The following is a 72,089-nucleotide window of genomic DNA, read 5'->3' on the forward strand; positions in this document are numbered from 1 at the left end:
AGCTCCAAATCATATTATCCAACACTGACTCCAAAGTACGTACAGCCTGTCACTTCTACCACTATCCTGAAGCTTGGATCTAGATACATTCTGTTTGGTCCAGAAAGTTCAGACAAGTTATATCATACAATAAAACTAAAACATGCTGAATATAATACAAAGGGCTTAAGAATGGTAGCCTCAAAATATTTTGGTTTTACCCTTCATACACACACAAGAGAGGATTTCCAATGGAGATATATTTGATCATAACAATTCATTCTTATTGTTTTCCTCAAACCCTATTTAACTGAAGATGACATTCTTTTAAAACAGACAAGTCTCCTGTTTTTGACATTGTTACAAAACTTATTCAAACAAGCATAAGAACTCCCACATTCATGTTTCAGTATTTTCTGAAACAAATACACAATTAGATATTTAAATATTCAAGATCTCCAATACTGGGCCACCCTCAAAATTGTCTTAGTGATTAGGAGGCATGTTCCCAGAAAAATTTTCAGTTGAAATTGGCCAAACATAAACATCAGTTGTCAGGAAAATTGCCAGGACATTACCTATATGCAAGAATGGACATGTTTTCAATGATGTCTGTGGAATTTCACACCAGGGTATTTACACTGACACTTCTCAATCCTGTCTTTGGTTTATCCACCATGGCACCAAGACCACAAGTGAGCGAGTTTAGTTTTACGCTGCTTTTAGCAATATTCCTGCAACATCATGGCAGGGGAAACCAGAAAATGAATTTCACATGAAATAGAAGGGGCACTGTACTGCTACAAGGTGGAACAGTCATCAGAGAAGTTGCTGATGGCTCCAATAGACACATATTCCAGAACCATGGAGAAATCAAAGAATGATCTTAATAAGGCATACCAAGATTAACCATCACTGCTGAGGACAGATTCGTTATATGCCTGGAATACATACCTGTCAAAAATCACAAACTCTTTGCCAATGGGCAATCTGAAAGCCAAGGAACAAAATCAATCTGATATCATAATTTGAAACATAAACAGATTCAAGTCCAATTGCATGATCTTGTATCACCAACTCCTGACAAGTATGGGTTGGTGAATGTTGCAATCTAGATCTTCACAGAATGAAGAGGATATACACTGAAAAATGGAGGGTAATACTGGATGATGTGAAGCTTGTCTACCTGATTAAAGACATGATACTGAACATAGAGTTAAAGTACAAAAAAAAACAGGCATGCTGATTTTCAAAATCATTGTCATATGAAATATTATGAGATGTACCAGTACACAATATTCCAAGATAACAGTCTGTAAACAATCAAGTCTGGACCAAACAACTGAGATATGATGACATACATCAACCAAGTTATTGAGGCTGACCAACTGATTTACCTAGTCTCATGACACGCAGGGGTCTATCCACTCACTTGACTGCTATTGTTTCTGCAGAAGAAATCATTCAGGGGTGAAAATAACTTATCTTGTTCCCTGTGAAATAGTATCGGGGGCAAAATGTGATATAATATCAACCACTTTTGACTCAGTGTTTATGTTTATTCATAAATTGTACATATATATTTTACTGTAATTATGTGAAACAAGGGATTATGTATAATCCCTGAATTTTTCAGTGATTATGCATAATGTCTGATTAACTCAGTGATTATACATAATCACTACAATTTTCAGGGATCATACATACTCACCAAATAGACTAGAACTGTAGATATTTTCCCTGAAATCGCTACTTGTGTAGTTTGAAGAATATTTAATCAAAAAGGCATGGCATCAATATCAGTTTCATGGTCAGTTAAGCTGAACACCAATTCTAATCGGATCATAACTGGGCCAAAATAACATGAATAAAATGATTCTCTTTCAGAAACACTTATTTGCAAAGTTAGGTGAGTTGGGTTTTTCGCCCCTTTTAGTAATATTCTGGTGGGGAACACCAGAAATGGGCTTCACACATTGTACCCATGCGGGGAATCAAACCCGAGTCTCTGGCATGACAAATCCCTTTCACCACTGGGTGAATGTGAGTAAAAAATAAACCTGGGCGAGAATATCAACAACATAGCCATTTAGTCGGTCTTTTCATTTCATATAAACCATTAATGAAAATTAAGGGGAGATAACTCAAAAGGACCGTGGGCATGGACCCAGGGCTGAAGTAGAGACCCTGAAGATATAGAGCATTTAACAAAACATATACTGTGAGATGAGGTGTGCGCTTATTAAACCATCTTTGGCTGACTTTGTAAACGGAACATAGTTTCACAATAACATGGGTGATTAAACAAATGAACATGTTAATGTTTCAGGAAAAAATATTTGTATATGACACTTTCACCCCCAAACCATTTTTATACACATTGTACCCATGTGGGGAAACAAACCTGGGTCTTCAGCATGAGGAACGAACACTTTAATCAACTGGGCTATCCCACTGCCCCATATGACCTTATGGTGTTTACTTTATGTTGTAGAAAGAGTAGATGTAAGTTGTATATTTTACAAAATAGAACTATTGAAAATGTACTTGTGGTTCTTCAAGAGAGCAGTTTGAATGTTATTGACCTGAGTTTACATTTCATAGACCTAAGTATTCATGTTTTGTTTGTTGGGGTTTTGACCTTACAAGATACAAGAGTGAGTGAGTGAGTCACTTCAGACAAAAATTGTGTGAGGGAGTTTGGTTGTACACCATTTTTAGCAATGTCAATACCATGGCCATGCACACCAGAAATTGGAACCACACATTGTGCCCATGTAAGGAATCAAACATGGAGCTTCAGCATGACAACCATCAGGCTACCTCACCACTTTACAAGATCATAGAGCAGAAACTACACCATCAGATGACCACAGAGGTCTGAAGTTGTATGAACAGTGACAAATATCTGGTACATAAAGCTTTGCAGAAGGGCTTAAATAACAAAAGCATAATACTGTGTGTAGGTTGCCACTGCACATTAATACAAATGTGGGATGTATTTTAATATTATTGTATATTTTGTCTGGAAACATTCACAAAGTATAAGGTTGTAAAGATAAGCCCTATTCTGATTTGCATACATAGATTTTATTTGACACTTGTGACTCTTTGACATCTGACTTAGAAGTCATATCACAGTTATTTCATTAACACATTCAGATAAATACTTTCATCTTTCTTGTTGCAGGGTAATACAAATGAAGATTACAACAATTTTAGGATCCTGGGCCCCGTTTCACAAAGCTCTCGTAAGCCTAAGATCTCGTAATTTTTCTCGTAGCCATTGTGCCCCCTATACTGTAACACAGGAGCTACGGATGCTACGAGAAAAGTTACGAGATCTTAGGCTTACGAGAGTTTTGTGAAACGGGGCCCTGGTCTTTGGGAGGTGAGTGAGTCATAAAATTTATGACTGAGTGAATGATAACATTTTCTGAATCTCAAAAGACTTATAAACGTGAATTTCTTGTCTGAAATCCGTTTTTTCAGAATTATCAACATTTAGAGATGCACCTACTAATGTCAGCACATTCATTACAGATAAATCAAAGTTGGGTTCGTGAAAAAATCTTTTTATAACTTCATTACACAGCATAATATATAGTATTATTTTAATAAAATGATTCAAAACACAGATTTCATTCTGAATGGGTTAGCGGCATTATGGCATGCAGTAGAACACCACTGAATAACTGAGTGAGTGAGTGAGTTTTATGCTTTACTCCGCAATATGATGAGGTTTGGCAGAGGTTTGTAAATAATCGAGTCTGATCCAGACAATCCAATGATCAACACAATATGCATCAATCTATGTAATTGGGAAGTGATGACATGTCAATCAAGTCAGTGAGTCTGACCACCCAGTCCAGTTAGTCACCTCTAAAAACAAGCATGGGTGACTGAAGATCACTTAAAACCCAGACCTTCACAGGTATTCACACTTCAAATGGCTTGGTTTACTGAATAACTAACGACATACAAACTAACTAACTGATACATGAGCAAATACTTGCCAGTGCTTAAGCAAATAAGCAAGTGGTCAAATTAAGTAAAATATGGTTTCAAAATCTGTTGAAACAAGACATGAAATATGTCTCATTACTGCATGTCCATTGGAAACCATTACTAAATATACATTGACGAAGTAACAACACATTGTGTTGATATATACATCTTCGGGATCATGAAAATTGATTTAAGAATTACATCAAATCGAAATCTGAAAAAAGTGAAAAAATTGTAAATCAGAGAGAACTGTTTACATTTACTAAATGTAAACTTACATGTATATCCAACTCAAATCAACAGTGGAAGCAATCAATTTCCAAACTGGGTCCATATTATTTTTATATTAAAGAGACATTCCTGTAAATTTTCCATGAGGCATGAATTAAAATGTAAAAACATTGCACTATTGACACAGAATGTAATTTAACATGGTCTGAACTATATATTATGTACATACTCATCTTCAACACATCATATTTTTTCACAAGTAATTTTATCATTCCCAGACCTAATTCATCCGACATGAATGACAAACCCATCTGGTTTGGAGTTTCGAAAAATGTTCTTCATATTGTAAGTGAACAATCAGAAGTACTCCAGGTACATGTCAGCCTTTAGATAATCAGACATGTCCTGAATATCCAGTGACATATATAGGAAGCAATTATCCACACCATTAATTTACTATGACAAGCTATCACTCAGCTTGGCAGCCTAGTAAATTTGGTTCAGACCTTTACCAAACTAGGTGTGAAACAGTATGGTCTTAACACACAACAGTATGTATTGTGGTACAAGGAGCTCGGTTCAGTCCTTTTCAGTTTATTATATGAGAACCAATTTCCAGGAAAATAGTGGTAGCCAAGCAAAGAAATGCACATATTTTGACAAAAGTATTCGATTTCGAGACACTTTAGAAAAAGAACAAAGAGGTTAATAAAATTACAATATGCAAACCAAAAATACCCAATTTGTGGACTGCAATACCTTATATAAGACCAACGGCAAAATACCATGGTTTTACTAATACCACGGTATACCGTTTCACTATTATACCAAACTGTCCTCACATCCATACACATCCCAATGACATGTATTTTCTGTTTTGAATAACTGATTTTTCATACATCTTAAAAAGTCATACATCTTAAAAAGTCAACGCCGATACATGATGTTTTGTCAATGACTCTCAAGCATGTTTTTGTCAACATATTGATATCTGTGCCTTTAGGCATAAAAACATAGAAGGTTATGGTAAGTCTTTATAACATACATGGATATAAAGACATACATGAAATACATGGCTGCAGCTTTACTTGGTCCCCATGTTGAGACGAATTTGAATCATGCAAAGTTTGGCCTGATTTACGATTCACACATGATATATGAACATATCTTATTCTCAATGACTGTTTTCTGACAAATATGAGAGAAAGACTGATTGCCCTTGTTGAAAACATGTATCAAAAAGTTTGAATACTGAATGTGAAATAATACATAAAAAACTAGCTTCAGATGTATTCATTTGATTAAGAAGTTTCTTGATACTTCCACAAACCTACTTACAAAGTAAATGTCTCCAAATAGATATGTTATTTAATACCAATAAATAAATAAAATTTCCTTGAAATCCTGATTCAAAAGATAAATACATTGACTGTGCGGAATAGCTACTGGCCTACAAGCTGCTGGCTAGTAAAAAACCAGTTGGGGGAGTAAATCTCCACGCTAGTATTTTCATGGTGTAATTTTTTAAACATGTCCTTCTCTCAGACTTGTTAAGGTATAATACACTTTTAAATTCTGCAAGATTATGGCCTGATAAGTTATGTTTTTAAACCTTTTTGTGATTCTTTTGCTTATTTTCAATATTCAAATTTCAGGCGCTTGAATAATTTAACAAGTAACTTTCAGGCATGGCTAGCCTGAATGGTTAGCAACATTTGGAAACTATTTCGCACAATGAATGCATAACAGCTTCCTGAAACAACATCCTGAAATTGCATTCTCAAACAACTTATCAGCCATTTTACTCTCTGAAGAAAAGGTATTGCATAATTTCTCTTCTAAACAACAAATACCATGATTCCTCTCTGAAACAGTTTAGTCCACATTTTCCTCCCTGAAACAACATATCCCAGAATTCCCTTCTACATAATGAATCTCAAGGTCACATGACACAACTGTTTGTAGAGCTTTCTACTAAGACACAGACCATGCTTGAGGGAACTTGCTCTCATAGATTGGGTTCGGCACCAGATGAAATGAAGCACCATTTCTTTCAACCAATAACAACATTATCTTTTAAAGCAAGTTTCAATGTTGTTGGCACTTCAAGCTGACATATTTGGTCTCGTGGAACATACTTGCGGACCACCTGCATACATCTTTCCTTTAGGGAGTAAACTGAAAAACAGAGTTGCCAAATCATGATCCCCTTAATAACAAATTGGATAAGAAACAAGGAACAATAAAATATGTACAGACTACCTACATCATGAGTGGTGGTTGGGTAGCCTAGTGGTTATAGTATTTGCTTGTCAAACCGAAGATCAGAGTTTATTGCCAATATGGGTACAATGTGTGCAACTCATTTCTGATGTCCCCTATTGTGATATTGCTGGAACACTGCCAAAAGCAACGTAAAACTACACTTACTAACATCATCAATGACAATGACGTGATGGTGATAACTGGAGTGTTATCTCTCGAAACTGAAAAATGCAACTAACTATAACTTTTTTTTAATACATGTACTTTATTTTGTATGTTCGTTGTTTAACACTGCTTTCAGCAATATTCCAGTTATATGCCAGCTAACGATCGACCCAGTTACTGACAACACGAAGATCAATCTACACAAATGGGACACAAGATAACAGTCAAGTGAGTGAGTGAGTATTGTTTACACTGCTATGCAATATTCCATCAATAACACTTGTGATACCACAAATGGGCTTCAAGCATTGTACCCACATGGCAAATTGAACCTGGGTATTCAGCATGATGAGCAGACATTCTAACCACTAGGCTACTCCACCACCACGATAAAAGTCGTGTGAGTTTAGGTTTAGCAATATTTCACGTATTGTGCCTGGTAACAGTCTAAATGAGTGAGTGAGTGAGTGAGTAAATGAGTTTCGTTTTACACTGCACTTAGCAATATTCCAGCTAGATGGTTGCAGTCTGGACCAAGCAATCCATTGATCAACAGCATGAGCATGAACCTGCTCAACTGGGAACTGATGACATGTGTTGGACCAAGTCAGTGAGTCTGACCACATGATCCAGTTAGTTGCCTCTTCTGACAAGTATAGTCGCTTTTGATGGCAAAAGCATGGCATGGGTTGCTGAAGGCCTATTCTATCTAGACCTTCACAGGTCAACAACAGTCAAGATGAAATGGAAGTTTCCATGTGTAGCTGTTTGTTATGGCATAAAACTTTTGAAACAATGATCCCATTGTGACCATTTATAACTCATTTATTGGGGAAATCATCTAGCTTTTGATCCGAATGCCTTGGCAGGGCCTTGAAAATATTTTATGAGGTGAAACCTAACGTTGATTGAGGAGGGATAAGTTGCATCGTTACATCCTTTTCCTTTTATATAGCAGTGGGGTAGGGTCTATAGACCTATATGTCTTTCTAACACGGTTTCTCAACGATACAAGCCCCTGTGGTAACAAGGATACATACCCCAATAAAACAAAATACTGACTCTAAGACAGTCCACCATTGTTTTAACTCTTCCAGAACACTCAAAATGAATCAATACTGGCAAAAGGATCAAAGTCGTTTATCATATTAACTGCAAGTGAATGAGTGACTTTAGTTTTACACTGCACTCAACCAATGAAATCAATTTTCACCCGGATCTTCATGGATCTACACAGAGATCCTCCATATCCATGCATGTATTTTTTAGACACTGATAAATCTATATGAATAGATGTGGAGGAACACTATACATATGTTCGCTGATGAAAGGATGCATAAAAGATGAACAACCATACCATAAGCTTACTGCATCTCCAGGGTATTTGTTCCAAAAAAACATCCACCATATCTTGGATGCACCTATGGCTTGCCCTGATAAGTTTATTATCTCCCTTTGCTGGCTCTGCATTCTCACAGTAGCCAGTCAGCTAAGCCGTCATTACACCCGAGCTTACGAGTGTAAAAAAAGACAGCGGTTGCAGCTGTGAAGGATTATTCGCAGTGTGACTTAAATTTGGGGGAAATCATACAGACAAATTGTCAAGTCTGAAACTCTGAAAAAATATATGTAAGAACTCCTTCTACCTCCTACAGAGTTCCTCTGCATGATTTGTGTTGCTAAGTTTAATTGGTTAGATAATTTAAAAAGAGAAGTTGAGTTGTGACTGGTATCGGTCAACTTCAGTGGATAGACACCTGACCGGATGAAAAGCCACCCAAGGGAGGTAATAAAATTATTGGGCTGAGCCATAGATGTGTTCAGGGCATAGTGGGTTTTTGTTTGAAGATATACCCTGGAGATATTGAGGATGAAGCTCATTCTGACAACATCAAGATCATTCGGTGAGACTAATTTTCAACGACACAAACAATAGATATAAAGACATTTAACACTCAAACTGTTTTCTTTAATGCTTTTTTTCATCTTTTTGAAACAACAAATTGATAAATACAAGAAGAACACAAAAAAACAATTCTACTTGTGGTGTGTTGTGTTTTGGAACAAAATTCATTTGACATTAACACGTACCTGGAATGGAAATATGTACGACTTTTCTACACGGGGGCCATCCATCATGTTGTGTCCAGCCAACTGGTTCATATATCTCCTTCAGCTGCACCACCAGCCGATCACCCGATTCAGAATCACGGAAAACCCAAGGATGTCCAACAAATGTGTTGACATCCACAAACTGCTGAGGCAGCAATGTCCGATACTTGATTCGAGCACCTTCATAGTTGAGCCAGATTATGTCCACTCGTCTCTTTGTGTTATTCACAAACCTAACAAATGAATGTGCGGTTGATTTTCCCGATTTCACTCGTCCAATCCCTGCTGCATTTCCTTCATTGCCAGTCATGGTTACTGAGTAATCTGTAACAAGAAGTTTGCATTTCGAGTAATCAGTGCAGCTGGTTAGAAGACAGGTGAATTTGGAATTCACTCAAATTTCTAACATGTAGCATATGTTATAGTTGGGATTACAATTTCTAGAATCTTGTACAAGAATATGTACATTATTTCCAATTCATCGAATCTCCACGATTAGTAAGAAAGTGTAATCCCAAACATAACGTGTTACATTTGGCCACTTTCTAAATGGCATTGTGTAATAAATTTCTACAGTGTTAAAATTCATCTCATAACTCCTTGGTATCAATGAGTGTGTGAGTAAGTGAGAGTGAGTGTGTGCGTGCGTGCATGCGTGTGTGCATGAGTGAGTACCCTACTGAGACTGATAATTTGACAGATACATTTTACTGGTGACCATGAAGACTACAAAATATGCTGTCATTCAATGTGTTATGTCTTTGTTAATGCTGTTTGCTTGGTCATGCTGACCTACATATGGGAGTACTGCACTTTATCGGGCGGTCCGGTGAAGTGCATTCTAGTTGGTGTAATCATGTCACAATGGTACTTTTTCTAGGAGGTTCATCTGGAAAGCTTTTCTGGTGGTCTGGTATTTTAAAAAATTTAGAATGTCAAAAACGCCAAAACCTCAACACCGTCTCTAATGTATAACTTGTAACTATTCCAAACACCTGTTTTGTGGTTTTCTCAAAGTCTGGGAATTTCCTGCATGAGAGTAGTGCACTTTACCTGGCGCACTTTTTCCAATTTTTTTCAGATGGATGTACTTGCACCAAAACGTAAGCCAACCCTAACCCTTACTCACTAACTCTAAGGATCTAGAAGGAGGGGTGCCCAAGGGCTAAGGATCTAGAAGGGTGTGCCCAAGGGCTAAGGATACAGCAGCGTGTTCATTAGCAAGCGCTCAGCAGTCCCCGGGTAGCGCGCCCGGTAAACTGCACTCTAGCCTCCTGCATTGTTAACAATTTCATACCATAGCTATAGCTGTGAACATCTGCTAAATAAACGATTGTACAATACACATCTGTTTGGTAGTAGGTTCATTATAACAATCACAATGGCATCTGAACATATAATAACATCTAGTCGTGTATTATCACTAACGAGATCTGAACACTATAACCAAGGAATCATTAACTCAGTGCTATGACCCCGGTAGTGGCAACTAATAAATAACATTTGCCTCTAGCTGAGTTGTGCGACTTCTTATGTTTACTCAGATTTCTTTTGAGTTTGGCAGAGTCGTGTGTAAAGTTTGAAACAATAGTTCCGTATGCCCTAATGTGATGACATTTGGCCCAACTATGTAAACATGTACAGTGTATAATATATCCTTATCTGAGCATATAACTGTTTAAAACCTCTTACTCTTGACGCGCGGCAAACAGCATCAAACCTTCATCTGTCAATTCAAGGCTCGGCGGCCATGTTGAGTTAGACAGCATACTGTATTCCCTAAAACGAATAATAACCTCCTTCATCATTACCGGTCGGATCCAGAATAAATAACAGAAAAAAACCCACTGATGTGCAGACTATCACGTAGTCAGAAACTATTTTATATTAAGGTGAAACTTTACTGAAAGACACATCTGTATAGTATTTAGTTGTTTGTTTAGTTGCGATTGTTAAATCAAAACAGAGAAATCTATATCCGTCATACTGCTACAACGAAGCATGATTGTACTAATTTGTAGCTCGGGGAACATCGCAAATGCACTTCGCACATTTGGGAAATAGAACCCGACTTTTCAGTGTGACAAGTAAATTTCACCACATAGTTACCTCATGATTACAAACACAGTAAATGGTATCTAACGGCTTCAATAATATTGTTTTCAACGCGAAGTAGATCTGTCCGGAATTTACTTGAAAGTACTTCCGGTTTACTTCCTGGTTCACCATCCCGATGACTTAGCTATTTTATAGAGGGTAGAATGCTGTCGAGACGGATCTGTTATATGACGAAATATCTTAACCGGATTACGCCGATATCATACACAATAGTTTGTACGTATCTGCAGCATATTCATTCCGCAGGAGGACATACTACTTGTCAGGGAGCAAGTTTTATACCAGTCCAAACCAAAGCGTCAGGCATAAGAATGGAGACTGACTGTTCAGGTCTACCCGCGGATAAGACGATACACGCGGCTCATATAGATGAGATTCACAACGTTCCAATCAACATACTTATCAGGCCAATCCCTTCCATTTTGGACGAGAAGAAAGTGTTGTCGCTGATGGAGACAATTACGGTTGGTTACATCTTGTTGCTAATGGATGCGAGAAATTGGATAAAGGTCACTACTCTTTTATAACAATCTACATCTCAAACATAGCATAGAATTTCTCTAGCTGATGGGAATAATTTGATTGGGCGGTTTATATTTTTCACATCGTGGTTGAAACAAGTTTGTAGCTGGCAATTACCATGCCAGTAAGGACAGGATACCATGTAAAATCACGGTACATGTAATTGAAAATGTTTTATTTCCTCTGTATTCAGAACCCGGAAACCAGTGATAATGTTCCTCCGATTGACGTTCTGTGGATCACAGGCCGACAAGGGGGAGACTATTACTACTCATTTGGCGGTTGTCATAGATACGAAGCATACAAAAGACTGAAGAAGGACACTATTCCATGCAAACTTTTCAGATCAACAGTCAGTGATTTGAAGACCTACCTTGGAAGTTCTACACCTGATTTGTTATAGCGTACAATGTATATACAAAGTTTAATCTACTGTTAATTTTATGTTTTGGTAAGGTTTAACACTTTCTCTTGGTTATATCGGGGCATGTTTGTAGGGTGTAGAAGTAAAGCCTGACGAGTGATGTAGGTTTCAGTCTTTTAGAAAAGCCTAGACATTGAAACTAGTCTTTCTCCGTGAACCAGATTATTTTCCCTTCCGCCACGCCCTTCTGCAATGCTAAAGCCATAAATGAAGCAAGTTTAGATTTCCTCTTAACCTCCCATCACTGGGGCTTGTTAAAAACGTATGGGGACTTACTTGTTTTTATCAATATTACGTATACATGTTTTTCGAGACTAAGCGTTAGTTGAAGTGAACTAGAATTCCGTTACCTTGCAGACATGCAGAACAGAGGTTCTGCAACCACAAGAGTTACAGTGTTTGTTCTTGAAACAAATGCTACGGGTCATTTCCAGTGATCAAATGTAATAAGACCCTCTTGTTTATATTGTACATACCAAATATGAAACACATCTTCGGAACATTTTGTACAACAATCAGTTTTTCAGAAAATGAACCAATGCTTTTCGCTACTAACAGAATCGGGTGGTCACACTCTGTGACTTGGTTGTTGAATGTCATCATATCTCAGTTGATCGGATCGCTTACCCGTGAAGGTATTCAGTAACCCATCGGTTCCCAATTGCATTCATGCTGTTAATCACTGGAATGTCTGGCACAGACTCGATCATCAACAGCATGGGCATCTATCCGCGCAATTGGGAACCGATGACGTGTCAACCAAGTCGGCGAGCCTGACCACCCGATCCCGTTAGTCGCCTCTTACGACAAGCATAGTCGTCTTTTATGGCAAGCATGGGTTGCTATTTTTTTTCCTCATCTACACGGGCAGATTACTTTTAGACCCGGGGCCCGTCATTTGTTTCTGGAGTGTGTGCGAGTGGTTCCGTCCCGCTTTTAGCAGTATGTCAGTACTATCGGACCGCGGAATGCGCCCACAGTTGGCCCTTTATGATATAATGGACGCAATGAACAAAGTGGCGTTGAAACAAACGGACTTAATCTTGAAACAGCGCATATTTGAGCCAATGACGGTTTCACAATATTACTTCAATCTTGATTTCGCGTATAATGTCCAGTGCATCGCCAACAGTGAGTCCTCATTGAAATGTCCATTGACTTACATGTTAATGCACTGTTGGGGGAATAAATTGATGATAAGTCATTTTATTCTGATACTATGCAAACATCTTAGAAATTACCCCCAGCTAGGGGTATATAACTTCTTTTCATCTTTCCGTTGGCTAGTTATCGAATGACACCCGATTAAGCATAATATATAACTTCAGTTTTTAATCTACCCCAGGATACCCCAGGAATAGGCAGCCATGTTAAACCTGATTCTTATGCATAATATATGTTGTTTTAAATAGTTGCAGTTTTCTTACTTATCATCGAAAAGATGAATGGAAATTATGTGTATGTAACCAGATGATTTCCCAGCTGGTAGGTAAGTGTTGAAAGCAATTCGACCGAAACTAAATTTATGAAAATTATTCTTGCAAGAGTTAATTGTCATGCACGTCTATGGGAATTTCACGAATGATGATTCACTTTTGGCTAGACACTGTATATTAAACGTTATCGTCGTCACGCTTAGCACGGGATTCTCATGAATATGCATTTGAGGCGAAGTCAGAATGAGGTCTGAAATTTCATTGGTTGATACGTGATGTTTTGACTGTCGCGTCACTGCAGCGTAGCAGACGATATGCAATCTCGAAAACCGCGCAGGTTGTGATGTCAAACATATCTCTTGATTGAAAGCTTTGAATGGCAAACTGGCAGCTGTTTGAAAGTAATTTGATGAGGAATGAACTGCTGCTGCAGTATCAGTGGTTTCAGTCCTTCACCCGACTGTTTGTAAGTACTTCATTTCTTCAGGCTTCCATGATTTTTGTCAATTGTTGATAAGTAAATGGCCGCCATTACCCCTTTCCACTGGATTTTGAACCTCACAAAATTGCGTATGAGCAAACATTGTGGTTTGGGGCCTCCTTTGACAATATTCCAATACTATCACTGCAGGGGACACCCGTGGCAACTCTCTTCGCACAAAATACCCATGAGGGGATCGAACCCGTCCTTCGGCATGGCGAGTGAATTACTCGTATTTATTCACACTGTTTTGTCACGGAATGTATCAGATCTGTTAGGTCATTCGATGTAAATAGCACGTCGATTCAGATTTAGACGTCGACGGTTGAAAACCCTTTTTTTTGTAAAACCACGAATAAAAATGTTTAAAACTAGTATTTCACATATGGTTGATTGGTAACGGAAACGATAAGTCAGCCTTCGAGATTCACATTGGTCTGCATGCCTAACCACAAAAAATGACCAGCCATACTCTAATGATGGTATGGCGATAATTCCGAACCATGTTTGAACTTTTCTTCAAATTGGAACTGTATTTCAAATGGGACAAGCTACGAACTCTGAGGAACCACTCGTGAAGTAAGTATATTCACCTCAGCTTGTGTCCAGTGCGCTCTTTGTGGTCAAGATTGTTGATATCACCCCTCGCCACAGCGAAGTTAGTACGTTCCGAAAGGTATTCCGCCGAGGTTTCCTGCCTTAATCCGTTTCGATCAAAGCAAGCATGAAAACGTTACGTGATACTCGAAACGTACATTCATCATAACTGCATTTGTGTAACGTTTACTGTATTTTTGTTTTTGTTATTCAACGGATACTAGTTGCAGTTCCAAGGCAACAAAATGTAAGTTTGATTTCGTTTTTGTTTCTTCAGCAGAACTCTTAAAATGAGCAATACGGTTTCGATTGAACGTTTGTGTTTAACTCTTACCCTCGTAAATGATACTCTGTTTAATATAGGCGTATACCCAGCAGTAGGGTAGCCTGGTGATTACATCGTATGCCCGTGACGAACGGCCGAGTTCGGTTTCGATTCTCCACATGGGTACATTGTGTGAACCTAGATGTTGTTGAAATCGGCGTAAATCCACACTCATTTACTCACTCACTAACAATGTATACCCACCAGCTAAATGGGGATGGACAGACCCAGACATTTCATTTACTGACACCGCATTGATAAGTGCTACAGATCTTATGATTGAACTTGAGGATTTCAGTCAAACAACAGAAACTTCGCCGTATTCTAGTATATAGTACAAATTAAAGGTAAGAGGTAAGACTGATGGTTTCAGAAATGCTACAAACATGTACTGCTATAGGAGTGCTGTATGCATTTCCTTGGCGCCGAAACTATATTCAGTTTCCCATTTCACGAAAACTGGCTGAACTAATATGTAAATGTGAAATAACATCCTTAAATCTCACAAAAATGATAGCTGCAAGCACGAGGTCTGTGTAAAACAAACTTTACAAAAGGAAACCTCCAGCTGTAAGTCTCCCCATATATGGAAAGAATCTCGATTTCCATTTTCCATCTCGATGAGTTTGATACCCTTAATGAGTCACCTTCGGTGTTTGTGTCTTAGAATGGGGTGGGGTGGTGTGTGTGTGTTTTATTTTGTCTTTTATTGTGTCTTTTACGATGTGAATAAATTACAGGGTGAGGAGGACATTTTGTTTTTACAAGCTTCATAAAAATCGTCTTGACCAGCCATAAATTATGAATGGTCCCTTATTAAAAAAACTCCTGCTAATTACTGCGAATGATGTCGTGAAACTGCGGAAATCTGCCGTTGCGGGAAGTCTTTGCGAACGAAGTATATAAAGGTAAATGATCTCGATTTGTCACTCAGAATATGACAATCCGGATTATTTTTATTAAAATCGTTACCGTCATGTTTAAAAATAGGTTTACCAGTACACCAGCGTTCTCGTACCCGATGACCCGCAGGTAGGGAGGGGTACGTTGTCGTAAGTGACATCACAATCATGATATTTTATCCTGTGACGGGATGCAAGTGATTGAACGTATGTTTCAAAGGTTTGTCCTTTTAAGTGCCTGAAGCAGAACACTGTTATTGGTCATTTGATATTCAATAATCAGGGCTGTTTCTGACCGATATGTCTGGGAATGAACAAACAAGTCTCCACGTGCATATATAGAGTACATTGGTCTTGGTCGATCTAAACGATGGTTACTGAGGGCAGTGCGTTAATAGAACTCAGTACGAATGAAAAAAACATAATACATTAAAAGGTGTCCACACGAATCTCGAAGAAACCACCCCCACTCCCTAAGAATGTTATTGATTGGGGTACAAATCACCTGGACAGGATCAATGTTTTAGATAAAAGTGCCTCAGAGTTTTTTGCATCATTGCCCCATCCAAAACTGTGAAACCGAACGTGTTGTTTTAGAACAAGATGTAGATCCATCGGAAATATACGTCAGAAACCAACAAGACATAAATTTCTCGGGTATTACTTTGCTTCATGTACAAGAATTCGAATCTTGAAAATATACAACAATTGATTCCATTTATTACCTGGACTGACCCCAAACTATCCTTGTCAATTGAACATACCATTCATATGCAAATTACTACGCGCATGCTTTTCGCGAGCCAAAACGGTCTTCTTCATTGGTGAGTGACATGTCGTTTACCTGGCCACGCTCTGAAATCGACATCGATTGGCCATCGGGTTGGAAAGTAGTTTGCACTAATCCGGGTAACTTTATACCCAGCGTTCCAAGTCAGATAACAGACGCTGTTATTCAACTCGTTACCGGCTATGTCGTCCAAGTCGGACAACGCGAATGACAGGGCTGTTGATGAAAGCAGCTCGACTTCAACAAACGAAGCGGGCGATGGTAAAGACATGCGTATACCGTCCATGTTAGACAGTAATTCCTGCCACGAAAGCACTGACGATGCGACAAGTATTTGCAGTGAGGGACTATTTCTTGAAGAAGTTTATTACAACCCAAGCACAAGCACCCCACAAGCTTTGAGTCCCTCAGATCCATGGGTGAGTTGGCAAAATAAAGTATATAATGCAAACAGAACTTTCAGGGTTGTATCACCTTCGGCTGCTAATGTGTCCCGTGATGCTCACCAATGCACATCTTCGATACATACGCATGTTGTCAAATCGCGCCTTGTCCATTATGTAGGACTTACCCTGTTTTCAAGATCGCTACTGCCGATGGACGAATTGATAAATTTCTTTGTGCTTGAGTTTAATACAACTTGTACTAACGTAGTGAATGTCATTGCTGATCATTATTTGTGGTGTGGTTCGTATTCAACAACGCAGACTATGCATGGGCTGATGTGCATCTAATATCACACTGTGTGTGAAGCGCATTTTCTGGTGTCCCCCGTCATGATATTGCTGGAATATTGCTAAAAGCGGCGTAAAACTAAACTCACTCACTTTAATATCACACTACATGCAATATGACATGCACTGATATATATGATATCACACCTTAGTTGCAAATGTAGTTGGGCATAGAGTCATCCCAAAGTTGACATCCTTACCACCTATTCTTGATGTTTACCTCGTGGTCATGTGTACAAGGTGTCCGTATTCCGATCATCAGAGGTCCGTGGTTCGAATCCCAGCGGTATTTATGACCTCTACACATGCAGGATTATCTGAGTTGGAGAGTTATATATTAATGGTGTATACAAACCTGATATCTTACATTCTTTGCTGATCAAATTATAAATGAGTGAAACCTAAGCAAACAGACAAAACATAAACACTGAGATCATTAGGTCCGAAAGGGGATTAAATTTGCCGAGTGCATTTATTTTGATCACTGCCAAATGCTGTGTATTATAAGGCTTTTTCATTCCCAACATTAATAAGCAGATCCAGTTTGTGGCGAAAGCAGTCGGCGAGACATTTTGTGACTGATTTTTCACCTCGCCCTGTGGTCACACCGGGGGAACAGAGGTAGCCTAGTGGTTAAGGCGTTGTCTCGTCACGCCGAAGACCTGGGTTCGACTCTCCACATGGGTACACTGTGTGAATCCCTTTTATGGTGTCCCCCGCCCAGATATTGCTGGAACAATGATGAAAAGCGGCGTAAAGCTCACCCCCTTCCTTCCTCCCTCACACACCCTGGTCACTGCGGAGACACAATTTTAATTCTCGCCACGATGTTAGAATATTGCGAAAAGCGGCGATGAACTAAAGTCACTCACATTTGCCATTGAATGTCATTTCCTTCTGGCGAGTGGTTGAAGACATTCGAATGTCACGCCAAATACAGCCACGGGTTCGATTTCCCACCGTGGTACACTGCGTGAAGCTCTATTGTGTTTGCCCCTCCGTAATATTGCTGGAATATTGCTGAACGTGGCTTAAAACTAAACTCGCTCTTCGCTCTTCAAGGAGGACTTGTGTGCTGTTATGCATTTTCTTCAAGTACTTAATAATTACACGTTCCTAACGTCAGATCATTAACCTATTACAGCGAAACAATTAGTCAAGTCAGTTTGTGTGAGGACATACCTTTCTGATCTTCGTAACGTCCACAACAAAAGACTTCGCTGTTACGTAATTCCCTCTGTCAATCAACTCTTGTATATGACAGTTCTCCAAGTCAAAATTGTCCCCAGCATATCGTACGAGGCGGATCAGAGGATCGATGGTTTATAAATTGTAGAGTCGTAAGGATACGATATGAAGTCGCTTTATGACGTATTCCGATAATCAGGGTGCGATACGATTCGTATCACGATAAAGTACTTGTATTTCACAGGTCTATATTCTCCCTTGTTGCAAGTGATTTACAACCCTGAATCATTTGCGTTTAAACCTCAGACGCCAGAGATAGAATACTCAAAGGGAGAAGCATGATACGTTTGGAGGCACTGTGAATGTCCTACGGTTCACAGCCAAGTACCAATCAGGGACGACGCTTCAACTGTGAAACAAATGCCCGTGGTTACATATGGTTGTTGCTAAAAAGGTTGGGCAAGTCAATACCATCAAAATATAAAGCTAACACGAAACAGAGGCTTGCTATGACAGTACTAAAGGATCTGCTTAAACTGGTTCTTGAATTGTTTTTTTAAAAAATCATTTTAATGTTCCTGTTGTTATTCATATGCTTTACCCTGGTGTAGCCTGTAAAGTATTGACAGTATTGTGAGTTGTAAATCGATGTTTTGTTTTGTTCCTCATATTTCGATACACTATTGTATTTCCATATTGTGCTTACATCACATCAATCGACGGTTTGTGTGGTTTCATTTACGTACTGATTCCTGTCATCCCTCCGCGCCTTTGAATAACATGTGATTAATGAAACTATGTACTAAGGGATCGTTCATAATGTAACTAAACTCACTCACTCATAATGTATATGAATAATGGGATGGGGTGGCGGGTGTTGATGTTGAAATGTGAATGACCCACACCTAAAATCTATGTATAAATGGGTGACGTTCTTCGATATCCTCGTGTGCATGTTCCACTCCTTGGTGTCGAGACTTTAGAAACCTGGCACTTTGTTTCTATGGGTGAATGAATATGGTGTTATGCCGTCTTTAGCAATATTTTCTATTTCACGACAGTTGATACCATAAATGTACCCATGCAGTACACTCTTAAGTAGGGTTCCTTTCATAAAGTATCCTATGCGAAGGTTAAACTTAACTCTCATTCTTTAACATTGGACCCGTGAAGGTCCGGGGTAGAATAGGAATTCAGCAACCCATGCTTGTCATAAAGGGTGACTCTGCTTGTCGTAAGAGGCGACTAACGAGTGGTCAGGCTCGCTGACTGGGTTGACACATGTCATCGGTTCCCAGTTGTTCATATCAATGCTGATGTTGTTGATCACTGGATTGTCTGGTCCAGACTCGATTATTTACAGACCACCGCCATATAGTTGGGATATTGCTGAGTGCGGCGTAGAGCTGAACTTAGTCACTCACCCGTTAACATTGCATTAAGGCTACCTTTGTGACTTACAATCACGTAAGTTCTTTGTGTAAGGAGGCGCAGGGTGCCGTTGTACAAAGCGGTCCTCGCGCTAAGGTGACCGTAACTCACTGCCAAGATCAAATGGATTATGGCAGTTAGTCCCCTAGCAACATTCTGGGTTTTAAACCCGTGATCTTCATAATTTCGAGCTCTCCTCTCACACTCAACCTAAGACGCCGTGACATAACTTCACTACTGTTCACTGACGTTAAACCTACCTACGTTCATTGAATCAATCTGCAGCAAGCTGTTTTTAAGTGCATGCAGATTACGTGTCACTTAGATACGCATGTACATATTTCGTGATGTGTCCGCACGGTTGATATGACCAAGCTGTTAAGTTATATGTTCGTCGCGCCGAAGGTCTGGGTTTGGACCTCTACATCTATCAAGCAAAGTTGTTCGTTGTGGGTGTCCTTCCCATGCTGCTAAATGGGGCGTGAAACCACACTCGATCATATAGGGCTTGAGCTACATCACCGATGCAGAACTTGAATATATCTCCACGTGTCTGGTGCCATATGCTAATAAAGTTTTTTATATTGGTCTTTAACTTGTTTTCGATCACATGTACACTCAGTTTGCAAACACAGGATCGTGCACCTGTACTCTTTTCATTCTTGACATTATGGTGTCCAAGCTAGAAGCTGGGAAAAACTCACTCATTCTTGACAGTATGTAGGGACATCGTGAATTTCATCAGTTCAGACGGTTGACAAAACATGTTTCTACCTTCATAAATGATTTATTGAATGGTTTCATGAACCGAACTACTTTATAAATGCGTATACTAGTATCTGCTGTGGGGTTAGTCGGTTTTCAAAGCGTTCGCTCTTCACGCCGAGTGTCCGCGTCCCCATTTCTTGTATGTCCAGCTTCAACATTGTTCAAACGTCGCTACAAACTGCATAAAACAATATTTATTCACTCGTGGAAATAGCAAATTCAAATTAACCACGAATTTCCCTTCGTTCCCATCACAAGTGCTTCATATGAGGCTGAAAAGGGGGGGGGGGGGGTACCCGGTGATAGTTTTGGCTAAGGTTCGGGGATTGTCTGCAAGTGATACATGGTACCAAACCAACCCTCGAAGTTTCTTGGTTTTTTTAAGCTACATATCCCTGTTTGTTGTTTTCACAAAAGTAACCTCAAAGACGTTTTAAGAGTGTATATGGGTGATTCCGGAGTTAATCTGGACGAATAGCGGTTTTACAGGGCTTGCCAACCGAGATAACACGTATAATTATAGAAACAAGTTCAACTGGTCTTTGATGTTGACCAGGCATACGATGTTCACTCACTCACTCACCCACCAGTTGTAGAAACAATCCTCTGGCATAATGCAAAACATTGATGACTTGTTCACACAGAATTAATGTATACTTCTGTTTCTTCATGGCCCATAGAATTAGCAAGGGTAATATATCTCCAGTTTGTTAGCAGATGTGAAATACCACTCACAAGGAGGTAAGAGGTGCAGTTTTCTATCATATTGTGATAGTATTCCTATTACCGGCATTGATGTCCATTATGTCCATCACTGGTCGACTGGTTTATTTACAGATATCTATCATTTAACTGAAATATTTTAATTTTTAATTATTTTTGTTACAAACCAACCATATACTTTCTGAGCACTATTTTAATCAGTTCAGCTTTGATGCACATGCATTGATTCTGCTTGTCCCCATGGTCAGTTCTCGAGACATATGGGATACTGTCTCAAGCATCAACCGTAGTATAGTGGAGAGAGCGTCCGCCCGGAGAGCGGAAGTGAGTGAGTTTAGTTTTACGCCGCATTCAGCAATAATCCAGCTATGTCGGTGGTCTGTAAGTAATCGAGTCAGTCCAGTGATCAACAACATGAGCACCTATCTGCGCAATTGGGAACCGATGACATGTGTCAACCAAGGTTCTGGTTCAGTGCGGCACATTGGACACCGAATACAGAATTTCTTAATGTTAATCCAGTGGCTATCTGGTAAAAATTGCCAACGTTGAAATTTGTTTTCTAATTACTGAGTTAAGAAACGTCACCTGCTGTATGGAACGCTAGGGTCCCTTTGCCAGTAGACTATATCGTCTGCTCGTTCGATTCCTCACATGAGTGCAATGTTTGGAGCTCAGTTTTGGTGTTGATAGGTGTATTGGTTAATTATTGTTAATGTAGCGTGGTTTAAACAGCTTTTGAGATCCGCTGCTATTGCCGTGCGTCTATGGCCTGTCATAATGTAGCCCTGGAAATGAATTTCTAATACTAGTTTTGAGGATTTGCAATATAATCTGTTATGAGATCGAAGCCTTCTCTGCAAGAACGCGAGAAAAATGTTTAGATTAATGTATTTGTGTTAGTTTCATTCAATAGGAATTTGTAGGAAAACCTATATGTTGAGACTTAGTTCAGAATAGTTTTTCTCAAATGCTACTTTAAGGTCTTTAAGGTAGCAAACGGTACCACAATGAAATATCTTTTGTCTTCGGTTCGATATAGTAGTCATGAGCTAGTGGCATTTTGTCTGAGGATAGTGGACTTGAAGGAAACTCACTGGCTCTCAATAGGCCATCCTGATGTTATCACTATCATCATGTCAAGTCACGGCACAAAACGACATTTCATTCACCGTCTCCAAGCACCCAGTACATATATGCCGAATAAGTTCAGTATGCATGCACGTGGTTAAAACGTTCATGCAGAATGTCCAGGTTCGAAGTCGGATACAGGTACATTGTGCGATACCTTTTTTCGTATCAGTGATTTCGAAACCGACATGTATACTGGACAAAAATAGTTAGGGATGTATGTAAACTTAAAAATTATGAATAATGATCCATTTATTCATCGATTCACTGATAAAATATCAATCGTAAAAATACCAGTATCACTAACGTATGTTGTCCAGTACAGTTGGAATATTGTCAAAATAGGCGTATAGCCATAAGCCCATATTCAATGATACAGTAATATATTCCTGTATGAGCGTGTTTAGATTTACGCTTTATTACTAGCTCTTTGAAGATACTGCAGTGTAATATTTTCACTTCAATATTACACTAGTGTAATACCGCCTGACCTATGACGTCAAAATGGTTCAAAGTTGTAACGTCACAATGCTAATGATGATGTCGCGATTTTACTAGACCTTGCTTGACTTGAAACCCGAGTGTCCTCACACTATACGCAATTTCACCGCAGTTTCTGTCAATTTATGTTGGCGAGTAATAAATAGAATACTAAACTCGCTTCCGTGAAATACCATTTTCATTAAACTCGTTAAAGATTTAGTATCAAACTCGCTTCCGCTCGTTTGATACCAAATCATTAACTCGTTTAATAAAAATGGTATTACACGGAAGGTCGTTTAGTATCCTCTATATATTCCAGCTATATGGCGGCGGTGTGCCTATATGAGTCCCATGCACGATACAGCCAGCATTCATGGCATGGCAACCCTGTATCGAGACTAACATGTTTTATGGCATTATGTACTGGTGTTTAAAGCAGACAGTGGTAGCGATGTATTTGCGTATTTACAGTACAAAACAGTCGAAGAAACGATTTTATTAACAATGTTTCGCAGAATAAACATATTTAAAATACTTCAAATATTAGACAGGAGGTATTTGTCACAATTCAACAAAGATTCACAAGAATAATAAAAACGCAGTGATGTGCTGTTAAGAACAGATGAAGATCCTGGTGGAAACAATCATTAATTCTTTCAATAAATTTACACAAAAATATCTTTGGATCACAAACAGATTGTGTATTCTATAAAATTCCAAACCCATTCCTAAACGATAGATGCTGTACGTAACTTGCTCGTGTTGGTCGTTTTGAGGATTAAAATGATAACATTAATTAAGGGTATCTATCTTGGTGCATGTGTAATAATCTTATCCAATATTTGACACATTTCACAAAATAAACATTTGACAGAGATAGTCGTCTGCTCTCCCCAGAAGCAACAACATTTGGAGATCTATCAGCAATTTGTAACATGAATTTGCAAAACTTGCGATGGATATTTTCAGTGTTCTATCGTTTTCCCAGATCTCAACAACATATGACCATAGAAAGAATAGCAGAAACTTTTTTATCACCGCCATAAGCAATCTGTAGTGTTCCCTCATGACGAAGCATAAACGTTCTTGTCCTGTAAAAGCCCTTCTCGATCTCTCACCAAGATCAAGCACCTGCAAAAAGAAATGGTATTAACTTGTGACATAAACTTATATGAAAAGTACCACATCGTTACACCTCTTGTCATGCCCATCATTCGTGACCCGTGAAGGTCCCGGGATAGAATAGGCCTTCAGCAACCCATGCTTGCCATAAAAGGCGACTTTGCTGCTCGTAAGAGGCGACTAACGGGATCGGATGGTCAGGCTCGCTGACTTGGTTGACACATGTCATCGGTTCCTAGATGCGCAGGTCGATGCTCATGTTGTTGGTCAATGGATTGTCTGGTCCAGACTCGATTATTTACAGACCGCCGCCATATAGCTTGAATATTGCCGAGTGCGGCGTTAATTCACTCACTCCCATCATTCGTCTATGTTTCTTTTGCTTCAGGCTGAACAAGCACCAGGCTTTACGAATGGTTACTCCGGAGTACCCCCCACAGTCAACAGCCGAGCTATCCAACCAGGCCGTGATGCTCAGGACTTGAAGGTAGATTTATCTTTGAGTTTTTACAGTGCACTTTTTTTGTAGCATAAAACCTTAAGGTTATTCAGGAGTTCATCCTCAAAGAATCAGTTCATTGCATGGAATCTCCGTTCATGATGTACCACATCAATGACCACCCTCTTCATATACCTGTGAAGATACGGGTTAGAATATTGGCTTTCAGTAACCCATGCTTGTAAGAGGCGAGTAACGGGATCGGATGGTCATGCTCGCTGACTTTGTTGACACATGTCATCGGTTCCCAGTTGCATAGATCGATCCTCATGCTGTTGATCACTGGATTGTTTGGTCCAGACTCATTATTTACAGCCCGCTGCCACATAGTCCAGTGCGGCGTAAAGCAAAACACACAACTCCACTTCAAAGTTTCTGCTGAAATTACGTATTCTGTATGCAGTTGGTGCAGTTGTAATAAAAGTGTCCGGAGAACGGAAGGCGTGTGGTTTGATCCCCTGACCTCATCAGACTAAATTACTTAAAGAAAATGGTTCTTGTTTTTACCGCTCCTGGAGTTCGGTATCGTCGGATCAGGTAAGGAATAGCCGCAGAGTTACGAATCGCTGGAGAGCTGTCTTTGGTTCAAACCCAATCCTGTGTTGTGTAAACTCGCTAACCCTCAAATCATTACACTTTGTTATATTTCACAAGTAACGTTTGAACCTTTAAGCGCCGGCGCCTTTTCCGGTTTCCTGCAGCTGATGGCCTATGCTCTGCGGTAACTGACTCTAGTCGAAATATTCAGTTTTCAGATACCATACACTACTGCGGAAACACTGACAGGGTTCACCGTTAAAATACGTTTGCATTTCATTTGCACGTGCCGTACCTGTTCGAATCAGCACGTCGACGAACACGTGCAGTATGTCTGAAAAGTGTTACAAGTTCGCACACCAGTGCAAAGGCAGGTGCTCGTGATACGAACAATGTGGCAACGTAATGCTTCAGCCGGAAATGAAATGAACTTTCAAGTAGGTGATCGTTAACTTGCTATCGTGTCACTGTGTAATTCCTTCAGAGTCATGTGAAGATATGCATGCCATACAAATTCATATTTAGGAATGTAACCTGCACTGTGGGATGGCTTTATATGCAAACCACGGAAGCTTGTAAGTGTAAGTCTGGAAACATTGTTGGAATTGCTAAATTGACTACACTTGACTGCATTCGTTGTTGGATTATCAACTTTGTATGTACTACACTAGTGTACATTGTCATTACTCCGACTGACAGGTGCTCGGTTCATATCCTCCACCTCATCGCTACTATGTTGTAAAGTTATAACATACAACATCCGGTCATACGATAACTGCTGCATATCATTTTGCACATCCTTGTTATTCAACGGTTGAACTGGCTCCTTCTTGGTCACCCAATGTTGCATGATACTACGTGTGCTGCTCAAACGTGTTGGTGACATAATGTTTACCTCAGTACTGATGTTTGTGACATAAGAAATGTAAACAAATTTCGGGATATACCGAGATGAGCATAAGAACATTTTGACACGAGCATGGTATGAAATATATTCAATAGAAGATATATATGTATATATATCACACATACGATTAAACCTTACATTTATGGGAATATAGAAACAGATGCTAGAAGGTAGAGTTTAAATTTTGTTTCTACTCAAATGTAAATAAGGCCATGGGGAATGCCTCACAAGGGGTGAAGTCAATGTCTAAACAAGGAAAACACTTGAACTGGTTCTCATTGATGAAACACCACAAAACTATCTCAGCAGTTACAGTATTGAACAAAAGATGTTACTCACTTGCTTTGGAACTTGTAAGATGCGAACCATGATAATATTCCTGAAGTCTCGTTTCAACGAATACGCACTGACCATAAATTTGTTCCCAGACCACTGAATCAGAGCTCAAGTCGCTGGTTGTGGCGGATGGCCAGGAGAGCGCCAGATTGCGCGAGCTCATCAGCCAGGTTGTGCTGGAGCACGAAGTCCACGCATACAGGCACGAGGAGACATTCGATGCTTGCAACAACAACCTGTACCAGCTGATATGGATGAAAATGACCGTGCCAGCCAACCAAGAGACACTGAGTCTGTCCACGTCCATAAGGTAAACGCGTCGTGATGATTAGACATCCCAGCTTCCACCTGATTGGTTGAAACACAGACTGTGCTGTGAAAGGATCGGCTTGTACTCTGTATTGTAAATATTTGCTGTTTCCTTTAAATCAATTTTGATGATGTAAACATTACATGAACTCAGTTGCAGAGAATAAGTATACAAAAAAAAAAAAAAAAATCATGGTCTTGCTTATAGTAACGTTGATCTGTTTCACCGTTGATCTTATGACGTGGAGCTGCTGGGCTAGTCAAATCTTTGAAGCATTCGCTCGTTACCTTGAACACCCGGATTCGACTTCCCACGTGGGTACAAGCCCATTACTGGCGTCCCCTGCCGTGACATTGCTGGGACTTTGCTATAAGTGGCATAAAACCATACTCAGTCTCTCACATGGACATGAGTGAGTGAGTTAGTTTAGTTTTACACAGCACTCAGCAATATTCCAGCTATATGGCGGCACATGGACATGAACAAGTGCAGATGACAAGCACCTGATTGAAGCGTTAACACAGTTTACTCATTGGAGCAATAACATCCAGTAGACAATGAATAAGAAACATCGCATATCGCCAACACAACCTATCAATACTAAACATGAGTAAACTGAATCTATATTTAGTGGATGGAATTGTTACCAAGCGCCATGCTTTACCCTACGGGAACACGAGTGAGTCAGTTATAATGTAACGTCGCATTATCAGCTTTATTTCCACAGTTCCGGCATAACGGGGTGGTGGGGGTAGCCTTGTGGTTAAAGCGCTCGTTCGTTACGCCGAAGACCCGGCTTCGATTCCTCAAATGGGTATACTGTGAAGGGTATTTCTGGTGTCCGAAAACGTGATTTTGCTGGACTAATTTTAACGCGGCATAAACATACACCAACTCACTACAACAGTATCGACAAATTTGGTTTAGATGGTCTTAATCGGTGACTTGTCATCAGCTGGAAATGTCTCATAGTTTCAACTCCTAGTAACTGTTTCTTTTGCAGACTCAACGACCATGTTGTAACTAAAAGATGCAACTGGTTGTGGTCTTTGGCAACGAATAAACCTTCCTCAGAGATATTGCCCTAACGGTGTTACGTGTAGTCTTGTTGTTAATTGTCCAAAATAATACCGATGCCACCATATAATCTGCTGAAGTAGTGATGTCACTTCATATCGTCTTTATTACAGATACGCCAGCAAGTCTAATCGTGGGACCATCATTCTTGGAATAGCAGACATTCAGCCCGATGGTAATGTCTATTATGTTCGTGGCTGGGTTCAAGCTGAACATTTTCTGCAAATTCAAGCTTACCGCCAGATATCGATATAACAGTTGGGTAAAATCTAGTGTCAGACAGCCGTTGTTTCGAATCGCTTTTTTAGTCGTGATTAATACTTTTGGTTTTAACACGGACGAGTGGGTTTCACCAAACAGGTAAACGTATAACAATTTATAATGCAAGTCTGTATTAATGTAAACCTGTTTGACAGTTAGTTAAAAGCAATGTCGCAGTAAGGAGTGATAAAAACAAGCATGTGTGCGAGACAGAGCCCAGTCTTATTCTGACCCTTTCTGTTTCAGTTGACTTACGACTGCATGGGATTGACGAGGTGCTAGTGGGGCCATTGACGAAGCCCATAGTGAGACAGAAGTACATGAAATGGACGTCCGTGCAGACCGTGCATGGTGAGACGCTTGGAGTGCATTCTACGCGTACGCACGTGTTCGGAACGCTAGTGACAGACGAATTCTGCACTAGGACTGTTCATGGATAGCTTTATTCCACAGACAAGGGTGATATTGTTAAAATTACACGCGTAGAGCTGGATAAGTTTGGGTAGGCATTCGTGTTAAAACGTCGTCTGATCGTGACGTACCGCTCTGCTTCCAACGTGGTGTAGAATTAAGGTCAATACTAATCTTAGTGGCTTGACAACTGTCTAAATATTTCGGATTCAGTCTTTCTTACACACTTCGTGTAACTGATATATTTAAAGATTCACCGTCCACTTTTCTAAAAATAAATACTGGAAATATTGCTATTCTGAACATTTAATACAATACATCGGCAACATCAAAGAAAGCTTACAAGATCCTCAGTAATCGTTCTTGCGTTGCGTTGTCAAAATAATGTCGCAGACATTCATATCTTCACTGGCAGTAATGAAGTTCCAAATTGATTAGCAGATGGCAAAATGTTTACTTTGTCCTCATACATGACGAGACACCTGAAGATCCGGGTTAGATTTGATCTTCAGTTACCCATGCTTGTCTTTAGAGGCGTCTAACCGGATCGGGTGGTCCGACTCGCAGACTTGGTTGATGGCTCGCGATTGCATAGAACTGTGCCTATGCTGTTGACTGACTAGTGCAGACTTGACTATATACACACCACCTCCATATAACTGGAATATTACTGAGTGCGGCGCAACTGCATCTAGCCAATCATACGTGACGAAGTACCCGTAGTGGATTCTATGGTAGATGGCGTCTCTGGTGACAGATGCTGGTCTTCGTGGTCAGGCTTAGAGAGTTGGTTGATGGTATACTATGGTAACACGACCATGGTATTGATTACTGTATTGTGTGGTCCAGTTTGGATTATTTACAAACCACGTGAATTTTAATGAGTGTGGGATTAAAAAACAAACAAACCATGATATGTCTGCAGAAGATATCAGATTTGTTCACATAAACTTGCCTGGATCCGCTGTTCACTTAGTCTATTATTGTAAAGCCGTACATTCATCAAAATTGTATTTTACAACGTCAGCGTTCAGTACAATGTGACTAAACGGATCGGGTTACCTAGACAGCGGTTCTTATCTTGACACATGTCATCGGTTTCCCATTGTGCAGATCGATGCTGGTCGTTGTTGGTCAGTAGACTGTCTGGTCCAGACAACCGCCATGTAGGTGGAATATTGCTGAGTGCGGCGTAAAGCTAAACTCACTCACTAAACAGAATGGGTTGTTGCCTTTGTGACTTGGCAGTTGCTTTCATGTGATACAGTACTCTGATGGTGTGGCATGCTGCTTGTCATATCAGTCACTGGATTGTCTAGTCCATGGATATTTACGTTATGTCATAACGCTGGAATTGTGCGGCGTTAAGAACAAACGGTTGCCTTTACAATGCGATGATACGACTGACCAGTAGACTATAATTATTTGTAAGCAGGCTTCAGTAAGATGGATAACGTGTGCCTATTCTTTTTCTTCAATGAAAGAAATATGTCTAATTTAGAAAAAAGGAAACCACCAGGCTGGGTTTAACTGACAGATGTTTATGTCGGGTGACTGTTTCACCCTCTTACATAAAGACACTTGTACGGCACTCAGTTTGCCAGAACAGAGTCTCTTATCAATTTTTCTACATTGGTAAATTTATGTATATATTTTCTATACAATGTTCTAATATTTCTGCCGTTCGGGGAAAAGTCTGCCTTGAGATCTCATTTGCCACAGAGGACAAACACGCATCAACAGTTTAAAACGACTAACACGGATAAACTGATATCTTAGGAACCACCTGTACTGGTTTGTGTGGTCCAGATTATCTACTAAATCACTGCCATGTAACTGAGCCATTGATGAATGCGGTGTTATACATCAATCATTTTATATATCACTAAATGTTGGCTCGTCTTGTAATGGTGGTACAGAACATCTCTTTGATTCTTTGTTTTAGTGGACGATCCGAATCTGTTGACACCGGAGTGTCCCAAGACTCCGACCACGCCCTCTTCTGCCTGCAGCGACACCGTAACCTCAAACTTGAAGTATGTGCATGTTTGGTACTCCGCGTGAAGTCACAAAATTAACAAAACGCTAGTTTCTTCCTAAACCAGGGCGGAGGGTAGCCTAGCGGTTACAGCGCTGGCTCCATACACCGAAAACTTGGATTCGGTTCTGCACATGGTAGAACGTGTGAAACCAATTTGTAGTCTCCCCCGCCTTGATATTGTTGAAATATTGCTGAAAGCAGAGTAAAACTGCACCTACTCACTTACTCAAGCTCCTTATTTCCGAAACTGCAGTGTAAACGGTCAAATAGGAAAAATCGGCCTCTGTAAGTGAATGTACAAAAAATATTGATCTGAATTTTGAAGTAAAATGTGTAGACGTAAAGCCCGTGCTTCCTCCCACCCACCCCATTTACAACAACCTATCTGCACACATTGCGTTTTGTTAAAAGCCGGTTTAACCGAGGCACTTTCATACATTTACAACTTTACCAGGGGCTGTGGAGTAGCCTAGTGGTTAAAACGTTCGCCTGTCACGACGAAAACACGGGTTCGATTCACACTGTCACAGTGTGTGAAGCCCATTTCTGATGTCCCCCCTCCGTGATATTGTTTTAATATTGTGGAGTACACCTAAACTAGGTATTTTTTAATATTGTGGCGTAAAACTAAACTCACTAGAACTTAAACGAAAACTTTCTTTTTTCGCCCTAAGCCACGTATGATGTTTGTACATTCCAGTGCGAGTCAAGACCTGAATTTGTCCACGCCGGAGCCACATGTCACAGCACAGTCCTCTGGGAGCGAGATGTCCAGTAACCTTCCCAGTGTGACCACCAACGCCACGCCCACCTCGAAACACGGGTCTCCAGGCAACCCAAGTACCGTCCTCTCGTCGCTCAGGTACTTGGTGACGTGTTATCAAATGGGGAAAAGATAATTTGGTAGGCACTCTATGATAAACATAGACTGACATTTAATCCCAGAAATAAATAGTTATCGTATTTGAATGTATATGTCTTAAGAATATTAAAACCTAAAAATAGCCCTGCAAATCTTTACAGTAGAGACAGTAGACTACTAAAATTAGCACACGTATTTTTAGCAAGACTACTTTCAGTTTGTACTTTCCGACCAGGGTGAGATGCTAATTGAAGCCATATATATGATCATGTATTGGATTGGAAACAAAACTCTTTACGGTAGTCAAAGCGTAACCCTGCTTTTGGCAATGGTACATGAATGAATCTGTATCGGAACATCACAGTCGCAAAATAAAGAACTTGTTGTCTATAGAGTTGGTCAATTCTAAACCATTAACTGGTAGCCTAGGTCAGAGAGAATCCTCTCTTCCCCAACGTTTCATTCATCTTTTTCTCTTTTCACCACCCATATTATGTTTTGTCAGTGAAAACTGAGAATCCATGAAAATAGGATTTTTAATACATGTCATTGCAGGAATTTCAACTTGCAGTCTGTCACCTATCAGCCCCGTCCCGCACGTCCGACAATGGCGTCTTCTGCTGATCACACCACGAAGGAGAAATTACGCAGGTATGCAAAGATTAGTGTCCATGGTGAAATGGTCCACGTCGCAAAACGATGCTTTGTCAGCATCCTTCCTTTGTCTATGACGTAAGCAGATACTGTTAAACACCTGCATCACTGAGCTTTCCTCCCCTGTCAAGTTGCGTGAGACAACAGGAATACTCGTCGGAGCGGCTTAAAATTGAACTCACTCACTCACTCACCCAGTATGCTTTAACGCAAGCTCTCAAATGATGCCTTCATAAATTCGATTTTTGTGTTGCCATTACTGACATGGGGCGTCGGGTAGTCTAGTGGTTAAAGCGTCCGCTCGTCACGCTGATGATCCCGGTTTTGATTCCCACCATGAGCACAATGTGTGCGGCCTATTTCCGGTCTCCCCGCCCCACATCATTCATCCATTCATTAATGACACAGATTGTTCAAATCATTGTTTATGCCAGATAACGTCGTTTTCCTCCTTTATTGAGGTAACAGCCAAATACCTTGGTTCTATTCCCACATTTGTACATTCTGCGAGGCCCTTTCCTCCCTCGCAATGCCATTGCTAGAATATTGTTTAGCAGCGTTATACTCACTCCCTCACTATGTTGTCTAGAGAGAGGATCAAGGACAGCTGCGACCAGCTGCGGGTCCTTCTACCTTACATCCGAGGCAGAAAGACGGACATGGCATCCATCTTGGAAATGACCGTTGACTATCTGAAGATAGTCAATGCTGCCATACCGGCAGATTTTCAGAACCAGGTATGTTCATGGTTTTGTGCTAAAATTCGCGCAGACTACTGATCTACCGAAAGGAACACCTCAACTGGAATGGGAAAGGAAATTGTCATGAAGAAAACAGTGTATCCTAGTTGATACATTGACATGGAATTCTTTGCTTAAGAAAGAAATGGCTATAACAAGAAAGAAATGTTATACAATTACCACATAGCTGATTTTAAAGTAATTTTACAAATTAGTTTGTTAAAATTACTGCAAAGCAATTACAGGATTACAAGTTAAGTAACTGGACAAAAAATGAAAGTCAGTAGATAAATGACTATGGTTAGATTTCCCACATGGATAAAATGTGTCAAGCCAGTTTTTGGTGTCCCATGCTGTGGTATTGGTTGAACATTGAATAAAAATGGTTTGTAGTACCTTACTCACTCGCGCATGTCACGAGGGTTATTTTGTACTTTCTCGTCACTGTATTATTCTATCAACCACCTTTTTTGTGGAATCGCTCATGTACAGGACGCCGTCATATAGCTGAAATGTTATGACTGGTACTCATACAGGGATTGTCCATGCTTTTGGTTTCAGGTCATAACGCTCATGAGTAAGGGTGCTGTACTGCCCAAGATAAAAACCGATGGAGGACGGGGTTCGACAAGACGGTCAGGGAGGAGGGAGCCGGACCCTCCAGAGTCTCCATCCACCACTCGAGTATCTTCAACCATGGACGCCAGGTACGTGTTATCCATGCCACAGGGGAGTTTTGTGTACAGAATATGTTGTACGTTTTATTGCTCATATGGTGAAACACAACCAGTGTCATATATATCATGTGAACACGTGCACAAGTCACCTTTGGCGAGCAACCATTGCTTCTGTGTTTCGTTGTCTGTGAGGTCATTAAACAATTGAACGTGGCCTCGCTTTACAGTTTTCATATCGTATCTTGTGAACGCGTGTTAAGTGAAAATGTCAGAAATATACCAATAAAACGTCATCATTTGCAAAAAGAAAAAAAGAAAAAAAACCCGGTACGTTGACAGGCAAGAGAATTAAATTATATTCATTTTGTATGAACGAAGTGATGTTATATTCAGTTTATTGTTCCTGACTGTACCTGTTGTTTGCAGTGGTCGAAGTGAAAGCAACAACATGGCCTCTGGTTCGAGCATGTTTGACATGGGCATACCACATAGTCACAGCCCAATGTCCACCCCAACAAGAGGTTCGCAGGCGCAGATGACGATGGCTGGAGGCAAGAGAGGTAACTCGTCTTGAGTAATGACGCACCATAAATATAGAAACCTCACGATCTGACATCAGAATGCGCTGATCTGCACAACCCGCTCACTTGCTTAACACAAGAAGCTTAACTGCTCATATTCCTATCCTCTACACGCACGGACGTAGTAACAGCATAAAGGCCAGCACAACCACAGGCTTATCATTTATACTTCTGGAGTAGCAAGCAATGAGTCCAGGTGCTTTAGGAGATACTGCCGAGCTTTCATCGCAAACGTGCTATAAATACTCACCAACTGATTGAGAAACGGATACACCCATAGTGCATTTGTGTGAAGGGATGCGATTTTGTGGTGCAAATATAGATATAACACGTCAACATACCTTCGTCCAATACTACACCGACCCAAGGCTTTCCGGCACAAAAGGAATCTGGTTCAAGAAGTGGCATTTTAGCATGAATACCAGTGTATTCGTGGTCGTGTTTTTCCGGGATCAGCCGAATAGCGATCAGATTACGGAAAGAGACGAAAGGTGACGAATGTACTATTTACGCTATTTTCGAATGACGACTATATATTTCGATAAACCTAGCTGAACATGTCTAGCCGAACAGTCAACCCATTATGTCACTATTGTCTGTGGACATTTCTGCATTCCACACGTGGAATACAGCAAAATATTTGGTTAGTTGTTAATCACCCGACATGACACCCATATGGCGGTACAAATGGCGATGAGAAATAGGGCCGAAAGGTATTGGACATTCTCGTAGGTAAGTATTGCTGATAAACGAAGTGGCAAAGCAGATTCTTTCGTTGAACTCTGAACGTGTACTGTCCCCCCAAAAAAGAGATGACACGTTTAATTAGTGAATATATAGCTATTATAGTTAGCCTTCTTATCGGTCAGTATACAACCTTAACACCCTGACTCTGTCGTGTTTTGGTTAATTATACACATGTACTTATTTGTTTAGTAAAAGGTCACATAGGCTCTTATTGTTACAAAACTGATTATGATCCACTGTGAATCAATGTGTTTTTAGATCCAAGACAGTTTATTTTAGTTTGATTTATTTCTCTTTTGGCCTTTATTTTACTCGAATAGTAAAAATCTCCCTTAGGCGCACCTGACATGTTATTCTGATTGAAGATTTTGTTTGAAGGTGATCTTCCGGAACGCATGAACGTGACTTCCTGAATAGGGTCATCAGACTTGTCGACTTGTTGATGCATGCCATCGACTTGCGTAGATGCATGCTTAAGTCACTAGACCGTCTAATCAAGTGTCAGTTATTATCAATTCTGAGATGCCGAGTGGTGAGAACAATCGGAAAAAATACATTATCAGACAATAAAGGTAATTTCTATGTTATTTTTTTTGATGACGTAACAATTGCATGACGTTGTCCAGCGGTTTCAAGCTGCCCCCTCGTAGTCACGTGTGTCCATGGTAACTTTTGATCTATCTGTTAGGTAAATCATCAAGGAGCATCCCTATCACCTATCGCTTGGCGATGATGTTTCTTTCAACGGAGAACCAAGTCGAGACGTTGGGTTCCCTGTACCAGGGTCGAAGAAATATGGCGAGGAATTTGAAAACCTGAGAACTGGGCGTCGCAGGAGTGTTTATAAACACAAACTTGACTTCGATGATAGTGACGATGATATGTTAGTTGGCCTTCCTGAAATGACACTTGGGTTCGATGTACATTATGCAGGACAAAGAGTTCATGTCGTCGAACCATGTGTCTATAGGTGTGATTAAAGAGATGAAGCGGGCCTGGCAAGGATGAATCCAAAAATCATCATCCTATTTCATGTGGCGATATGGAGCGTTTATACTCCAGCGGTATTTTGTTCGACGATTCTCCTCTGTCACTTGTCAGGAAAGTGTGGTTCGAGCTGACCCTTCATTTTGGGAGGCTTGGCATTGAGGGTCTACGCGGTGACTCTTTTGTTCTTCTACAGGATGGCACTGGGGCAGAGTATTTCAATGAGGCTGACAAAACTCATCATGGGGTAGACAGTAAGGGACAATCCAAAATGCCTCGTATGTGTGAAGCCGAGGGTATATATTGTCCTGTACAAAGTTTTCTAAGCGAAACAAATCCGTCAGAGCTTTTGCCCCCCTTGCCATTCCAAAGTCCGATTGCTGGTTTGCACAATTGGCAGTGGGTGAAAACACCCTGAATAAAATGATGTCGACCATATCTCGGGCGGTTAGTTTGTCGCAAATTTACACTTACCGCTGTGAACGTGCAACCACGGCGGCAAGGCTGAGCAATCACTTAGACGCTATATTACCACGCCATCGGTAGCTCAACGAAGGGCATACAATAACTTATTGCAAGGCAACAACAGCGCAATCCATACTCTTCCGCCATGTTTGTCGAGTGACAACGTTATTTCATGTCAGGTCACGGAGCCCTGGAGTGTTTGTGACGTCGCGTCGAGTCGAGTAAAATGTCTCTGCCTAGTGCTGTGTCAATAAGTGCAACCAGTTCAGTAAGTACTAGTTTTCATGGTGTAAAGCTCCTGCTGTCGGCGAATATGAGCGGGGTACTTTTTCCTTCAGTTTCTATGACAGCGGCAAGCATTATATCTACTTGAGTCGGTTCTTAGTCCATCATCACGCTTCCTACACAAACATTACCCATATTTCAACATGGAATGTTGCGTCACGTAACTATCCATATATGGGTGAGTGAGTGTTAAAGTAAAATGTTTTAAAAACAGCAATGTTTGTGTTTAATATTCTTTTAGTCAAAAGGAAAAAAACTAATTAGAAAATAAAACCACGCATTTAATCAATATCAGTATTCAATCTGAAAAAGAAAGCTAACGAATTTTAGCAATGGAAGATGTTTTTACCTTAGGGGTGTGTTCTGTGAATGGCCGTCAGTTAGCCCTGTTCATGAATTAATAATATACGATCCGAACAATAATTATTGCTTTTCAACATATAATTTAATTCAGGATGTTACCTGTAAATGTCATTTAGCATCCTAGGAAAGATATTAAGTTCGGTCTACCCCAATGTGTTTGGTAATAGAGTATAGTTTTGCTCTGGGGCTCCTTTCACAAAGCAACCTTAGACTACCTTAGACTAAGGTAACCTTAGTGCAGTGTTAAAGAATGGGAGTTAAGGCTAACCGTAGTAAAGGTTGTTTTGTTAAAGGATCCCCTGAACTGTTATAACACCCAAGCACTCTGACTACCGTCCTCGTGCTTTAATTAGCACAGGGCAAAACTATACTTTATTACCAAACACACTAGGGTAGAGTGAAAGTTATTTCTTAAAGATTTATTTTAGTTGCTGTCGGTGTTGATGGTGGAGTATTGTTTGGTGTCGCATTAAACGACAAAAATACAGCTAACCCATCTTCCTCACCATTGCCAGGCAAGGTCAGTCAAATAATAGTATGCTTCTGTTACCCTTGCAGAATCATCAGACAGTTTCAAAGACATAAAGCCTGGAAATAAGCGAATGCACATCTCCCCCCTCCCCATCACATCCCCTACCACCACCCAGTCTGGCCAGGGCCTCATCTACATGCAGTCAGACATGGATGGAAGGGCAGATGCCAACGGTAACACTTCAGTGAATGTATCCTCTTTCCGGGTGATTGACTGTTCACTGTAATTACTTTAGGAAATAGCTACAGAGCTGTAGTCATTTCATGTGCAGAGGATTGCGAGTATGCTTTGCATTTCTTTCAGTTACTGATTTTGTTTGAAATCGGTTTTAAAATCAGTTAGATCCAACAACAACAAAGAGAATTTGTCTGTAAACGATGCAGTTTAAACAGTGACAATTGCAGATCCAGCAGATTGTGTACAAAGTCTAATTTCAGCTAAGAAAAGTTATGTGTGATCTGTACATGATATGAATAGCACACTGTTGCAGTGTAAGTCGATGCTTGCTGTTAAATTCTCGAAATTTAAGTCTGGGTGTCCATTTTAATACCTTTGCATGGGTGTTGGTAAGAAGTGCGGCCTTCTTGGTAAGATGTTGGTAAGAAGTCCTTGTCAATGGTTCATATGGGTACCGTTCAGAAAGAGTATTGTATTGCAAGATAGATGATGTAAATATGTTTGTTACATCATTAGTAAGCACTTAAAATCAGTATCTGTGCCTGAAATTTTGCACGATGCCCATATTGTATCGTTTCATTCATTCTTCCAGATCCGAACCGCGACACCAGCTCTCCACTGCATCTACAAGGGGTGCACATACAGTCTCACATTTATGGCGACCTGGACAGTAACGCTAACCGTATGTACCCCAACACCTTCCTTTCTCCAGACAACTACCCCATCTCCAACCCTGTGGGCACTGCAGCAGCCAGGATGTCGAATCTGGAGAGAGATGCATACGGAATGTACGTGGAGAATGCCTTTTACCAGTACTATGGGCAACCAACGTCGACCGCAAACTACAATGCAAACACACTGTCGGATTATGTGAACCCAAATGCTGTACTTCCGGTCGCCTACTCGACCAGGATGGTCGGGAACAGAAAATACGACGATCAAGAGCGCTTTTCAGGTGTATCTGGAAATGAGAACATTTAAAATAGTGGCGTCCAAGGCTGTGATATGTTTTATTAATGACAGATGGTGGCATAGGTCCCTCCAGAACGGAGTAAAACGGAAAAAGCATGCCCAGATGTGATACTTATCAGACAGTGGACGTTATGGAAGGCTTAGCCTAGGTGGAATAGTTCTATTTTGAGTTCAAACGAACTTTTGTGTCGGAACACCTGTAAAGGTATGTAGAAGATACCTTGATGCAAGATATTTATGTTGAGATGACGATTCAGGACAAAGTGAAGGTTGTGACGTAATAGTTTTGTGACGTCAAATGTGTGCCATATGTAACAATAGAACAGGTGTATGATAGATTCACGTGCACCGAACGTGGAAATATTGTTTTAATTACAGTTTGTGTGAAGGTTGTGCAAATATTGCCAACCTGGACTTGATGTTGTTTACAGGAATGAAGTTAAATCCTGTTTCATGTGTTACTGAGATATAAACTTTGGTTTACCCCAGAGATACTAGGGACGAGGCTTCAGATTTTCGATTGGAACATTAACTAATTCAATTTTGTGGAACTTTGAAAGGACATGGCGTTGTCCTCGGCAAAACTAACGTTAAAGTTTGTTTCGGTTTTTAGAACTGGGAGAACGGTTTATATTGACACGAATGGAGTTTACGTTGGTTTTGTCTTTTGGAAACCAAGCGAGTTGATATTTGAAAGGAAAGTGGATCGGATGGCTCAATGTCAAAGGAATCGATGCGGAAAGTTGACAGTTTGATTTTCAAGTTACGTATTCCTTGTTATGTTTTTGTTTGAATACTAGTTTCATACAAAGTATTCTTTGCTTTGATGAGTACGTAACAGAATCTTCGATTTTCCATAACAGTGATATACTAAAGGTCTTAAGGTATTATTTATTTAATCATTCATTCATCTCGGCATTCCGCCTCTGTCTTTTATGGCGCACTATTTATTCTTTGCTAAATTGTCCTTATTTATTATCGATTTTCATGTTTAAGTAGATGGTAAAAGTTTCAATAATTCATAAAAAATATTATTTATTTGTAACACGATTATATACTTGTAATTTGAGATATTTTACCCATTCTGTGATGTTAAAAAGAGTGAAACATTCTTGTTTTAGAGAGCTTTAATTCATTTGCTTTCTGCAAAGTTCTTAAATCAAAAGATATTGGTAAATAAACATTCCTATGTAAGTTTCATCACATTCCTAGGTCATCTCTAATTCTGATTTTATATTGAAAACATTCTTTACTTGGTATTTTACTTGGAAATAAAGTCTTTCATTTGCTACTTATATCATGCACTTGGTTTGTGCTGGATTATGTACTTATCTGTTTGAAATATATGAAGTTGGTTGTATCCCTTTCTTGTGACGGAAATCTATTATCTCTTATCATGGGTTCGAATCTCCCTCCTGGGTTTGTAATCACTATACCTATATTCGTGTGTTTTATAGAGGAGGTATCACGTTTCTTCCACACTAAACACATCCGTGCCCTGGTGGATAGAGACTGTTTGTCTTCAGAGCAGAAGTAGAAATGTTAAAAGGAGTTTAAAAAGATGGTGCTCTTTGTTGGGATAAAAATAAAACATGGATCGGTCGGTGCTTTCTATGAGTATCCATGTTAAACTGCGGTATGGCATCTCAGTCACGCCATTCACCACCTCATACACACCTGTCACCCCAAAATGCCATGCCGTGATGTAATTAACTTGTTTCCCCTCTATTAACCTTGAAGTACAAACGCCTGTGCCGAAGAAAAGGTACATCAACACAAAGAAGGCGTGCACTTGTGTATGTATAATTATCACAACTGCACGTCGCCGTCACTGAGTGAGTTTTGTTTAGCATTTAGCGTTTACACCACTTTCAGTAATATTCCAGCAATAGAATGGCGGGAGACACCAGAAATGACCTCACACATTGTACCCATGTGGGGAATCGAAGTGACGAGGGAACATTTTAACCACTAGGCTAGCCCATCAAATCATTAAGAGATTACTTGACATAAGTTCTCATGTCGGTATGCATTGAACTTAATATACTGAAACGCAATCGATCCTATTTACCATACTGTATGCTTCACACTGGAAGTGAGTCACTTCTGTCACGTTTATTCTCGATTATCAAAAAACTGGAAACGTGATAACCTGCAATTACAGAGCATCTTAGACCTCGTTTCTATGTTGTTATTTCCCCACCACACCCATGTTTCAGAAATGACGACATCCCCTCTAACACATCACGGGGCGTCTCTCTCGCTGGCGAGAGTAAATTCATTTGGCGTCGTGCTATTAGAATTGGGCTCAAAACGAATTTATTGACCCAGGATATATACACTGGTTCATCGTAGTTGTTTTACCAAGTGGAGTGGGCGGAGGTCATTTTGAGTGAATGATCGCATTACGATCACATGTTCTTTTTGGTTAAAATAACTGAACCAGTTCACTCTAAAACACTTTTCATGACTTTAAGGTATCGGTAAAAAGGGTATTCGTGCCCTGCCACCATCACTGTGCGCACTATATCCCCATCATCTATGAAAATCAGTAGGTTATTTGTTCACAGATGGGCATCCTCGATATCTCCAGGGTATACGTTCCGATAAGTCTCCACTATACCCTGGACGCATCTACGGCTCTGCCCGATAAATGTATTACCTCTCTTTGCTGGCTCTGCCTTCTCGCAGTAGCCAATCAGCTAGGCTGCCGTTATAACTGAGCTTGCCAGTGTCAACAAAGGTAGCGGTCGCAACTGCAAAGGTTTTAGTGAAATCAAACAAACAAATTGACAGGTCCGAAACTTTAAAACAACATATGCAAGAACGCCTTCTATGTCTGCCAGAGAACCTCTGCATGGTTTCTGTTGCCAAGTATAATCGGTTAGATAATTCAAAAAACGAAAGTGAGTTGTGATTGGTTCGCTCAACTTCCCAGCGTAGACACCTGACTGGATCAAAAGACAGTCAAGGGACGTGATAAATTTATCGGGCAGAGCCGTAGATGCGTCCAGGATATAGTGGAGACTTGTCGGAACGTATACCCTGGACATATCGAGGATGGCAGGTGGGCGGACGAACGAATAGTACACAAACCCGTATAACGCTTCCATTCATTTACAGAAAAACGTCAACCGATGATGCTACTGTCATTTAGCACTAACCGTTTCAGTCAATATCTCCATTCTGTCTTTAGAACTCTACACACTGCTATCATCATATTAACAACTGAATAACCCTTTCTTCTTGCTATTTGGAAAAAGGCTCCTGCATCACCAGAACATTCGTTATCATGTGAAGCGGTTGTCTTTCTTCGGCGTTGACGTCATGTTCAAGGTATCCAAACTGTAAAGATGAAAGACGATCGTGAGTAATAATGGTAAACCTTAAAGTCAGCAATATTCAGCTATATCACGCGGACACCGAACAAAACTTTGAGGAGGTAAACAAACCGCCGATGCCATAGTGACACGCTTATACACTAGTTATAGTCGGCGTTACCAGAAACATAAGCTAGTGGGGTCTATTTCTGCACCTGTATCCCCTTACTACGTTGTTCGACCGGAACTTAAAGAGAACTATCATGCACTGTTACACCAACGCGAGTGTTTCGGATGCGAGACTATTATAAACCTTATACAATCAATATTTACGAGATCCTATCGTAACATTACCCACGTAACTTACTTGCCTAATTTAAGGTATCTTACGTTTCAACGCTTATATAGTTTGCCTGGCAATTACAAAAGTTATCAAAGCGTTACCAGACTGAAATCGTCTGTATCAAATACAGCTCTTGTACCCATATCACTGTCAAATAACCACTTTCTGTGTCATTTTTAGCTACCATCAGCCATGGGTATACACTTTTCTTGCCCGGCAGTTAGGCCACATAAAAATGAATTCTTGTTTTTCACAGCCGGTCGGCTTTTATTTCTACGTTTTATTTCATTTCAAGTCCAAACCCCCTTGATTTCTGAGTCATTGTACGCCTTTGCTCCGTTAGAAAATCAAAACATGAAAGCGTGAAACATTCATTCACGTGTCAAAGTTGCATTACATGAAAAACAGTCAACCCGAGGGGTACCACTGTACGGAACAGGGCGGTTTGTTTGTTTGTTTTTTTTATACGAACTTGTACCAAAGCAGAGTAGGAACTCCCACCAGGTTACAATGCCTCTGCAATACTGTAATCGTTCTAATTTCATGACAATAAACATGATCCTACTTTAAGCCATGAAAGATTGCGTTATGTGCCCAAACAAAAATATCATGGGATATAATCGTGTTTATCTCAAATGCCCATTTTATTAAGTTTTCAAATTGTGGTTTGGATTCACAGTCAAAATGCACCAGAAGAGGTAGTCTGCCCTCCCCACAAACTATAAGCCAAAATGGGTCCCTTTTCAAATAGATTTTATTTGTTACTGTCAAAACGCACGCATGCACAACCTATGTTGTTCAGTATACATTCAGAGGCTAAACTTTATTCTACACAACAGGAGAAATGCCTACTTGTTTTTCTTGCATGGACTTCCACTCGCGACAGCTGATAGATCAAACAGCTCTTCCTCAGAACTGGCGTCACTGTCTACAGAGAAGTTGGACTCATCCAATCTGAAACCACGAAAAGATGAGAATATTAAACTTCAGTTTCAGCTCATTTTCTCTGCATGAAACATAATAGCAAATAATACCAAAACTGTACGAAAACCAATAGTTCGTTGAAGTATATTAGAAATTTCGTTAAACCGCATCTCATCACAGTGTCGATGTCAACATAGAAACGTTTGAGTTCAGATATCCTTTAGCATGAAAGATTACGATATATTTTTTCCAATATGAATAACAGATTACTTCAAACCAAAAGCAATCATCGTTACAATTGATCACCTTTTAGTCATGATTTGCCAAAACACTACGTCGTGGGGATTCCGGGGCCGCCGAATGAAATAATGTATGTTGTGTGTGTCATGGTTTCTTACAGAAACAGTTTGATGTCGAATGCAGAGACACATGAGATTCCCTGTTTACAAGAGCTGTCATACTGTCCAACAACACAGAATGAGGTGCGCGCATGATCATAGTTGCGTAGGGAGTGAAATAACATGTCGGTTACCATTGATAACTGCGGCTTAAAACAACGTTCTCTCACTTGTGTAAATACAGTAACACCAAATCCTTACATGTACTATCTTAAACAACGTTCCATGCCGTTGGAGTACGATGACATGCTATTAACAAAGTACTGAATGAATGACTGAGGTTAGTTTTATGCCGTATAGTATCGCGGGGGGTCACGGGCCTCTTACGACCAGCATCACTAGCTGAAGACCTCCTCCAATCTCGGATCACTAAAGAATGGTCAATTACTTATATACTTACACTGTGACGACATAGTTGGGGCTACGTTTAGGTCGATGAAGCTGTGACAGTTTGATGTATATGGGCTTCTCCTCTTTGGGAGTACCAAAACTCACTTCCTGCAGCTTCGTACATCGAGTCCTTCAACAGAAAACATTCGAGCAGTAAGGTCTTGAGCCTAGATTTTCGAAGCTCTCGTAGCGCTAAGATAGTCGTAAGGTAATGTTCACGTTTGGCACTTACGACTATCTTAGCGCTACGAGAGCTTCGAAAATCTAGGCTCTGGGCCCCGTTTTACAAAGCTCTCGTAGCGCTACGACTATCGCAAGCCAGTGTTATAGTATAGGAGGTACGAATGTCACGAGAAAGATTATGAGATCTTAGGCTTACGAGGGGTTTGTGAGACGGTCCCCAGGGGTCCTGTCCACAAAGCGTTTGTAGCTCTACGTCATTCGTAAGTCTATGACAAACTATACAGTTTGCGAAACATTTGTGGATCTAGACCCAGATTAATCTGGAACCATTCCGGAATGTACACTGGCTTACAAATTAAGAAAAGATCGGCCAACAGCAAGTTTAAGGACACACTGTTCTTGGGAAAAGATGAACGCTCAGCAATCTGGCAAAGTGAAACATACAGATATTTGGCAAAAACAGGGACACTGAACTATCTAGGAAAAGGGGTACACACAATCATCTAGAACAAAATTGGGCGCAGTTCTTTTGAAAAACGGGCCCACTCACAAAGTCAAGGTAACAATTTCACATAGTCGAGGTAACAATTTGCGTCAGGCAAAAATTAATCACGCCCTCAGCACATTTATGTTGAAACATTACGAACAGTTTTATCACATCAAAACTTCAGACCTAACCTACCCTGATCTATGTAGGGTCAATGTTTGAGGCTCCTTAATTAGTCTTCTCCAGCGCGACATTCCACAACTGGTACCTACGTTTACAAGATAGCATCAATACCCTTGTAACAAACAACCTGCGTTCACTGTATTATTCAATCGTCTCTGTTTAGGTAACAGGTAACAAGATATTTATATAACGAACTGAGTTCATCCGTTCCGTTCTCCTAGAAATTCACAACAGTTTGCAACATACTCACTTTTCATTGGACAATCAAATTTTGGTGACAGAGTACATGTATTGTTTTACGCAGAGTTACAGATGTATGATGTCTGTGAGTCTGTGGTTCACCAGATGACAACCCATGTTGACAAAGTTCCATGTCATACAATCAGCCAAGTCACATCATAATCATCCAGTTCTCAGCGTTCAGGCCATGGGTAGATAACTTCTGTTCCATTCTGACCTGAATCGGGGGCGACGGGGTAGCCGAAGACCCGGGTTCGATTCCCCACATGGATACAATGTGTGAAGCCCATTTCTGGTGTCCCCGCATCCGTATTGCTGGAACACTGCTAAAAGCACCTTATCACTCACTCACTCACTCACTCACTCACTCACTCAGACCTGAATCCCTGATTAGCTGATATTCCCGATGACACAAAACCAACATATTATGATCAGAAGGAACCTACATTCCGAAATGACGCATGTCCGAGTCCACACAATACATAATAGTGTGTGCACACAATGTTCGTGCTGAACGTCTCCTTATTCGTGGTTATGTTTCTCTCACAATCACAATACACTGACATCTTGAAAAACTGTCAAACTCACACCGCGGCTTGCCTTATTCGTACCTGCGTCGTTTGAGAAGTAAGTAGATAGCGGTTACAATCAGAATGACTATCAAACTCCCTGATACTCCAACTCCTGCTCCAAGCAACATCGGCGACTCTGGAAATTAAAAGTGCAATGTAACTTAGGATCATCGTAATTAGCATCGCACTGCAGTTAAAACGTGATTTTATGTCGCTTCAAACAGTGTTTCGCTATGTCTGTTCTGTTTTGAAACGAAAATATTGGTTAGTTTGTCATACAGACCCTGAAACAAATATATTCATGAAAACCCATGCAAATCTGGAATTTGTGGCAAGTCTAGAATTCCGGTTTCGGGATTCATGGCTCCTTTTCATTATTTTAAAAATAGTATTATTAACAGTTTTATCTGTAAAATGTTCATTTCAGACAAGTTGTTAGTCTATGGGTTGGTCATGATGTTACTTAACTTGAGGTACTCTTCGAAGTACTCTTATCAGGTTATATACTGTTCACAGGGAGAAACTAAAAACAACATGGTTTAAACAACAGTATTTTGAATACAGTTAATAGTCATTGATCTGCTGGGATTGAAATGTATTTACAATTTACACACTTCCAATTATTATATATAAAAAATCAGATACGCTACTAACATGAAGTTTTGCATCGTTACACCTTAAAACGTGAATAAAAATAAGTTTATCTGGTAATATCACAAGTCTGTGAATGTCATTTCCATGATCTAGACTTCCAGGTCCTAGGTTGTTCCTCACACTGTGAAAAAAACGGGTAAATACGTTGATACATGTCTCCATGCCTAGTTTTCACCGAAGATGAACAATTGACATTGGTTCTATTCATGTTGTAAATTGTCTCTATGTTATTACATATGATTTGACACCAGTTTATGATAAACAAAACTACATGTAGTCCTGTATTCACCTGTAAACTTAAATCCTGCAGCACACATCAACATATATACTCCCCTTTAAACGTAAAACTTGCAGCACACATCAAAACTTGTACTCACTTGTAAACTGAAAACTTGCAGCACACATCAACACATGTTCTCCACTGTAAACTTAAAACCTGCAGCACACATCAACACATGTACTCACCTGTAAACGCAAAACTTGCAGCACACATAAACACATGTTCTCCACTGTAAACTTAAAACCTGCAGCACACATCAACACATGTACTCACCTGTAAACGCAAAACTTGCATCACACATCAACACATGTTCTCCACTGTAAACTTAAAACCTGCAGCACACATCAACACATGTACTCCCCTGTAAACGCAAAACTTGCAGCACACATCAACACATGTACTCCCCTGTAAACTTAAAACCTACCGCACACATCAAAACATGTATTCACCTGTAAACGTAAAACTTGCAGCAGACATCAATACATGTACTCAACTATACAGGACACATCAATAAATGCCCTCACTGAACAGTACTCCTCATTATAAGTATTCACCTGCAGTGAACATTTAAATACATGTACTCACCTCTGACCATGCGAGAAAAGTTCTGTCTCTGAATTTCTTTCCACGACAATGCTTTCGTAATGTGTGAAACATTTCCTCTGCCAGCAAACATGTGTGTGGTTTCAGCTGTAGGGGAACCAGCATACTTCCCACCAGTCGTGAAATCAACATGCCCGTACTGAAACTGTATTTTGCCACGAACAGCGTCAATTTCGTTTGAATTTGCCTCCACAACCCCTTGTGACTTTCTGGGCAGGTGATCCTGTCCAGGACTCCTGACCTTGTTTCCATCCTCTGTGTAATGACCTTTTTCTGCAAGGTCTTTGGAGATGTCCGCTAAATTGTTCGTCTTTGGTGTTGGGTCAGCCTTTTTATTTTTATCCATCCCAAATATGATAAGAAGTTCTTTGTAGGATTTCCCATGGTAACGTGACGGCCTACCTAGGTCGTGGACACTGTTCACCACTTGTGATAGTCCATTTTCGTTTTCTTGACGACCACGAGAAGAGTATGTATTAACACGGCTGAGACCTGAAACAGTTTCCATAAATCGTTGTCAAGGAAGAATGACAATGGATCCGAAAAAAGCAAAAGCTAAAAATAATCAAATATTGATTTAAGAAGTTGAATTAATTCTTAAATCAATATTTGGTTATTTTTATTCAATACACTATTATGCCATTTGGTATCTGGTAGCTAAGAAACATAGCGTTCACTACATGAACAGCTAGTGAACGCTATGTATCTTAGCTAGGTATCTGGTGGAGTGAATGACACATGGTGTAAAAACACCACACTCTCACTTGTAGAAACCACAGCTTTAAATATCATGTTTGCAGGTGACGGATGACGATCAGGGGCGTAGCCTCCATTACGTAAAAAGGCCAGGGCTTACACAAGATGTTGCGAAATAGGTTGGGCAAACCCTCAATACTATCTAAGTACCTAAGTACCTATCGGGCTTACAAAAAATTGGCTCGCAACAGTACACGAACATTCTGAGGCGAGATAATTGAAGGGAGATAACTCTTCTCGCACACGAGGGAGTCGTAGCTGCACACTCCGGCGCAGCGATGACTTAGCATAACGTCACTGCCACAGGCTAATTTGCATATCACTAGACCGGACTTTTCGCTTGTTTGTAAACAAATGCGCACATTCATTAATAAGCTGAGACTGGCATAAAGCAAGCGATTCGACGAGATTTTCATAATGTTTTACACTGTTGCGTAAATATTTTGCTACAACTGCGTTAGTAAGGTTATGACAATACATATTTATATTTCAAAACGTCTGCCTTGTTTGCTATCCATTAGGCTTCGATGACAACATGTGGAGCCGTACAACCCACGTAAACAAAGGGTCGCTACGCAAATCGAAATATTGTTGCAAGTTTGGGGATAATTTCTCTGTGAAACTGAACCATTTTAACAAACATGTTTAATTAGATGTGTAGACTCATAAAAAATAAAACAGTTATGAAATTTGTACATTATATTGACTGAACTGTGTAAGATGTGAGGAATCGTCGCATCTTTCTGGCCTGTGGCAGAGATACTATGCTGGCTCGCCGCATGGAACTCTGAGTAGGAGAATGAAGTTGCAGGGCACTAAAAAGCACGTGGCACGTGGCACGTGGCACGTGGTTTTATATATGAGGCAAAGGCAGTATATGAGGCAAAGGCAGTAAGCTCGCGCCGAAGGCGCGTACACGTTACTATAGAATACATTTCTACTTCCGGATGACTGCCGAAGGCAGGGACCCGTAAACTGCAGGTGTCCCCAGAAAGAAGTGTTTATAAACCACTGGCATCTGCAGCTAACCGTTTAACTGATTACAACCTATACGTTTGGGAAACAAACGTGAAGCAAGATAACTATGGATGGTCGACCAGGTGAAAGACATGCGTGTTTGAAAATAATTCGGAATAAGCTACAACGTTCAGTGCTGTACGTTGAACACATGAAATGTCCACCCATAAACAAAATATATACACTGTCGAAAGGATCTGTATATTTTTCAACATATATCCAATTAGCTGAATGAAAACTCATGACCCATGTCGCCATTTTGGGTAGATCTATATCCTTTCCAAAATCGCTAACGGTAGTTTGATACAGTATAAAAATCAAGTAACGTATCTTGGCTTCATGTGCAATCATACCTACGTAGCACTGTCTCAATACCTACCGGCAAGAAATACGTAGATGACACTTAAGTGTCCAAAACTCCACACAAAGCGAAATATTTGCATAATGCCGAATGTGTGTAATCATTCTACCGGAAGTTGTGTGACGTCATCCAATGACGTCACTATAAAAGTACAGACGTCAACGAACGAGCGGTCACTATGACCTTTTTTCACGCCACAGCCAGTAATGGTTAACAATGCCTTTTAGCAGTGATATCAAATTGTCCTTTTCGCAGTTAGTTGCAAAAGTGGAAAAAGAAGGCATACACTCACGTTGACTAAAATGAGTATTTATACATTTATTTTGGTCATAGATCTATTCAATGTTTATTTGTATACATTCATTAATCTATTCAATTTTTGACTGGATACACCGCCATTGTTAAATGTGTTTTCTTAATCTGTATTTTACGAAAGGTGAAACCAAATAAACTGAAGCCAGTATTTTGATTTTATATCCGATTAGATGAAAAATGAACCTTGCAAAACCCGTTTGAAAAGAAGAATGTTTACTAAGTTTGTTTCGATGCTCATGATTTCAATCACTGGATTGTCTAGCCAAGGCTTCGATTGTTTGAGACCGCCGTCTTAGAGGTGGAATGTTGACCCAAAACAAATCATGTGTTTGGAGTTGCCAGAGATTATCTGCTGGTAGTCATTGGATAAATTGTAAATTTTATCACAAATATTTTAAAAAATCAAATAAAAAGAAATGCCTTTATTAAAGAGATCAGAAAAATACAGTATATCTTAAGAAGTTTGAATCGATTTTTATGATTTGGGGTTCCTTCCAGTCAAGTAGGTAAACCTAAAAGTGTGCTGGCATGTGGATTAAGTGTACGTGACCTTCGTCAGCTCTGCCAGTTGAAGACAAGACCACCAGCAATCGCTCCGCCATGTTTGGTCTCAAAGTAAGACAGTTTGTTTCTCAATGTCACTCCTCATCAACAGCGACACTTATAAATAGTAATTTATTTGGGTCACGTGATACAGACAGCCTTTTTGCCGCTTCCGTTTCGGTTTGACATAACGTCGGGGAAACAAGTGCGTGTCATCTTTTACTTTACACTTGTACAGATTTTTTGAAAGAATACTCATTATTTCATTACGTTTTTTTGTTCTTTAAATTTGCCGTGTAAATATTTTCATATCTTTGAGAACATTTAAAATGTGGAACAACGATAAGTTTACCGCCGCTATAAGCAGCACACACACGCGCACGCACACACACACACACACACACACACACACACACACACACACACACACACACACACACACACACACACACACACACGCACACTCACACCGCCCCTCCCCTGTCAAGTCAGCGAGCCTATGCACCTGATCCCGTCAAGCACCTGATCCCGTCAGTCACCTCTTACGACAAGCACTGGTTTCTGAAGATCGGTTCACGGGTATATAACATTTCTGATTAACACGAGCAAGTATTGTGCCAGGGCCCGAGTTTCTAGTGCGTCTTAGGACGGGTCTCTGCGTATCGAATCCAATCGCCGAAGAACTGCAGACCCCTTCCGTAGTACCTTCGTAACCATGACGTAGAGCACTGTCAAACAAACGTCATTTGGCTTATCGCTATTTGCAAATTTAGATTTTCACTGTGATTCATTGATGTGATTCAGATGCGTTCTGTAGTCGTCGTCGTTTGTTGCCGCCAATTAGTCTGTCTCTCAGTCCCGAACCATATTAGTTTCCCTACATCCCTCATTCCAGTGCTACAAAGCCCTAAGTGAAGCAAGTCTCCTGTCGCATGACAAAGCGACGCAACTAAGCACAGCATATTACGGCCCCTCGCCCAACTTGGACACCCGTAACCCTCCATCCAGGTAAGAGTAGCAAGACATCGGTATTGGACCTGACTGGACTCACGTATATGTTCGAACATACTGATTCGTTCCGTGTGTTGCGTTTTCGTTTGTAGCCTTTCTTCTGGATATAGTTCTATTCCTGTTCATTTAGTACCCGTGAAGATCCGGGTTAGAACTGATCTTCAGCAACCCATGCTTGTCCAGTCTAAGTAAACTTATCCTCAGTACTTTTCGTTACACTCCACTACTGAGTCTAACAAAACCTTATGGGAGGTCGCGTCAGGTAACCTGACTGACCAATCAAAACACAGCTTACCAAATCGCGAAAGTGGACATTCGCACATACCTTTTGAACTTTTTATCTCGAAAATGTTCGTACCCGAACGAGTCCGAATGCTATTTAGCGTACGCTTGCTGCCGGGTGATGCACACGGCGCACGTTACAACCATGACAACGGTGAGTAAACAGTCGCTGAAAGTAGTGTTTAATAGAGTAGAAATATGTCTTGCGGACATATTAGCTAATGGTAACCATGTCAACAGAAACCCAAAAGCGTATATAACTGTGTTATATGGGGATTTTTGTTTGTGGAGAGATCTGTATAAGTGACCTGAGTATTTTGAAAGTCCCTCCGATCCCTAAATAGTAGCCGTTGTCTGATTGGTTAAATTGGATTGGACGGTCATTGGTCACTCAAAGGTTACCTGACGAGACCTTCTACTAGGTTTTGTTAGACTCAGTGCAGGAGTGTAACGAAATACACTGAGACTAAGTTTACTGAGACTGCATGCTTGTCGTAAGACACATGTCATCGTACCCCAAGTGCGTAGATCGATGTTCATGCTGTTAATCACTGAATTATTTGGTTCAGACTCTATTTACAGACCACCGCCATATAGCTTAGTGCGGTGTAAAACCAAACTCATTTACTAACGAGCAGAAAGGATCCTCAGGACGCCTTGGGTTAGTTTTTAGCGGTAACAAGGTCTGCCCAAGATGTTCGTCAGCACACCAACACTCGTTGCTTATAGTATCGATCACCGGTTTGTCTGGACCAGATGTGATGATCCTGACATAGCTCGGGCATCACAGTCTCCACGAATGCTTGTGAACATTGCTTTGCTCAATGAATACATTCGCTATATCAACACCTCTCGCATTATGGATTTCCTGTGAGGTCAGCTGGTGCGCGAAAAACAAGCTGCACTAACATCACTGTCCACATTCCGTTCAATAAAACATTATAAAACGTTTTAAAGATAAAGTGTTGATAACTGTATTTGCTAAAAATACTCAAAACTACTATCGCTTGTGACACTGAAGCAACGCGACTTTATCGAAGGAGATCTCAAAGTTTGGTGGGAAGTTTTTCCGTCTGCCATTGTAAATCTCTGACACCGTGGCAGACGTCAGATTCTTGCACGCGCGCTAACGCACGTGCAGAGTACTGTGGTCCATGCTGTTAGTTGTTAGCCAGTTGAAATAGACACAGCTGACAGGAATGAGGAAAAGTTAATCCGGAAAAAAACCCCAGAAACATAATTACAAAGTATTAACACAATGTGTAGGAATAAATGATTTTTAAAAAAAATAAATTGTGAGGCAGTCTATTTTTTATTTCTGTTTTACGTTCATGTTAGTGCGAACTGGAAACTGATAGGGTGAGTAAATGGCGTTTTTCTCTCAGTCGTCGACTTTCCAGCAGCCTCGGTGAAAACAATTGAACACCGAAACATGGAAACCGGTGACTGAAAGAATGGGCAACAATCAAATCGTCGGTGCATTGTGATAACAAAACCAGTCAAGTCCCCAGAGCATTCATTCACTCTTACGACTCGTACACCAAAGTGTTAGTGACTGAAGTGACGTTTTTCATGTTATTTCATTTTTCATTCATAAGATGATCACCCATTCAAACGCCACTGGACCCGTGACGATCGATGGTGGAATAGGTTTTCAACAACCCATACTTGCCACAAAACGCGCCCATGCTTGTGGTAAGAGGCGACCAACGGGATCGGGTGGTCCGGCTCGCTGGCTTGGTTGACGCATGAAATCGGTTCCGAATTGCGCAGATCGATGCCCATGTTGTTAATCATTGGATTGTTTGGTCCCGATTCGATTATTTACAGACCGGCGCCGTAAAGCTTGAATATTGCTGAGTGCAGCGTAAAGCTAGATTCACTTACTCCAACGTCACTGAAAATTAAACAAATGCACGCCAAAGTACACTGTCCTGCATCATAATCGGCTTCCGTGTAGTTTGCAGTAATCCATGCTTGTCGTAAGAGGCTACTAACAGGATGGAGCGGTCAGGCTCGCTGACTTGGCTGACACATGTCATGGTATCACAATTGCGTACATCGATGCTCATGGTCTTGACCACTGGCTTGTCTGGTCCTGACTTGAGTATTTACAGACCACGGCGATATAGCCGGAATATTGAGGATATGCATTTAACGACAACAAATAATCTGAACGACCGGATATTGTACCAGAGTCGTGTTCAACGAGGATGTTTCAAACTAGAGAGGTCAACATTAACCCAAATCAAATAAATGTACTCATTTGTTTCGTTTAAAAATGACGCCCATAGGCGCTAACATGTTCATCTTGATTTCGATAAATATGTTAGCATGATGCGCAAACATACACCCGTATTTTCAAATGATGAATCGCAGATATAATTGCAGTGGCTCTTTATCAAATCGTTCCACGTGGTAGCATTTACATTGCCAATTAACGCTGTCGACAGAAACTTACAGCGACGGTTTAGTGTTGTCAACAAAGTTCACATCTTGTCAAATCATGGCATGAGTAACGCGTGAAATCGTCAGTTTGACATCGAAATGGGACCATTGCTGAAAGCAGTCCATGTGAAAAAGCCAACAGGAGTTACCTCCCTTATATCACAATATGGCCGTTGATAAATTTTTCGACAGGTGCTTCCCGTCAGCCTCCGATCCTCTCTGTTGAATTTGATTGTATCAGTTCACGATAATATGACTGAAGTAGGTACTTTAATGATAAGGAAGATCTCAAGTGAAGATCTTACATATGACTTGTATCGGCGTAAATTAACACACATGTTGTACAGATGGCGTGTGTGATAAAATATTTTGACGCTCTCCATCATGCGGGACCTCGTTAATTTGTCGTATGTTCTATAAAGTAATTTTCCTAATGATAAATGATGGCTTTAGGAAACAGGACCAAACGGATGTAATGTGTTGGCTTTGTGTCGAAAAGGTGTTTTTATATAGAGCGTCTATTTCAGGTACAATGGAGTGGGCACGATGTTTACTGGGGACTTTGTTTCAGATCGCCATTATTTTAGTTGCATGTATATGTCAGAAGCATTTAAAATTATCAAATCTGGAGCTGTTACTACAGTGATTGATGATGGTGGCAACATCCCACACTAAAGGGGTAGCGAGTGAGTGAGTGAGTGAGTATGGTTTTACGTCGATGTAAGCAATTGTTCCAGCAATATCACGGCGGGGGACATCAGAAATGGGCTTGACAATTGTACCCAGGTTGGGAATCGAACCCGGGTCTGCCGGAGCAGGGCGACACCAGCACAGCGGCTGACCACGTTGTCACACTATAAATATCTTCGGACAACGATAAACCTTCAAATAATATTTTCAATGAAATATCTGTGCTGATTATTGGAACATTCCTCCGTTCATACACACCAAGTCTGTCTCACATTATTTTCCCTACTGCCTAGTCCTCCCTCCAGTGTTTATAAGCCCTAAATGAAACAAGTCTAGATTCATCAGGTTACATTGGGACTCGGTTTCAATTTAAATTGATATATTTGTTACTATCACAAAACTATATTCAGACACTAAGATTTAACCTAGCACTGAAACTGTTGATATCGTATGGGAATGCTGTTTCTCTCTACCCGAGTGCTGTGTATTTGTCCGAGAGTTATCGCCCACCAACCCGAATGTTGTCTTCTAACCGTGTGCTTTATTGCAGCACAGAATTAATTCAGTATATGGTCCTCATTACCCAGAGTACAAGGATATTATTTAAGTACATTTGCGTATGACGTTACAGCCATGATTAACGTAAATTATATACATTTATCAAGAATAAATAATTGTGACATTTTTGGTACTCTGAAGACTGTATATACTTAGATACTTCCCTCGCCGGATATTATCATCTCCCTTCCCGAGTGTTATCGCTACCTACCCCGATTTTATTATTTCCCTTTTCGAGTGATATATTCACAAATTTAGATGAGATGGAATATGTGGTTTTCAGGCCATATCAGGCCATGATTTTGAATGATTTGAAAGTGTATTTATAACTTAACATGTGAAAGAGAGTGAATATGACCCCGTGATATTTCACTTGCCAATTGGGCCAGTGACTGTTGAGATTCATAGGTGGAGATATTTAGTATTAGTGGAGATATATTAGTGGAGATACATCGAAACGGGTACCCTGTAGACCATCGAGGATGATCTAAGCGCTGTGGCATACATACTTGAGTGTTGCGACATGGAATTTAACAGCTAAGCTACCCCACCTTGCCCCAGTGCATCTGATATGTAATGTAGATGTTCCTAACAAACTGATGCCCCTTTAAGTGAGTGAGAGAGGACGTTTAGTTTTACGCCGCTCTTCCAGCGGCACCACGAATGGGGTTCACACATTTAACCCGTGTGGGGAGTCGAACCCGGGCCTTCGGCGTGATGAGCGAATGCTTTAACCACTAGGATACCCCGCTGCCCTTCTCTTTGAGTGATGATGGGTAGACTCGTATCATCATTCTCTTTCCTGGTTTCTATCGCCGTCATAATCTGGAATATTGTCAAAAGCGGCACAAAAATATTTACTAAACCCTCTTCCACTTGTTGCAAATTGTTTCAAAATGCATTACAACCTGTGAATGGAACATGATTCAACTGTCGAAGTTTCCAAATTCATTAAAAACATCTTATAGTTCTGCAAAAATTAAATCATGTACCTTAATGGAATCATTTCGTTGTCGTATTCTAGCTACTCCTTTTAAACAGTCTTTCGAAATGTGAGCCGAACGCATTTGCAAAAACTGCAAGTTGGTTTAGAGTGTTGTGAAACTCCTCATAAAATACACGGACACAACAAACAAATACACATTCCTGTATCATATCAGGTTGAAAGTCCTGAGGACCTGAAGGTTGCTTTGTAAATATATAGCTCTGAACCGGAAGTACACCTGCGAGAATATTTTACTATGATATAATTTTTTTTTCTAGAAATCAGAATTTTTATCACAAAATGTCTCCAGAATAAAGATGTAGGTTTCTATTGGTAACGAATCTCTTGTCCAGTCCACTTTCAGTAGGAATTCTCTATCCAGGTTTTGACGCGCTCCTAAATCTACGTTGAGCGAGATTAACGGGAGATTTGGCGAGGCTTAACGTGAACACGTGCACGAGACCGGACTTTTTCTGATAGCGCCGAGAAAGTTATGACGGAAAATGGCGAACGGGACGTGGTTTATCACGAAATGGATTTGGGAGGGAAAATATGGGAATGCCTCTTTTGAACTTTATTCCTGGGCGGAGAAAAGAGGTGAGATTTAGGGGGAGAAGAAGGAAGCCAAGACAGGGGGCGGATTTAAGAACGTGCACTTGTTGCTTGCCGGAGTATGGATGGTTCTTTTTTGGCTCTCTGCGATTGTACCCAAACCAGAAAGTTTAAACGTTGGAATAGGCAAGGTAATGGTATAAAGTTGAATTAATTTGTTCGTACCAGGATCAGCTGTCCGTGGTTCGAATCCATGATTCGGTTCGACAAGGGCTCTTGGCCTGATCACACACATGCATACATTGTCCTACACAGTATGATAAAATCTACGACAGCCTCCAAAACCTTCTTCCACTTAGAGTCAGTGTTTTCTGAACCAGACAATATCAAGGTTTAGTCTGAGACACTGGCAAACGAAAATCTGTGACTGGTAGGTGCTACTGTAAAAGGTTTAGAAAAAAAGGATCCTTTACTTCTTTCGGGAAAGACATTTGTGAAATAACATTTCTCTCTTATCAATGAAATGTGCTGGCGCTTTTTCGAAAACTGTAACTCTGTTTTGAACAAAACGAGAGCCTATCGATGTTTTAAAATACACAAAGTGTGATATTTATGTCACCACATGTATACATATGTATGGGTCTAAGAACTATCATTCACTTTTAACAAATCATCTATAGCGTTAGAAGCAAGAAAATTATAATCCATTCACGTATTATATGCTACGTTCTGTATTCCTATAACTATATGCTGACAATAATATCTGTTTCAGCCATGGCAGCTGTTAGTAACGAATTTCTACACGTCACACGAATGTCTGGAATAGCGACACCGGGTGGTTTCTTTTTAGCATAATTTACACGGTGCTGCAAAGAAATACATGTATATATGAAAATGTATTGGTTTCTTAAGAATACATTTTATTTTGAGCCACTGACTTTAACAAAACAAGGACTTTAACAGGTGAGTGTTTCACAAACGAATAAACTTTTTGTTATATCTAGATATATCTATGTTATATTAGAATCTTTAAAATGCCCTCCATGTTGCATGTTAACTTTTAGAAGGTTTTACTCCTGTGAGAATTAGATGATTGTGAAGCACTGTCGTATTTCGTCAATTCGTCAAAGGTCTTATCCTTTTATGTCTGCACAGACCATTCCGTAATGCAAATTTCAAGATAAGTCAAGATAAAAACGAAGCAAGCCCTAAGTGTCACGATCAGATGATCACTTTATTGAATAGGGCTGTGTATCGGCATATATTGGGACGTTGAGTGTTGGACATTGAGTGACACTAAATTGTGCATGACAATCCTATTTACTGCATTGTACGTCCCTAAAAATATATGTTATGGTCCTGATACCAGCATCTCAAAATTAAGTTGCATAGTAATGAAATATCATTTACCTTTATATACAATTAATAGTATTACAGGATGCAGGTTTGTCATTGAATAACGAGGGAAAACGTCTGTTGTGAATAAAAATATGTGTACATTTTAACTGAGACCATAAAGATTATCACAAAATCTTCATATATGTTGTTTATCCAATATACATGTCCTCAGACAAAGTATTGCTATACCTATCGTTTATAAAGAGTATTGCGATATACCGGTATACCGGTAATACCGTGCAGCCCTGCTGGTAACAGCAATCACAAAATACGATTGCATAGTTAAGGATTCTACTTCCTTTTTTCATACCATTCATAGTATAACGGTATGTCGTTTTGTCATTGAATAATGAAGGAAACATTTGTGGTGAATGGTTGTTTATGTAGGTTTTGATTTAAAACCATAAAGGTAATCACAGGAACTTCATATGTTCTTTACCCAACATAGCGGTTCTCAGAAAAGATATTTCAATACGTATTGCGATATACCGGCAATACCGTGCAGACCGATTAATGGATTAAGGTTGGATCTCAGCAAGCCTGTCTCACAATCCCTAAACCATATTGGTTTTCCTACAGCCATCATAGCAATGCTAAAGGCCTAAATGAAGCAGTTCTAGACGTCCCTAAGTTCAGGCCTCCCTTTCAATTTGAAAAAGCTTATTTGTTGCATCAAACTTATGCATAATCAGAGGCTAAGCGATAGTTTAGATCTTCGCCGGCGTAAGCTTATGTTAACATATGGGAGTTACGGTTATGTTAGAGCTAAGATCGCTGTGAATAACGGCACCCTGGACGACAACAAACAGAATGAAATACATGGACGATCACAACACACTTACACAGCCTCAAACATTTCATAAAGATATCCAATGCATTGATAGATTGAATATGTAAAACAAATTGAAAACTCTGTGTTATCACATGATCTGAAACGAAATCTCGGGGTTTTGAGATTCCACGAGATTTGACACAAACGTACCCCGCTCACCCATAGTCCATTGCACAAACCCATATAATCACAAGTTTAGCAAGATGTCAAAAACACAATCTACATTTAATTCTTTAATCAAAGGGAAACAACTGGTTGGGGAATGTGATTACTCTGACATCACTGATGTCATCGAAACAAGTGGTCTTCGAGACGTAACATCTTATCACGTGATTAATGGAGGAACGCCAATCAGATTGTAGGAAAAACGACATTGAGGCTTCAACGTCAGAACTTGTGAGCGACGTTATCTTGCCATAATCTCGCGTGTTGCGTTAAGTCGTGTCGAGACTTGTCAAGACCCTTGCGGCTGACACAAAATTATGAACTAGATGTCAACACCACATGATGCGGAATACGGTTGAAACCGTGCCCCGGAATTCTCACTTTCTCAAAACACGGGAGGAGAGATGTTGCTTCGTGACGGACATGTTGAAACGGATCCGAGCATTCAGAAAGTCTGGTATCATTTTTTAAGACCTTTTTCATATTATGTACACACGTACCTTTGTAGCTTTGTCGTCACTCCTATAGTCCGTTTTGCTCAAAAGCAAAATTTCAACATATCTAGAAAACAAAATAAACATTTAATACTTAATGAACCGCTGGTCATAATCAAAACATTATGGTAGACAAACTCTGTGATTTTTGGGCAGAATTTATGTCCTGAAAATAAAATGATTTTTTTTACAAACTATTATTTATATTTGACACTGTTTACTACTTGTTACGAGGACGGAGTGCAAAGAGAATGAATCAATAACTTTGTCGGCACTTTGTGCATGTGCTACACGTACAGCTGGCTGTGCCTCCCTTTGCACACACACCCACTCCCGACCCCCACCCCCCCACCCCCCCACCACCACCCATCCCTCCTTTCTCAAAACTCTCTACCTGCCACTGGAACTAGGCTTCACACATTGTACCCATGTGAGATATTGAACCCCAGTCTTCAACGTGACCAGCGAACGCTTTAACCACTTGGCAACCCCACCGCCATCCATCACACACAACTATGGTACCCTGCCTGACCAGACAATCCGTTTAAAACCTCACCCGGAATTAACGTCTGGCAATAAATATATTTCAACCCTGTTTGTTTTTGACATATCAGCACAAGAATGCAGTTGTGCGGACTTATACCACGGTTACGACAATCACCAACTGTTCCATGTCCGTAGCAGGTTACCGGAACCGGAATGCGGTAGAAAACATAGAAATTACGGATCGGAATTTCAACGATCTCGACCTCGTGTTGCTCAGGCTAGAGGCAACCATCTTGTAATAAATATTTCAGCGCGGAGAGTGGGTGTTTGAGACAGGTGCTCCCCCGATGATCGCAGCTGTCAGCTAAGGGAAAACACCTATGCCTCCATGTTTTTATTCTATTTGTTTTTCACCCGCTGTTGCTCTTTATCTGTTGACATCTACTTGAAACGCAGGGAAAACAACAGAAGAGTTGTCAGTTGCAACGTTATGAAGGAGCATGTTAGACGGTGATCATTCTTAACAGAAATTTAGGACAGGTCGTATGATTCTATTTGTTTGTTTGTTGTTTGTTGGGGCGAAGCAACCCAAGAAAACCAACAAGGATTCCAACTCTAAAGCAGGACCCAAAAAATCAGACATTTCGTGGGAAGAATGCATAAATCATTTTGATTGCAAGTTATTTGTGCAGCTAATGTTGTTGATATCAATGTGCTAGTCAACGTCAGCAATTTCTGTGCAAGAATGTTCATCACTTTTGCAATGTCCTCACATAGGGCCTATTGGGTAGCGATGTTGGTACGCCGAAGACACGGTTTCGATTCCCCTCATGGACACAATGTTTAAAATCTAATTTTGGGTGACCCCGGCCATGGTGTTGTTGAAACATTGCTAAAAGCGACGTTAAACTCACTCACTCACTCACTCACTCACTCTGATGCAGTCACCCATATGTCAGTAGCTCTCACGGCCTGTCAGAATCATGTATTCCAAACTGCGACTTGACCCGTGAAGATCCGGGTTAGAACTGGTATTCAGCAACCCCATGCTTGTCGTAAGGGGCGACAAACGGGATCTGGTGGTCAGGCTCGCTGACAAGGTTGACACATGTCATCATGTTGTTGATCACGCTTGTCTGGTTCAGACTTGATTATTTACAAACCGCCACCATAAAGCTGGAATTTTGCTGAGTGTGACGTAAAAGTAAACTCACTCACTCACATGCTTTACCTCTCTGTATTTCTTCAGATAATATATCTTCAAGAATCTTCAGCATCTTATTTCCAAACCATATTCCTGAAACGTGGCTGTTGAACGGCTGTCCAGTGTTTGCTGGCTGCGTCTTGCTGGACAAAGCCGGTCCCCTTCTCTCGTCACCTATTTGACCGATTGTGAGCACATAGAAGACACGGGTACAGACGTGTGCTTTCCTGAAATGGTGGACAGAGACACATACGTTTGTTGTTTAACGTCACGCTCAGCTGATTTCAAGCGGTATGAGAGCGGCGGTGTAGCGCTTGCTCGTCATGCCGAAGACCCGGGTTCGATTCCCCATTTGGGTACAATCTGTGAAGCCCATTTCTGGTGACTCCCGCCGTGATATTGCAGGAATTTTGTTAAAAGTGGCGTAGAACTTAACTCACTCACTCATTCAAGCGGTATGACAGCGGCCTTTCTAAACGAGCATATGACAGTGATTGATATTGTGAGTGACGATCACCGCCGTCATGAGATGATGACACTCAACCAACTAAGTTAGCGTTCCCTACAACCTGATCCATGTTCTCACCTCCTACGACAGTCACATGGGGCAATTCTAACCAAGAGTACCCGGAAGTACGTGCATTAAGGTATGTGGGCAACACTCACAGATATACCATGGCTGAACAATATGACTGTCATATATACAATATGTCCGAACGGATTTATCTGACACAGATATTACAGGACTGATAGACTCTAACACCTGTATGACTAATAAGACTGATTGTCACATTATATAACGGAGCAGACTGACACTGCTGTGTGTCCTCGACTACATTTTCAAGAAACGAACTTAATACAATAGAACCATGAGTAGACATGAAATATATCATCGATATTCCTCGTGTTAAACTGCAGTTTGGACCACCTTTCAGCAACTCAAAGCCCCACACAGATTTGAATCGGTGATTTCTGGTACCTACCGCGGATGTTCGGTACATAAACACGTGTGACATTTTTCACTGTCGTTTGATGGCGAACAAGAAAGACACGTTCAGCTGACTGCAAACCAAATGCACTGCGAAAACCGTTAGATTTTAAAGATAAAAACCTGCTGTATGCAGATTCCACACATTGTATACAGGAGCACAGACAGCTTCGTGTGTGTCCCCCACTGTGTACATACTAAAGCGATATGCCTTTTCACTGACTGTTCCTACTTCAAGACAATTCTATATTGCCACTTCCTCTGATAGGCTGTAGGGTGTGTAGGAGACGTACTATAGGGTGTAGAGGTAAATTCCACGGAGGAATAGTTCCATTGCACCCGATGCTTCTTACTGATCGTGGTGAGTGAATTTAGTGTACGCCGCACTCAGCAATATTCCAGTGGTCTGTAAATAATCGAGTCGGGACCAGACAATCCAGTGATCAACAGCGTGAGCAATTGTGATACGATGACGTGTCAACCAAGTCAGCTAGCCTGACCACCCGATCCCATTAGTCGGCTCTTACGACAGGCATAGGTTACTGAAGATCAATTCTGACCCGGATCTTCACGGGTTTTACAGATCATTGGGTCAAGCCACGTTAACCAATATTTCACGTTAACCATCATGACGACAGCTGACAGAAGAAGTCTCCTTCACCCACTGTACCCACATGGATAATCGAACATTGGGGTGTAATTTGGGGGACACGTGAACGCTTTACCAAAGACGATAACACACCGCAACGACGAAAATGAAGATCCCATGGTCAAAGTATGTAGTGTGTCGCCCGTCGTCCTAGATAGCATCATCTGATTTCTCAGGTAGATCTTGATTAATACAATGCATTCGAGACGGATAATTGGCCTCAGCTGCGTACAGCAATATTCATTTACTGGAACGATATGACATCGGTTGGGGCTGATACTAGTGAAAGGATTCATGCTGTTTTCGACTGTTTGCGATGCTCACGGCTCTATTGCTCAGTCAGCAATACTCCATGCAGTTTCGTTACGTGTATATAGCAGTGTGTAAATAATTACTTCTGGAGGAGACAAGCCAGTGGTTGATATTGTGATAACACCTGACGCAGTAAAACCAGACACCCAGTCTGGCCATCAGTCAGATGGAAGTGGCAATATACAATAGTCCCCAAAACCCATCGAGGTCCGGGGTAGAATAGGCCTTCAGCAACCCATGCTGGCCATTAAAGGCGACTATGCTTGTCATAAGAGGCTTGCAGACTTTGCTGTCATCGGTTGCCAATTGCGCAGATCGATGCTCATGCTGTTGATCACTGGATTGTCTGGTCCAGACTCGATTATTTATAGACCGCCGTATACCTGGAATATTGCTGAGTGCGGCGTAAAACTGAACTCACTCACAGTCCCCCAAACGCACTATTTTCCGTTCCTTTATGCAATGATATAGCCCAAAATGAAGCAAGGCATGATTTCTTCATCTTCTTCCATCTTACTGAGATTCCTTGTCAGTTTAAAAGTTATTATATTTATCTATCAAACTTATGTACACTAAACGCCAATATATACGTTACACTCCTGCCTTTATGAATTACTTAAAACTATCAAAGATATGTTAGAATGTATTAGTTGAAAACTTACCATCACAGTTTTTCAGTGACATATGATTCCATATTGTCTGGCTACAAAATACCTCAAAAGTTTCATTCTCACTTACATGCAGTTTAATAAATTTATTCCGGAAGGATGGTAACGTTTCTTTTGGCGTTCAGTATATATTCAGAAACTAAGCGTTGGTCTGTCTTCCAGCCAGCACATGTTTTTGCGAACCTGTACTGAACACAGGTAAGCTAGCCCGAGCACACACAAAACTGCATCGCCATCAAGGAAGTGCTTATTTCGACATATTTGGCATCAATGCGGGTAGCGCAAGTTCATCTGAGGCGCCTCAACTCTATATTATGAGATGTGTCCGTTAAACATGTCAAAAGGTATAGTCTTGGTTTCCAACCTGATTCGCCCTGGACATGTTTTTTTTTGGACTTGAGAAACTTGCCAATTTGTGCTCGTGGCTTTTACCCAAGTGTCAAGAGTTACATGTCCTCAGGCATCCAAATGATCTAGACTTGCTTCATTAAGGGCTATAGCATTGTAGAGAGGGCTAGTTTCTAAATAATGTGGTTCAGGGACAGCGACAGGTATTGTGAGAACTGTAAAGCGGCTTTTCATGAACCATTGTTCATTCATAATCGGCCTCAGGTTCACCTCAAGCAGGAATGGTTGGTGCAAAACTACCCGTGTGCACATGCTGTGTTTTATCAAATAAAATCAACAAGTATTTCAGAGGGCGTTTTGGGACAATGTCGTGATGTGAGACAGGGTGCCTCAATGTCATGCTGGCAAGGATGAATGATTGAGTGAGTTTATTTTACACCCTTTTAAACAATATCCCAGCAATGTTGCTACGGGGGACACCAGTAATGGGCTTCACGCGTTGTACCCATGTGGGGAATCGAACCCTGATCTTCGGCGTAAAGAGCGAACGCTTTATAACAAGGCTTACCCATCGCCCCTAGCACAGATAAACTATAGCATATTTCATGATGTGGTTAATAATGTTTTTTACAACAGAGATCTGTTCATGAAGTCTTAAGGCCTGACATACATTCTCTTTCACTACAGTAAATGTAGGTACTGACGTTATAAAAGTATTCTACTGTAATTAGATACACAAAGGTTCGTGTATCCTTTTCTGAAAATACCCCCCCCCCCCAAAAAAAAAAAATATCAACAAAGTCAATTTACTCTAAATTCTGTGGGTTCTAATGAAGCGTTTGAATTCAAAGCTCAACTTACAGCAATGAAGTATAACATTTTTCTACAGATTCCTCGCTAGCACCTGTAAAACCTGGACTTGAAAATTGGCAGCTGTGCACTATCCTTTGGCTGAGACATCTTCTTGGGAAATGTTTGCCGAGCACACCTGCACTAGACAAGACTTTGAGACTAGCAATACGTACCGATGTTCAAGAACATCCCGGGCCCAATTGCTAGTTTTTAACGCTTTTTACGTCACTTGATTGACGTTTTCTGTCTGGCTCCTCCAGGAACGTATCGTTCTTGTCAGTTGCATGTTGTCGCACCCAGCACCGGGCGGGTAAAATTTCCCAGTGCCGTTGATCCTCCGGTAGAATTTCACAGGGGTGTCAAAATACCTCGACACATTGACGGATGATGCAACCGAGAGTGCTTTGACGGACGAGGTGTTTTGACTTCGGTGGGGTCTGATCCGGAATTCAAAATCCGATCCGCAATTTTAAACAACCGTAAATCCGGACATGTCTATATCTTCATGCAGCTAGGTTTTTGTGCTCGTTAATCATTTGATGACTAAAACATATCTGAACGATTGGCGGTCTGGTCAAACATATTTAAAAAGCAACATGCTTTTTATCATCCATAAACACAGCTCGGGCAAATGCAGTTGGTTTCATATCAGTAACGCAACGTTCTGCGTCAACATATTTGTTCAAATATAAGTTTAGCAGACTAACTCATTTTCTTCCGAGTTCGCCGGATTTCTGTAATAGGAACTAACTGGGAAATACATTTCTCGCTATTCTGGTCAGTAGACGAAGCTAAAACCGATATGTTCAGTTCTGTCAACGAGGAGTTTCCGAGTGGGCAGTTCCCAGGGGAAATATGCGTGTAATGTTCCATGATCTGACCAAAAACGGCTTAAGTCCACACGTTAGCAATAACTCTTAAAACTTGTCTTTAGGAAAGTAGTTGGCTCTTCTAATCTGTCGACACCTCCCTTCGATAAGCCATCATGTTCATCGCTGGTCAGATGCTTGTAGTCGTGAGCTGAGTAGTGACAGCTACGGTAGTACTGAGGAATTTCAGGGCTGACCATCACATCGCTCTACAAAAGCGAATCAAGGTCTTTGATAAATACCACGCTTTATACATTGGCAAAAACAGTCCATTGCCAAGACTACTCTGACACCTCATATCACTGAGAATCATGGCGTTGAGACATTATTTTGACTACAATGTTTTATTGCTGATGCAGTTGCATTTTTTTTACTTGGGGTAACGATTTGACGTCGCAGGGGTGTTCCTCACCGCCCAAAAATACATACGTGAGACAATAGCAAAGCCACAATGGCATGAGGAAACCCGACATAACTGACAAAAACAATTCATCTAGAAAATCAAACGAACAAAGCAAAAACAACAACAAACAAACTAACAAACAAACAAAACAAAAAAATGACGTCAATACATCAAAACACATCACTGGACGTTGCAACCTCTACAACTATTGTAATGGTTAGCTTATCTTCAGCTTTTTGATGTGTTTATCGATTAAACTGAATACCGTCGATTCAGTCCATTAAAAACATACAGAACTCCAGATATTTTTCAAGCATTTGGGTATTTACTCCCACGTCTGTTTATGTATGAGTAATGGCACTTTTGTAGGAGTAAGTAGGGTTTTGTGTACTCCCACTAGCTAGTTAAAAGAATTGAGTACTTGCACACAGGGTTTCTTATCCTTACTGGGTAATTAGCGCTCTTAAGTTTATAAAAACAAATGCTTCTCAATAGACCTACGTTTGTACTAATTGTAATATTGCCGAATAGTTGGCAGCCATTTTTAAACACGCAACATGGAAGTGGCATGACTCCTACAGTAAACTCCGGACAGTGGCTATGGCTGGAATAGTGTGTGTGTGTGTGTGTGTCTCTCTCTCTCTCTCTCTCTCTACACACACACACACACACACACACACACACACACACACACACACACACACACACATTGCCTCGACGAATTATCATACCCAAGCCACTTTAGTTAATCGAGTAAAGCATGCAAGGTATTACAGACCTATGTTGTTTCAGGTGATTCTCGTGCGATTTTTGTACTACCAGATTTGTAATTAATTGAGTAAATGTGAGTTTTATTGAGGAAAATGCGCAAATACTCGCCTTATCTGGAGCTCTGAACATACCAAAGTTTACCAAAGCATACACATCTAATGTTTGCTTTTCAAAAAGGGATTGTGTACTTGGTTTTTTTTGTTTTTTTTTGGGGGGGGGCAACTGCAGGATCGGTGGTCACAATAACGATGATATAAATAACGTGCTATTAATATTCCACAACTGCGTTTTCATATAAACCGACCACACCGACCTTTATCCTGTCTTGAGACCCATGTGGGCACTTAACCTCTCCATCTTCGCACGAGCGGGACTTCGATGCACGTGCATTCCATGCAAAGAGCGTGACGTTGCACCCTGGCGGTCAGGGCAGAAGAGAGGAACCTCTTGACGGCAACTCTTGCATGAGCGACCCCTGAGGACTTCACCCTGTGAGCACTGCTCCCACTGGCCTTAAAACGAGAAATACAAACTTATGAACCTGTCGACCGAGATACAACAACAAGTTGCTCGTTTCAGATTTCTGTAATAGCATACCCAGGTTTGTGAAAAGAACGCCGCGACCGGAGAACGAACATGTAACGGCCAATCGTCCACGTTTTGTCCCGCATGTTTGCAACTCTCCTTAATTTGGGCAGATCTAATTTTCGATCTTGGGCAGGTTCGATGTCCCAGGTGCGATAGCGAAACTTCATCAAAGGGAATCTTAGGACATATGAATGTGTTCCTTTGGATGTGGGTGGTATTTCATTAATGCCATATCAGATTCTATACTTCTAGTTTACATCTGATATATGCTTTAGAAGTAATGCAATTTTGAGGCAGGGATAAAGTTGCCGTAATATATTTGCCATGATGTTTTAGTCTGTCGGTCAAATAGTCTTCAATACTTGTCCAAGTAACATAATTATCAAGATTATTATTATATATGTGTTCTATATACACACATGTTTGACACCAGTGAGTTTGATCTGGACTATCTCCAAGCTTCAAAACTGTGAGTTGACTAAAACGAGCTAATTGTTGTTTTCGTGCCTGTTAGTAGCGTGGATCGATGCTCATGCAAACTGCCACTGGTTCCATTTTCCGAAGTTTCGATTATTTAATAGAATAGCATCTCTTAAATAGTATAGCATCCTTTGTCGTGCCAGAAACCTATGGTTCGTGGGTTATGTCAAGGTCGTAGACGTTTAAGCCCGCTTAATTTCGGGTTTCCTCGAAAATGAAGTTGACGCGATCAACGAAAGAACAGGCGTTTTGGTTCGTTGGTCATCGATCGTTGAGACTCAAATATTTCCCGGATGGCTATGAAGTGATGCTTCTCGTAATACTGCCAGAATCCAACAGTCGTAATCCCAAATGTTCTCTGTTTATAGTTCTTGGAATGAGTAAGTTGAGTTTAATGCCGGCTTGAACAGTACTGGAACGATGATTGTCACAATAGTTGCAAACATGTTAACCAATATGGTTAAAACCAGGATCATGGCGCTGATAAACCCTGAAAAACAATCGAACTGAAACGGAATTCGAACCCGTAATTCTGGGTAAAGCGTAGTATAACGACTGAACCAGCAGTAGTTAAAGTGTTGAAAGTATCTAATATATCACGATACTTTCTCCCCTGTTTAGCAGACACAGAGTGTGAATGAACCAGCTATTCCGCGTGAAGAGCAAACACCTTAACTACAAGGCTAACAGTTTTTATTTCCAACTCGGGTATAGGGGTAGCCTAGTGGTTAAAGTATTCGCTCGTCACGCTGACAACTTGGGTTCGATTATTCCTCACATATATAAAAACCCATTTATGGTGTCCACAGCCCTGGTGCTGCTGGAAGATTGCTAAAAGTGGCCTAAAACTATACCCACTCCCTCACTCCAACACGGGTATCAGCTGTGGGTATCAATAAGACATATACCAACGCGCATGAAATAGGCGCATGACTTTTTCAATTCTCCCGCAACGGAAGCACTTTACTAGTACTCTTCGCATTGCGAGAAAAACACGTTCTGCGCGTGCTCTACCGGAAGCTGAGTCAGAGGAAGTTGTCACTTTCACTTTTCATAATACTACAGATTCATATTAAACGTGAGGGCAATTCATCGCATTTGAACAGAAACGTTCCGGGTCGTTTCCGAACTTCGCCCGATAAACATCAAGAATGTGGTGAATGCTTTCTCAACGGTTGGCACTGCACTTGGAGACTTCGTGCGGAGTTCGTTTAAAAATTGTTAACCCACGTCAAAAGATAAACATCAATAACCTTTCGGTTTAGATACATGTACATTTAGCATTTTTTCAATGTTTATGCAGACAATATGTGATTAGAACAGTTATAATGGCATTACCTCACCACAGGTGCTTTCACGGAAAACACAAACAAACCAAATCAACAAAAGTTATTTCGCTTTGAAAGGATCACGAGATATGATTCCTGTAGCATGGTTCATGTGATATGAATATTTGATATGACTCGTGACACTACATGGTTCATGTGATATGGTTCATAAAGCATGGTTCATGTGATATGGTTCATAAAGCATGGTTCATGTGATATGGTTCATAAAGCATGGTTCACGTGATATGGTTCATAAAGCATGGTTCATGTGATATGGTTCATAAAGCATGGTTCATGTGATATGGTTCATAAAGCATGGTTCATGTGATATGGTTCATAAAGCATGGTTCACGTGATATGGTTCATAAAGCATGGTTCATGTGATATGGTTCATAAAGCATGGTTCACGTGATATGGTTCATAAAGCATGGTTCACGTGATATGGTTCATAAAGCATGGTTCATGTGATATGGTTCATAAAGCATGGTTCATGTGATATGAATATTTGATATGACTCATTTGACACTTCATAGTTCATGTGATTCATACATGTTTCATGCGATATTGTTCATAATGCATGATTCATCTGTTATGTGTTTGTGATATGGCTCATGTGACACTTCATGGTTCGTGCGATATAGTTCATGTGATATGGTTCATGTGATGTGGGTCATGTGATATATTTCAGGTGAAATGATTTATACAACTTCGTTTAGGTGATATGATTCACACCACATGGTTGGCGCAATATGGTTCATGCGATATGTTTCATGTGATATGGTTCAAGCTCTATGGTTCATACCACATTGTTCATGTGATATGGTTCGCGCAATATGGTTCATGGGATATGATTCATGTGATATGGTTCATGCGATATGGTTCATACGATATGGTTCATGTGATATGATTCGTGTGATATGGCCCATGCTATATGGTTCATACTACATTGTTCATGGGATATGGTTCATGCAATATGGTTCATGCGATATGATTTGTGTGATATGGTTCATGCTACATGCGATATGATTCGTGTGATATAGTTCATGCTGCATGGTTCATGCAACATATGGTTCATGTGATATGATTATCTCAATATGGTTCATGTGATATGGTTCATGTGGTTATGGTTCATGTGATGTATGGTTCATGTGATATGGTTCATGCAACATATGTTTCATGTGATATGATACACTCAACATGGTTCATGCGACGTGGTTCGTACAATATATCTCACGGTATTTGGTCGTATCAACTGATACGATTCAAGCAAAATGGTTCACTTCATGAGGCTTAAGGAGTAGGATTCACATTATAGGAATCTTGCAAAATGGCCATAACTATAACCATTGCTTTAAACAGGCGTTAAACTAACCCCACACCCTAACCCTAACTGAAGGTAACCTCGATCAATCATTCATATATGCAAATTTGTACCTCAACACAGCGATATAAACAAACACCCAACCGACGTGTGGTAGGCGTTACTTGGCTTCTACTCGAAGTGCGCCCCAAGCAGAAGCCAGATTCGCGGGGGTGCAGACAGATATTTGGCCGGGTAATGTTGAGTAATGAGGGACGTCAAGGGACCGACACACTGTTGGACAGGCACGAAGTGGCAGCAGATCTACATTGTGACAAACCTATATTTTTTGACAAACTGGTGAATTATTTGCGAATGTTCCTTCTCCAAATGCAGCGGTAATGCTATATGTTCGCGTTCCCTTTTTGAGGTCTCGTGATGTTTGTGTTTTCTGTGATCCATGTTCAAGGGGCGTTTTGATCATAAAGGTGAATCGTGTTTTTTTTCTCCATGAACGAGAGGATGAAGGGAATCTTGGGTGGACGTAACCTTACCTTGATATTGAAAACCCAAATATCTTATTCGCTCAAGCTATTTACTCTTCAAATCCGTCTCCAAGAAAACCATCATCTCTCCCATGGGTTGCTCTTTGTCCGGGGGTCGAATCTCAGATACGTTCTCGTTATGATCTTTAGTCTTGACCATGCAGATAGCTGCCTAGTTAGTCTTTGAATATCGGCAAGTTTGACTGAACCAAAGAATATTATAATTCCTTTTAAATTGAAAAGGAGCCCCCATAGGATGAAAGATTTAAGACCCGAACTTGAGGACACGTAAACTTGCATCATTTAAGCAGAGACCATATAAAAGATTATCTGTTACATGGTCTCTGATCTACAGACTTTAGAAATGCAGAGAGGGCTGGTTTGAGATAATACGGTTAAATGATGGTGAGAATTACAGGTAACTGCACGGAATTACAGGTATATATCGCAATACGCTTTTCAAACGATACATATTGTAATATGTTTTTCTTAGAACCGGTCTATTGGATAGAGAACATACACATATTTTTTTGTGATTACCTTTGTGGTTTAGATTAAAATCTACATCTCCTTCGTTATTCAAAGCCAAAACGGCATAAGGCAATACTATAAGTATAATTTAATAAATTAGAATTGTGTGACTATGCAACCTTATATGCAGACTGCTGTTTTCAGAACTATAACATATATGTTTAGGGACTCTGCTATAGAAATGGCATTCACATGTACAATAAGTGTCCCTCAGTGTCAAACAGTTAAGTTCCGAGTATATCGCAATACACATTGCAATACGTGTACCTGAATCACAAGATATTGCTATAACGTTTATTTGCCTCAACACAGCCCAGTGATACAGACAAATAGCTGCCAGGAGTGAGTAAGTAAGTGAGTTTAGTTTTTTTACGCTTTTAGCAATATTCCAGCAATATCACGGCGGGGAACACCAGAAATTGGCTTC

General features: G+C 40.4%; 3 protein-coding genes across 5 annotated transcripts; 1 reads left to right on the forward strand and 2 right to left on the reverse strand.

Moving 5' to 3' along the window:
- Positions 1 to 3,548: 3,548 nt before the first annotated feature.
- Positions 3,549 to 10,529, reverse strand: LOC137273371 (von Hippel-Lindau disease tumor suppressor-like). Its single transcript, XM_067805991.1, has 4 exons — positions 10,453 to 10,529; positions 9,488 to 9,498; positions 8,740 to 9,075; positions 3,549 to 6,396 (listed from the first exon to the last, which is right to left on the reverse strand). The coding sequence occupies exons 1-4, from the start codon at positions 10,527 to 10,529 to the stop codon at positions 6,272 to 6,274; spliced, it is 549 nt and encodes a 182-aa protein (XP_067662092.1). The 3' UTR covers positions 3,549 to 6,271.
- A 3,017-nt stretch (positions 10,530 to 13,546) lies between these two features.
- LOC137273369 (uncharacterized) lies at positions 13,547 to 39,651 on the forward strand. Of its 3 annotated transcripts, none has more exons than XM_067805989.1 (13): positions 13,547 to 13,726; positions 24,324 to 24,422; positions 26,307 to 26,524; positions 27,715 to 27,776; positions 28,109 to 28,213; positions 30,219 to 30,309; positions 31,015 to 31,176; positions 31,732 to 31,827; positions 32,420 to 32,567; positions 33,132 to 33,277; positions 33,674 to 33,807; positions 37,234 to 37,380; positions 37,977 to 39,651. In XM_067805989.1, exons 1-13 carry the CDS (start codon positions 13,637 to 13,639, stop codon positions 38,363 to 38,365), a joined length of 1,887 nt encoding a protein of 628 aa, XP_067662090.1. In that variant the 5' UTR covers positions 13,547 to 13,636; the 3' UTR covers positions 38,366 to 39,651. The 3 variants fall into 3 exon arrangements, with proteins under 3 accessions (XP_067662090.1, XP_067662089.1, XP_067662091.1); XM_067805988.1 differs by lacking the exon at positions 13,547 to 13,726 and adding an exon at positions 16,426 to 16,774; XM_067805990.1 differs by lacking the exons at positions 13,547 to 13,726; positions 24,324 to 24,422 and adding an exon at positions 25,297 to 25,408.
- Positions 39,652 to 42,867: 3,216 nt separating this feature from the next.
- Positions 42,868 to 49,149, reverse strand: LOC137273992 (uncharacterized). Its single transcript, XM_067806935.1, has 5 exons — positions 49,086 to 49,149; positions 46,916 to 47,425; positions 45,436 to 45,532; positions 43,742 to 43,861; positions 42,868 to 42,973 (listed from the first exon to the last, which is right to left on the reverse strand). The coding sequence occupies exons 1-5, from the start codon at positions 49,147 to 49,149 to the stop codon at positions 42,868 to 42,870; spliced, it is 897 nt and encodes a 298-aa protein (XP_067663036.1).
- Positions 49,150 to 72,089: the final 22,940 nt, after the last annotated feature.

Source organism: Haliotis asinina, chromosome 2 (genome assembly GCF_037392515.1).
Source record: "Haliotis asinina isolate JCU_RB_2024 chromosome 2, JCU_Hal_asi_v2, whole genome shotgun sequence".
In the NCBI taxonomy this organism is placed as follows: Eukaryota; Metazoa; Mollusca; class Gastropoda; order Lepetellida; family Haliotidae; genus Haliotis; species Haliotis asinina.

Coding starts and splice junctions, on each gene's coding strand:
- LOC137273371 (XM_067805991.1), bottom strand. CDS start 10,529: ATGCTGTCTAACTCAACATGGCCGCCGAGCCTTGAATTGACAGATGAA. Junction 6,397..8,739: donor CGTACATATTTCCATTCCAG/GTACGTGTTAAT, acceptor TCTGTTTTTCAG/TTTACTCCCTAAAGGAAAGA.
- LOC137273369 (XM_067805988.1), top strand. CDS start 16,538: ATGTCGTCCAAGTCGGACAACGCGAATGACAGGGCTGTTGATGAAAGC. Junction 24,423..26,306: donor GTGATGCTCAGGACTTGAAG/GTAGATTTATCT, acceptor ATTTGTTCCCAG/ACCACTGAATCAGAGCTCAA. Junction 31,828..32,419: donor ACGAAGGAGAAATTACGCAG/GTATGCAAAGAT, acceptor TATGTTGTCTAG/AGAGAGGATCAAGGACAGCT.
- LOC137273992 (XM_067806935.1), bottom strand. CDS start 49,149: ATGCAAATATTTCGCTTTGTGTGGAGTTTTGGACACTTAAGTGTCATC. Junction 43,862..45,435: donor TTACTTCTCAAACGACGCAG/GTACGAATAAGG, acceptor TTTCTGTTGAAG/GACTCGATGTACGAAGCTGC. Junction 42,974..43,741: donor CCCAACTATGTCGTCACAGT/GTAAGTATATAA, acceptor TCGTGGTTTCAG/ATTGGATGAGTCCAACTTCT.